The sequence below is a fragment of the Rhodamnia argentea genome, chromosome 8, assembly GCF_020921035.1.
Source record: "Rhodamnia argentea isolate NSW1041297 chromosome 8, ASM2092103v1, whole genome shotgun sequence".
In the NCBI taxonomy this organism is placed as follows: domain Eukaryota; kingdom Viridiplantae; phylum Streptophyta; class Magnoliopsida; order Myrtales; family Myrtaceae; genus Rhodamnia; species Rhodamnia argentea.
The window spans coordinates 22,473,114-22,530,591 of NC_063157.1; the positions used below are offsets into that span (position 1 = coordinate 22,473,114).

At 40.4% G+C, this 57,478-nt stretch overlaps 8 protein-coding genes across 16 annotated transcripts; 4 read left to right on the forward strand and 4 right to left on the reverse strand.

Annotated features, from left to right (window-relative positions):
• Window positions 1-860: 860 nt before the first annotated feature.
• LOC115755738 (protein SMAX1-LIKE 3-like) lies at window positions 861-4,817 on the forward strand. Of its 2 annotated transcripts, none has more exons than XM_048284548.1 (4): window positions 861-2,355; window positions 2,470-2,722; window positions 2,824-3,326; window positions 3,843-4,817. In XM_048284548.1, exons 1-4 carry the CDS (start codon window positions 1,076-1,078, stop codon window positions 4,516-4,518), a joined length of 2,712 nt encoding a protein of 903 aa, XP_048140505.1. In that variant the 5' UTR covers window positions 861-1,075; the 3' UTR covers window positions 4,519-4,817. The 2 variants fall into 2 exon arrangements, with proteins under 2 accessions (XP_048140505.1, XP_030551113.2); XM_030695253.2 differs by having other exon boundaries at window positions 2,827-3,326.
• Window positions 4,818-11,224: 6,407 nt separating this feature from the next.
• On the reverse strand, window positions 11,225-15,525 carry LOC115755715. The gene is made up of 7 exons (XM_030695226.2): window positions 15,368-15,525; window positions 15,110-15,224; window positions 14,435-14,518; window positions 13,941-13,980; window positions 12,426-12,494; window positions 12,231-12,340; window positions 11,225-11,750 (listed from the first exon to the last, which is right to left on the reverse strand). Exons 1-7 carry the CDS (start codon window positions 15,387-15,389, stop codon window positions 11,615-11,617), a joined length of 576 nt encoding a protein of 191 aa, XP_030551086.2. The 5' UTR covers window positions 15,390-15,525; the 3' UTR covers window positions 11,225-11,614.
• Window positions 15,526-16,404: 879 nt separating this feature from the next.
• Window positions 16,405-24,243, reverse strand: LOC115755713 (exocyst complex component EXO70A1-like). The gene is made up of 12 exons (XM_030695223.2): window positions 24,014-24,243; window positions 23,390-23,485; window positions 22,517-22,722; window positions 21,673-21,930; window positions 20,949-21,087; window positions 20,659-20,871; window positions 19,283-19,488; window positions 18,318-18,515; window positions 18,133-18,232; window positions 17,522-17,637; window positions 17,275-17,421; window positions 16,405-16,784 (listed from the first exon to the last, which is right to left on the reverse strand). The coding sequence occupies exons 1-12, from the start codon at window positions 24,179-24,181 to the stop codon at window positions 16,670-16,672; spliced, it is 1,962 nt and encodes a 653-aa protein (XP_030551083.1). The 5' UTR covers window positions 24,182-24,243; the 3' UTR covers window positions 16,405-16,669.
• A 1,103-nt stretch (window positions 24,244-25,346) lies between these two features.
• LOC115755714 (pentatricopeptide repeat-containing protein At1g61870, mitochondrial-like) lies at window positions 25,347-26,988 on the forward strand. The gene has a single exon (XM_030695224.2). It carries the CDS (start codon window positions 25,383-25,385, stop codon window positions 26,592-26,594), a length of 1,212 nt encoding a protein of 403 aa, XP_030551084.1. The 5' UTR covers window positions 25,347-25,382; the 3' UTR covers window positions 26,595-26,988.
• A 1,411-nt stretch (window positions 26,989-28,399) lies between these two features.
• LOC115755716 (nudix hydrolase 26, chloroplastic) lies at window positions 28,400-34,596 on the forward strand. Its single transcript, XM_030695227.2, has 6 exons — window positions 28,400-28,696; window positions 28,802-28,852; window positions 29,157-29,249; window positions 32,566-32,660; window positions 34,133-34,247; window positions 34,337-34,596. Exons 1-6 carry the CDS (start codon window positions 28,439-28,441, stop codon window positions 34,400-34,402), a joined length of 678 nt encoding a protein of 225 aa, XP_030551087.1. The 5' UTR covers window positions 28,400-28,438; the 3' UTR covers window positions 34,403-34,596.
• Window positions 34,597-34,819: 223 nt separating this feature from the next.
• Window positions 34,820-40,924, reverse strand: LOC115755704 (uricase-2 isozyme 2). The gene is made up of 8 exons (XM_030695208.2): window positions 40,598-40,924; window positions 40,055-40,147; window positions 38,713-38,788; window positions 37,700-37,809; window positions 36,572-36,663; window positions 36,231-36,404; window positions 36,003-36,096; window positions 34,820-35,189 (listed from the first exon to the last, which is right to left on the reverse strand). Exons 1-8 carry the CDS (start codon window positions 40,799-40,801, stop codon window positions 35,106-35,108), a joined length of 927 nt encoding a protein of 308 aa, XP_030551068.1. The 5' UTR covers window positions 40,802-40,924; the 3' UTR covers window positions 34,820-35,105.
• A 2,718-nt stretch (window positions 40,925-43,642) lies between these two features.
• LOC115755703 (ferroptosis suppressor protein 1-like) lies at window positions 43,643-46,257 on the forward strand. 4 transcript variants are annotated; one of them, XM_048283253.1, is made up of 5 exons: window positions 43,823-43,940; window positions 44,386-44,543; window positions 44,644-44,900; window positions 45,173-45,618; window positions 45,813-46,257. In XM_048283253.1, the coding sequence occupies exons 3-5, from the start codon at window positions 44,684-44,686 to the stop codon at window positions 46,068-46,070; spliced, it is 921 nt and encodes a 306-aa protein (XP_048139210.1). In that variant the 5' UTR covers window positions 43,823-43,940; window positions 44,386-44,543; window positions 44,644-44,683; the 3' UTR covers window positions 46,071-46,257. The 4 variants fall into 4 exon arrangements, with proteins under 4 accessions (XP_030551066.1, XP_048139212.1, XP_048139210.1 ...); XM_048283254.1 differs by having other exon boundaries at window positions 44,648-44,900; XM_030695206.2 differs by lacking the exon at window positions 44,386-44,543 and having other exon boundaries at window positions 43,643-43,940.
• Window positions 46,258-50,936: 4,679 nt separating this feature from the next.
• Window positions 50,937-56,691, reverse strand: LOC115755705 (basic leucine zipper 2). 5 transcript variants are annotated; one of them, XM_030695211.2, is made up of 5 exons: window positions 56,199-56,691; window positions 54,780-55,434; window positions 53,415-53,490; window positions 52,122-52,248; window positions 50,937-51,676 (listed from the first exon to the last, which is right to left on the reverse strand). In XM_030695211.2, exons 2-5 carry the CDS (start codon window positions 55,331-55,333, stop codon window positions 51,531-51,533), a joined length of 903 nt encoding a protein of 300 aa, XP_030551071.1. In that variant the 5' UTR covers window positions 55,334-55,434; window positions 56,199-56,691; the 3' UTR covers window positions 50,937-51,530. The 5 variants fall into 5 exon arrangements, with proteins under 5 accessions (XP_030551071.1, XP_030551073.1, XP_030551072.1 ...); XM_030695213.2 differs by having other exon boundaries at window positions 56,371-56,690; XM_030695212.2 differs by having other exon boundaries at window positions 56,352-56,690.
• Window positions 56,692-57,478: the final 787 nt, after the last annotated feature.

The following is a 57,478-nucleotide window of genomic DNA, read 5'->3' on the forward strand; positions in this document are numbered from 1 at the left end:
CCGCTCTTTAAAATCAATCGATAAAAAAAGTTCGGTTTACATGTCCGGAACCCGATTGAAAAAGCTAATTGATGGGCAACAACTTCTAAATCTCTACCCAACTGGAAATGAGTCACAATTACAGTCCAATTACACAAAGGACGCAAAGGAAGCCCTCAAAGCCAACTTTTTTTTGTGTGTGTGTGTGTGTGCATGGATTTCATGCGAGGAAATCTAATCAATCAAAGGGTATAGCTTGAGGACCATAAAAGAACACGATCAATCATCAAAGTGATTATTCCTCTTCGAGAACAGAGCAAAAGAGCCAAAAAAAAAAAAAAAAAGGGAGAGAGAGAGAGAAAGCAAGCAACAGTTCTGGATCAAACAGACAGACAGTCCTCATTCTCTTTTCTCTCCAGTCCTCGTAGTTTGAAGACCGCCCACTTTCTCTTTTCCCCTTTTCTCTCCCTCCCTTTCCTATCTCTCTAATTTTTGTATTTTTACTTGCCAAGGACAGCAAGAAAGAAGAATGAAGAAATCACCCAAAAAAAAAAAAAAAGAATAAAGCTCACCCAAAAGTGATGGTTCCACTTGTTATTTAGCCTTGCTTTTTTTTTTTGGGTAAGTATTTAGACTTGCTTTTTATTGCTTCCAAATATATTTTTCACATACCCATAAAGCTTTTGCAATATGTATTCAGCAAAAAGCCTTCATTTCATAGAGAGAGAGAGAAGAGAGAGAGGGGCAAAAGTTTCATCACATGCAATCCACTTTCACATAGACAAAAAAAAAAAAAAAAAAAAAAACACACACACACACACACACACACATACATTCTTACCTCACTAACAAGAAAAGAACAAACCCATTCTATTACCATAAAATCTCACTCCTACCTCTTCACTTCAGACATGCATGTCTGCCAGCAACCACTCTCTCCCTTTGTTTAGCTTACACACTTCCAAAACAAACCTTTGCATGTCTCTTCATCCCATGAAACTCACAAGCCCAAACCCACCTCACCAAATTTGAAGTCTCCTCAAGCCATCATCTTCCACACACATTCACTGTTGATTAGGGTGAAAGATATACAAGGATGAGAAATACGGTTTGCATCATACCACAATCCCTCACTCCAGAGGCAACAGCAGTGGTGAAGCAAGCAGTGAGCCTAGCAAGAAGAAGAGGCCATGCCCAGGTCACTCCTCTTCATGTTGCTAGTGCCATGCTAGCTTCCTCCACCGGCCTTCTCAGAAGGTCTTGCCTTCAGTCTCATTCCCACCCTCTCCAGTGCAAGGCCTTGGAGCTTTGCTTCAACGTCGCCCTCAACCGCCTCCCGGCTTCCACGTCCAGCCCCCTCCTCAGCCCGCACACGCCTCACCCTTCTCTTTCCAATGCCCTAGTCGCCGCCTTCAAGAGGGCGCAGGCTCACCAGCGCCGTGGCTCGGTCGAGAACCAGCAGCAGCCTATCTTGGCCCTCAAGATCGAGGTTGAGCAGCTGATAATCTCGATCCTGGACGACCCGAGTGTGAGCCGGGTCATGAGAGAGGCCGGCTTCTCGAGCACCCAGGTCAAGAATAGAGTGGAGCAAGCTGTCTCCGTGGAAGTCTGCTCACAAGCTCCAAAAGCACCAAGCAGTCACCCTAAAGATCAAAGTGTCAACACTTCCAACAATCCCAAACCCCTTGCTCTTGGGCCATCCAACGTGTCTCTATCCTTGCACTCGGGTCTTGCCGGGCCGCTAGCTCAGGGCAATAACAAGCCAGCCGAGCCAGCTCGCGCCAATGACGTTGCGAGCGTGATGGAAACGATGATGGGGAAGAGGAGGAACACCATTGTGGTAGGAGAGTGTGTGGCCAGTGCAGAGGCAGTGGTGAGAGGGGTCATGGAAAAGCTCGAGAGAGGACACGGTAACGGCTCGAGTGTCGAACTAACCATGAGGTCACCGCCGATCCAGATTTTGAACCTGCCGATCTTGTCCATGAGGAACTACTCTAGGGATGAGGTGGAGCAGAAACTTGTGGAGCTGAGAGGGGTTGTGAAGAGCTGTGTTGTTGGGAGGTCCTCAGGAGTGGTTCTCTATCTGGGGGATGTGCAAGGGGTGTGTGAGCTGTGGCTGCACTTTGTGGAGCACAGGAGGAGGATGATGATGAGCTACAGCTACTGTCCATTGGAGCACATAGTGATGGAGCTCAAGAAATGGGTGTGTGGTGGTGGGGCTGGGGAGGTTAGCAAGAGGGTGTGGCTCTTGGGTGTGGCCACTCTGAGGACATACATGAAGTGCAAAGCTGGCCATCCTTCCTTGGAGACTGTCTGGGAGCTTCACCCTCTCACTGTCCCTGCTGGGAGCCTCAGCTTGACTCTCAATTTTGACTGGTAAAATACTATTTTCTTTTCGTTTGAGGACATTATCAGTTTACTCTATCGTTATACCTTCTCTTTCCCTTTTGGGTAGAGTGCTTTACTATAGTGGGTTATTGAAAATTTCAGTGATTGGCAATCTGAGGTGAAATGCAAGGAAGCCAAAGAAGAGTCAAACTGGTCACTGTTTGAGAATTTTAATGGAGGACACAGTAATAATAACCAGCTCGCATGCTGCTCCGACTGCATGCTCAACTTCGACAAGGAAGTCCAAACTGTGAGGAACAAGTTAGACTCCATTAACACTTCAAGCAGCTCAAGCCTCCCTTCATGGCTCCAACAATACAAGGATGAGAAGACCAGAGATGTTGTCGATTTTCAGGTAGTTATATGCATATGTTTCGTGTAGTTTCATCTTTGGACATTAATATCTGCTAAATGATGACGATGAAGCTGAAACTGTTGTCATTCTCCTTGATTGAGCAGAACTGTGTCAGTGTCAAGAGTCTCTGCAAGAAGTGGAACACGTTCTGTAGTGCAGTTCACAAGCACCAACCACAATATCCCGAGAAAGTCCTCAAATTCTCTTCAACGCCTTCTTCCCCGAGATCACGGTCTTCTTCTCTGCACCATCATCATCACAGCCAATTCAGCTGGCCGACTCTGCTGGAATTCAAGCAGTCGTCGCCGAAGGAGCACCAGTTTTGGACTCCCGAGACGAGCTACGACGACAAGAACGACGAGAGCGACGTGAAGATATTCGTCCCAGCCGAGAGGAACAACCCAAAACCGGACCTACTGTCAAATCCTAACTCAAGTCCTAACTCGGCTTCATCCAGCGAAGTGATGGAGGACATGAACAATACAGATAGCTTCAAGGAGTACAGCGCCGAGAACCTGAAAGTCCTGTGCGATGCATTGGAGATGAAGGTTCCATGGCAAAAGGATATCGTTCCCGAGATTGCAAAAACTGTTCTCGAGTGCAGGTAACAATGCAAATAATGATTTTGTATAAGGTTTCAAATCGTAGATACAGAATTATCAATGTAACTAACAAACCAGATGAAAACTAGAAAATAAAGAAATTACTCTTATTTTGCTTATCAACGAGTTTATCAAAATAAGTGCAACTATGCAGACCTTCATAGTAAATAGAAGAAAATGATAAGTACGCTAGGAACTTTTACTATATAACTTGCTTAGTACATTATCATTATGTGATACATTGTCATTGAGTTTAATCAAATCTGCTTGCTGCGCATTGATATAATTTTTAAGTACCTATTCATGATCGATCACATCGCTTGATGAACCCATTTGGGATAGATTCTGAAGTTTTCCATGAGCCATTATCAAGAGATTTCCTAAAGTTAAGATGATGTATTTAACCGTGATGCAAAAGTTGTTCTCTATCACTTTGATCCTAAGTGATCCTATCCATTATTTACTTTCCAAGAAAATGTAGCATTATTTCTCTAAATTGGAATATTCTTTGTCCATAGATCTGGAAGGCGAAGTTACTACTCGAAAGACAGAAAGAAGAAAGAAGAGACATGGATGCTCTTCGTGGGAATTGACTCTCTTGCCAAAGAGAAGATTGCAAGAGAACTCGCAAAGACCATCTTTGGTTCTCAAACGAACTTCGTCTCAATTGGCCTGACCAGCTTCTCCTACTCAGCAGGAGGATCGGATTCGACCAAGCACTGCAGGAGCAAGAGACCAAGAACTGAGAGGGGTCGCGGGTATCTGCAAAGATTCGGCGAGGCGGTGAACGAGAATCCGCATAGGGTGTTTTTCTTGGAGGACTTGGACCAAGCTGATCACTTCTCTCAAATGGGTGTCAAGAAAGCAATTGAAGGCGGGAAAGTAACACTTGAAGATGATAATGATGATGATGATGAAGTTGCCGTGGATCTTCAGGATGCTATTGTGATCTTCAGCTGTGAAAGCTTTAGTGCTGTGTCGAGAGCTTGCTCTCCAACCACAAGGCAAAAGATGATTGAAGATCAAGAGGAGGAAGAGAAGGATGATCATCGAGTTGACGCGGCAAAACCAATCGGCGAGTCGCTAGATTTGAATGTGGCCATTGAAGAAGATGGTGATCAAATTTGTGGAGATGGGAATTGGATTATGGGTTTGGTTGATGAGAGGATCATCTTCAAAGTTCAAGAACTGTGAGTGTAGAGCAAGACCAAAATGATCTAACCCTTGGTCCTGTTTTTTTTTATTTTTTTCCTCTTTGTGCCTCTCTTTTTTTTTTCTAGCTTTTTTTGACAGAATTTTGGGAAGGGGAAAAGGAAGAATACACATCGAAAAAGAATTAAGAGAATTACATGAGTGTTTGCAAGGGGATTGGATTTGTTGGCTTTAGCAGTTGTATAGTATGAATACTTAGTAGATGGATGGATAGAATCTTAATTTCTATTCATGTCATGTAACATATGATTTCTTTAATTGGGGATTTTCTTTGGTCTTAGCATTCCATTCTCATATTCGATTACTAATGTAATTGAATGTACACTATGTTCCATCTAAGCCAGAAAGTCAAGGTCACGGCAGAATTCAAATCCGATGTTAATGTGCTTTGAGCAAAATGATTCGTTAAGGCGGTACTTCATCTATACATGATAAATCCTGAATAGCGTTAGGACGGCTAATATACCGGTGCCTCGACGAGTCGTCGTCTCGGCGGTTTCATGGTAAGTTTGAACTTGATTTTACCAATCATAACTAGTGCATTTTTTTTTTTAAACTGATGAAAGGGGGTTTGGAAGCCTAGCAAACTAAGAGGAAAAGCAAATAACAAATGATTCATTACTTATGAGCTATGCAAGAGGAAAAGCAAGAAAGCAACTTTAATAGAGGGGTGGGGGAAAAATATTGAAAAATTTCTCTTCCACAGAAATTTGGAAGAAAAGCACACAACTTTTGATTAAATCGATGGCGATCTTAACTTTAAGATTGCTTGATGATTTCAAAACCCTCGACACCCCCGACATTCTCATCTTTTAAAAGATATGGCGGGCGTGATCAGAAGCTCAAAAGAGAATGAAAGATCGACATTTGTGAAAAACAAGGAGAAGCATCCTGTCTTTAAGACCACAAAAGATGTTCCAACTTTGGAATCCCAAAAGCTTAAAGGGAGAAAAAAAGTGCCATTAGGAACACGTCAATTAAGGAATTTTCACACTTGGCCAGAAACAATATGCAAACTAAGTGAAAGTAATTGGGGATTCATGCTACATGTGGAAATGTAGGGAGGGACGGCAAGGTTCAAAGAGGTGGAGGATGAGAAAATTTTTAGATTAAAGAAAACGAGATAATAAAAATATTTATTGAATTTCAGCGTAGAGGGTCAATATCTAGTAACTTCATAAAATATGAAAATTGATAGGGAGAATTGTCCAAAAAAGTCTTAAATCTAATGCTCCTTTGCCGGCTTAGTTCTAAATCTTTTAATTTTATCAATTGAGTAGTAAACCTTTTCACATTTTGCCAGTTGAGTCCATCCGATCAATTTTGACAAGAACTCAATGATGTGAATGCCGGTTATCCTACATGGCATGTCTGGTGCTAACATGGACAGTTTTAATATATTTTAATATATTTTGAATTTTTTGTTATTTTTTGGATTTTTTCTTTTCATTTTTTTTCCTTTCTTCTTCCTTTTGTCGGTGGTCGCCCATCGTGCAAGTTGGCCTCAAGTGTGCGAGGGTCGTCATTGCTCGCCACGGGCGAGGTCGACCTACTTAGCCACGGTCAATGGCCGGCCATCGGCAAAAAGAAGAAATGAAAAAAAAAAAGGAAAGGAAAAAGGAAAAAAAAATCAGAAAATAATGAAAAATAGAAAAAAATATTAATGTATTATAAAAAATTGACCACGTAAGCAACGCCCGTGCTACATAGGATAGCCTATGTTCAAGTTAGCAATTTTTTGTCATAATTGAATGGATGGACTCAATTGACAAATGTGAAAAAGTTTAGGACTCAATCGGCATAATTAAAAAATTTAGAACTGAATTGATAAAAGTGCAATATGTTTAAGATTTTCTAGTGGCTACGGGTAGAGGTATCAATTGGTTAGGTTGGGTATCCATAACATTCGTCCTAGCCTGAAACGAACAATATCGACCACGACTCAACTCGAGACCCAAAGTTAATATGCCTCAAATCTTCGGGTCGAGCCGGTTTAAGTTACGGTTTGCGTTTCTTTTTTTAAAATCTCCCAATTTGAAAAGTACGAGCCCTAACCTAATCTCCGCGATCAACGCCCCAAGCTTTCCTCTTTGAACTAGGTTAAGTCGAACTCCACGATCTTCACCGATAACCAAACAAGTGGGTTGCTCGAAATGTCATCATTTTCATTATGGTCGCGCAACCAAACCAATACTCATCCTTGAAGTACAAACTAACCCCGTCATCGGTTTCCGACATCTCACATCAACATAGGGTTTCACCATGGCACTGGACTCTCCACTAATAACAACTCCACGGTTTCGAGTTTCAGTGGTTTTTTTTGTTTTGCCTTTGCATCCTCTGTCCTAGTAATCCATGATCTCCACCGATGACAGCGGTCGAGTTGGAGTTGTCGTGGAGTTCAACTTGACTTGGTTCAAAGAGGAGGGCTTGAGCCGTCGATCGCAGAAGTTAGGGTTAGTACAATTGCTTTCCAAATTGGAGAGAGAGGGGTGCGATCGGTGGAGGTTAGGGTTAGGGTTTGTACTTTTCAAATTGGATGATTTCAACACAAAAAAAGGTGCCGACCTGGCCTAGCTCGACTCAAATGGGTCAGAAAACCCTGCGCTTGACCCTTACCCGAAGAAGACCATGACCCGACCCTAAATACCGTAAATTTTAGGGTTGGGTCGGGCTTTTTTGACACCCCTAACTAGGGGTTTGACGACCCACAATGTTAATTAGCTTTACTGGTCATACTAAAATCGTTCTATCAAGACAGATGTGATCAATTACCTGAAATTAGTACATGCAAATTATATGAATTGACTTTGTTGGTTATTTATGAGAACATCATATAAAAAATTACCCAATCAGTCATAAGCTCATTGTACAAATATTAATTCAATTCTAAGCTTTTCAATTTAACCAATATAGTCCTACACCTTGAGTGAAATTTTAATGTAGTCATTCTGATCAATTTTTGGTGAAAATCGCTAATGTGGCGGTCGTCCAATCATCATCGGCCGTCCACATGAGTGATTTCCGTAAAAAATTAGCCAGAATAATTACAGTGGAATTTCTCGCAAAAGTTTGTGACGAAATTGGCAAAATTAAAAATTTCATGACTAACTTGACATACATACAATAAGTGTTTAGGATTGATTGGACAATTTCTCCAAACATCAGATGTAGACTCGCCTTCTCTTACGTTCCACAACCCTCATCATTGGTTATCCACTCGTCAACAGATCACATGGCTATTATCACATTTCTATATTGAAACTTTGCAAAGTCCAAGTCAGTGCTCAGATTCATACAAATCGATTCAACCAAACAAAATCCAAAAACCGGTCAAAACCAAATGCGCTTTTCCCAGCCAAAATGCTTTGACTGCTCCTTTTTTGAGCTTTCACAAGGATTTAGTGGGGCTTTTTATCACATGAAAGAAATATATGAATGTGTATGTATACATGGCCTCGAGCTCTGTTCCCATTGAGGGGAAAAGAAAAGGCCACTAAAGGCCTTACCATAGAAAGTGAAGTCGTTCAAATTTCACTTTGCCTTCTCTCTCTCCTTTCGGAAGCTGAGTGAGAGAAAGAGAGAGAGATTCCTTTCTTGCAAGTAGTACTTGCTTTTCATCACCTCGGTGACTGTTTTAATTTTTTGTATTTGCCCCTTTAATTTTTGGGGCTAACCCACTTTTAAAAGGCGAGGAGATTAGGTTATAATCTAGAGATTGATTTGATCATTATTGGGTTTTTAACTAAAGTAGCCGACATTAAGAACGGCATTGGGACTAAAGAATTCGGCTATTCAACGGTTCAGACATTGTGGGAAGCTAAGACCAAGTGACGCTTAGGTTCTCACCTCATCATCATATGTGAATTTGATGACAATGTTCATATTGTTGACAAGAATAACGTGGAAATAATTGTACTCAACGTACAAAAGTTCGGGAAAGTAGTTAATCATTAACTAAATTTGATCACTTAGTTTTCGAGAAAATTGTTCAAAAAGTACTAAATTTATTGTTCTTTTGTCAATTTAATCCTAAATTTTTTAATTTTACCAATTTAATCCTAAACATTTTCATGTTTTGTGAACGACCGGCGTCCATATTAGCATTTCTAGCCACAATTGAACGGATGGACTAATTAGCAAAACTTGAAAATGTTTATAATTGAATTGATAAAAATACAATAAGTTTAGGACTTTCGTACAATTTTCCCATTAGTTTCCTAGGCATTGATTGGCTCCAGCAATGAAAATTCAAGTCCTCTTGCATCATCAAGCTGACTTGTCACATCGGTTGGGTGTTCTCATGGCGCTTGGCGTCTCATAACTATAATTACAGGAGTTTGTGTTGTGTTGTTCGTGGGAGTGGAAATTACTGGCAGCCGTTTTGGAGAGATGAATGTTAGGGGTGTGAAATCTGAGGGGAAATAAATGATTAGATATGAAAAGTGAAGAGAGGGAAAAAAGTGGATTCAAAAAGAAGCATATGAATGCACTTCTTTCCATGGGAGGGGTGGCTCATTCGATCTCTAAAGCATTCAAAATCTTCCTGCTTTCCAAGGGCATTACCATCTTTTCCTTTATTTCTTTTTCCTCCTCCATTTTGGCAAAAACTTGAACATCATCTTACATCAGACAAGCTTCCAGGCCACAAAATCTAGAGAGAGAAAAGAAAGGGGGAGAGACCCCACTAGAAAGAGATGATGCCAACGATCAGGCTTAACATTAATTTTTTTTTTTTAAAAAGAGGAGGAAATGAAAGAAAAGGAAAAGATTAGGGGATGGAGACAAAGTTTCTAGTCCATCAACTTTGTGCAGTCTTTAGCAAAAGAAAGAAAGCAAGCAATGGCTGCTTCTTAAAGGTCACACCCCCCATCATCAGCCTATAAAAGAAAGGTCCTCTTTTCTGCTTAAATGCTGTTTTTGCATGAAAGTAAGGGATTTCTCTGATCCCTATGCCCCCAACCCAATTATCCATCCATTATTGCCCCCCCCTCTCTCTCTCTCTGAGCCTGGCACACCACCTGAAGAACAATGTTGTTGGATTCCCCAATCATTATTTTCATTATATAACATGATTCTCAGATACTATAATGGATGGATAATGTACATTGGTTCTCTAAAACATCCACAGAGAGAGAGAGAGAGAGAGAGAGAGAGAGAGAGAGAGAGAGAGAGAGAGAGAGATATTTGGTTCTAACGGATCAAAGATTGTCGACGACCAGTCAAAAAAGGACTGTCATGGAAGAGGAAAAACAAGAAGAACAGGGTGTAGTTGTGTTTCTGACCTTGTTCCAAAACCATTTGGTCATACATACTTCAGCAGCAGCTCACTTTTGACACACATACCCACTAACAAAGGTATAAGTACATCTCCAAGCTCCACTCTCTTCTCCTGCAACTTCACCATTCAACACAAAAAAATAAAAAAATTAAAAACCACTGAGAGAGAAGTAAACATGATAAGGAGCATAAAATGGTTAACAGACAAATCAGTGTTAGATTGCTTTCCTTTTTCTTAACATTGCATGGGGTGAGCAGGAGTAGTCACAAACAATGATTCCCATTATAGCGATAGCTTTATTTAACAAGAAAATCGCAGTTTCAAGCGGGATCATATCTTAAAAGGAAGCTAGGGTTAAGGTTTTGAAAATCCTCATTGGATCATAATTTCATGATACCGTATTAATTAAGCCACAGTCTGATCTGTCGTTAAACACACAACATTGCAGATATTGTACTAAGTGGCGTCGGCTACCCAACAACTCACAGAACTATGCCAGTGGCTATGAGTTATCCTTAACCTTCTCTTCTCATCTAGACTCTGAAGCATTAGTGGCTTATGTTGGGTAAGCAGAATAAGCTGACAAACTTAATATATCCCCGATATAATACAAGATGCCCAGTGCTTTCAACAAAGAGAAATACAGAGACAAGATAAAATAGTATATATAAATAAATTTGGTGATTCTTTCTTGGAACGCAAAACTGCAGACTCTTGAACCAGATGAGGCAATTATATCATGTTAGTCTCACTGGAAGAAGGTGACGTCTCGGGAAAAAGAAAAAGAGAAAGTCAATACCATTACCATTTGTCTCAGAATTGTCCGTAATCTGGATCAAGCATCATCTGATAAGAATACAAGTCTACTAAGTCACCATTCATTCCCGGCAACATCACTTGTTGCCACATCAACTGATTTCTACGTCTCGGAGATGGATGCCCCACAATAACCCAAAAAGGAACAAACGGGCGAAAAGGAAAGGAAGTATGATCCGTTAATGGCTTTAGACTTCGTCAGCACAGGCCAACTGGGGTGGAATTCAAACTACATGTCCCAACACCCCAATCCCATCGATCCCAGCCTAAAAAGTGCTAAAAAGCACACAGGCAGTGTAATTTCAAGGTCCCTGTCTAGCCACAATAAGATCATAACCTAACGTTCACACTGCATTGACTTCCTGGAAATCAAGTAGTCCAACTCCAGGAGCACCGTATAACCCAAAGTCAAAAAAAGTAATTCAACATGAGTAGCCACCACTCCATCTATGTTTGAGGAGTAACTTTAGACAAAATGCATATCATGCATATAATTAGCTCATATGTAACAAACAAACTGTGTGATAGAACTTCCTATCTTTATCATGCATATGGGGCATGACAGCTGTACCACCGCTAACAAAGAAACACCATGGAAATTCAGTTTTATTTAATAGAATAATTTGTTCATAGAGAAACTTATAGTGGGTAATCATATGAGCATCTACAGAAAGAAAAGCAGATCATAAAGTACCAGAATACATCTGCTTGTTGCTAATAGTTTTAAAATGTCACAAAAAATTTGCCAACAAATAGAATCTGAATCCTCTGAAAGCCAGAGGAGCGACTACCTAAACCTCAGAGTTGTCGCGTTGCAGTACAACACCTGGTTCTGATTGCTTGTTCACATTCTCAAGCAATAACCACCAACACCACACAGTTTGCTCGTATACTTTCTCTAGCTATAAAAATCACCACCAACTTGTCTGCACAAACCTTAACAGGTGTAAAGAAATTCTCTGTTCAGATTTAAGAGTTGATTTACATGGTAGGATCCTTCCCAAAACCCATCATAGCATGAGTTGCCATCATTGAGCCCCGGCGAAGCATTTCCAAAGTTATGCCAACCATGGGGATCTGGACAGTGTCTCTGCTCTTGAGAGGCTTCTTATCCCACCTGCAGCATGGAATGCAGAAAGTAACATTCTCGGTCTTAGTAGTTAAGATCAAGTGGCGTATCCACACACGTAGACATATACGCATTTTCACACATAAAAAAATGAAAAAGTACAGGGAAAACCATATAAAATTAAAAGAAAGAAAAAGAAATTGAAGTACTAACATCAGTAAGAGGCCAGCTAAACAATAGGTCACACTCCTTTTATAAGAAATAATATTGACCAGCATAACAAAAAATACAGAAAAAATATTACATCGTCTCTGCAAATGCCGAAGTTTACAGCTAGTCATTAAGCAAAACCTTCGGCAACCTCTTATTACTAGTCAAGCACAAAATTAGAGCATCAATTTTCTTTCTGGTGGACTGCTTTTGTTCTTTCATTTCTTTTTCTTTTTGGTTATTACCCTGGCCTGCCCCATAGGAGAAATAACCTATTGAGGTACAAGGCTATTATAGAGTGAAGAGTTTAGTGCATACCAGTCCTCATGACGAACAACTTTGTCATTCTCCACGTACAGCCTAATGAGAGAAATCATGTCTATGTGCCTCCCCAAAAACTTGTAGTATTGTTTATTGTCAATCAGTATCTGGATTGTCGAAGGATACAATACAACATTAAACATCAACAAAGACCAGGAAATAATTGTTTCATTTGCAATTGACATATCTCACCTCATATTTCCCTGGTGATATCAAATTCTCTTTGACAGTGTATTCAACAATTCTCGATTCACTGAACACCTGTTATTTAGAGAGAGTGAAATGAATTCAACGACCTTTCATCGAGACAGAATTGCATATCAGGGGAGAATGCCTCAAAACATATTTTTGTGTACTTGCAGATGAATATTTATGTACACATGCTTCTAACATAATAATGAGATGAGTCCCTACATAAAATGAAGAACAGCAGTTCTTTACCAAAATAAGCTTTTTGATGGAATAAATGGCTGCTCTTCGAGTAAATAAATCTCAATGTGACCAATTATATAGCCTTTTTTTGGCTGCGTCTTCAAGAACTAGAAACACAAAATTTCATAATATTAATTGCTTAAACGTATCCTTTGCCACATTTGTAAAGCCTTTGCTTGGTTCGCCCAAGTTATAGACCAGTTAATCATACTCAGAAAAAGTTAATTCTAAATGCTGATGGCCTGACAGTCTAGACGTTATTCATTTATTTTAAGAGTATCAAATTTTAGAAGATTTGTTAAGTTACCAAGGCACACAAAAAAATTAATTCCTCACTAAAAGGTCAAAACGAAATTGGTCCAGAGATTTGCTCCAAGATGCCCTAAAAGGGAAAACGGAACTTTATACTCGATAAGGTATGAGAGAAGATTACAGGGTGAACTCCTTTGCCTTTGAATAAAATACATCAAGCAACTCACTCTTCTTTCAGATTATCATCTGTACTAGAGGAAGTACAGAGACAGATACAGATCATACCACTGCTCAAATGCTTCTATTCCTTAAACTAAGAGGAAGTACTTTACTGGCTATGCAGTTTCATCCCCTGACTGAGAAGTTTCTTTCTTTTCCCCCTAAGATCAGAGGATGCACATACCTGCGCCCTGCTAAGATTTGATGATAGACTTACTGCTTAGCTATTAATGACTAAGAAACTACAAGAATACGTGCTCCATATATTTGCAAACATTACTTATTTTTTCTTTTCTTTTTTTTTTTTTGGGGGGGGGACAAGATTTGCGAACATTACTTAAGTAGCAACAATAATGAGTAATCAAGACAACTTTTTCACCACCGTGCAAAACAAAGGTTCTTACTTAAATAAATAAATTATGATATTGAGTGATTCCAATAAAAGGTAAAGGCTCACCACACAAGTACATATTACTGAACACCATCACAAGTGCCAAGTTTGAAAACTTATTCCAATTAAAAAGAAGTACCAATGAAATTGATGTGAGCAATTCATTCTTCAAAGCCATATGTGCATCAGAGAGGAAAGTACCCGAGCATCAACTCCTAGCCTACTCTAGGAAGATAAAAGAAAATCGACAATCCTTCAGTAAGAACTTCCAGTTCTCATACTAAACAGACAATTTTTTTTCCAAGAAAATGTTTCCCAGAATATTGCTTAGCATCGAGTGCCCGTCTTTATTAAAACAAGAAATGGTACTTGGTGATATGATAAGGTGGCAATCAAGAAAGAGCTAATAAAACCTTTGCCAGAGAGTAAAATGCTGACTTGATCTGCCTCAACCTGTGCAGTGGATAGTAAAATTTAGTAAGCTATAACATGCATCGATGCTAAGCTCTTCAATATGCCTTAAAAGATCCTTTTTCTTGGGAGATAGAAGAAACTGTTTTGATGATCAGTGTTACATCTATGCAGGTTCTATCAGGTGAATTCATCTTCCACGTACATCATTGACCATGACAAGTTCATACCAAATGCATGAAATTAATATAGAAGAATGGAAGGCAAAATTCACAACATTGTTCTGTCAAAAATCCTCAATTCCAAGGATAACACAAAACTTAAAAGTACAAGTTCGAATAAAATGAGAATACAGTACAGTGGAGACATGTTTGTTCTGTCCAAGTAACGTAATGGCTATTAGTTTGAGAAGAAGCAACTTACAAGACTTTGATCTCGACGAATGTGACAGTAAATCATTTGGAACCAGTATAAACTGGTACAAAAGAAAACATACCCATGAGCACACATGAGTGGGTCTTCAAAAGAAGCATCATCAGCATAGATCTCAAAGTCACGAGGAGTGGCATGAGAAGCATATCTAATTATCGCATAAAAGACAAACTTAGGATGGAACCGAGTAGAAAGCAATGAAAATGGTATTTCAGAACTAAATTCACACTGAATCCAAGTGATGATAAATGAAGTTCTAGGGATGAAAGATAGCTCAACAAACAGCAAAACACCAACCATCGATTTCCTGAAGATAGGAAAGAGACACATACTCCAACATCCACAATTTCCAGAAAGAATGAACTACATAATTTCTCTCTTCAAGTATCCACAGTTTAAGCTGGCAGCACACGGGCATAGGAAAGAGACAAATCGTCTTGCAGTGAGACCACAGAAAAAGACCTCCAAAATTAGGTCATATATGTCGAACTATCAAAGGAACTAAGTTGATAGATTTGTGTATCGGGATTCGCAATCAGCACAGGCCTCAAGGTCGGGCATGCAGCAATCACAGCGCCTCAGTTCGTGCTTCAGGATCAATCAACTAATCAAGTGCACCTCCCTCAACTTACTCAATGATAATAAGAAACAACGGCCAGGGATGAGCTCATTGTGCCATAACAACATTCCGAAAGAGAACAGAACAGGGAGACTGTCGTAGCTGAAGAAGAGAGCTCACAAGTTGAGAATATGAGGGAGGATGCGATCGGAGACATGCTCCGTCCGAGGACTGAACTCGCACGCTCCTTTACCGCGGCACTCCCTCATCGGGTCCATCTTGCTCTCCTTATCTCCTTCGCGATCCAAACAAAACCGAAAATAAAAAATAAGAAACAAAACCAGACCGGCGGCCCGGTCCAATCCGCGAAACGGGGAAGAGCAACGGGGAATCGCAAACGGAGAAGATCAGGAGCGCGAGAGGGGATGGGGAACGCACCGTGCGAAGGAGCGCCGTCCATGGGCGATTCTAAGGTTCGCCGCGCTCGGAGGAAGCAGGCGTCGATGCGATGCAGCGCAGCGATGTGCGAGTGGAGCGAGAGTGGAGCGAGAGCCAGAGCGGAGAGGGAGGAAGAAGATGAAGTAACGGCCTCGAGGAGTCCCATGGCCCCAAATGGCGCGCAAATGTGGCGAGCGTTTGTCCACAAAATGTCAATTTTTTTTTTCTATTTCTTTTTTCTTTTCATATTCGTAGGCCCGTTTTAGTCTTCAATTCAAGTCCCATTTGGAACTAACTGTTCCAACGGCTTCCTTACCGTGCAAGCAACTATCAGAATTGTAAGACTAGTCAATGGACTACCACTACCAATCATCTCGAGTCGTACCTTAAATCTCGCGTGATCGACGGTTCATATGAACTCTGTTGACATGATTTATACACCTACTTTTTATTTTTGACGAAGTCAACCAAGCTTCACCGATCATAAGATCGTGTTGGTATCAATTGAGTGTGAGATACTTTCGCTAACTGAATCCATCTATAAACCTAAATCCCCGTAACCTTCCTAACAAAAACGTCATGGCAACGTCCAAAGGTGACCTTTGGGTTCCTAAGTAAGGGGGCAAGGAGGGACGCATAGGAATGTTGCCTGCTACATAAGCCACTCGTTCCGTGAGCCCTGGAGCATCGTTAAGGATGAAAGGTGCGATTCTTCAAAAAGATGACCGCCCATGACATGAGACAATCATCGCATTGAAAAGTGGAAGCAAATTCTCGATTGATTTTACTTCACGAAAACTTTGCTATTATGAACTTTTTAAAAAGAGAAGTTCACGTAGGCGAGCAGCCAGCTTGGTCGGTTCCTATAAAGGAGAATCTTTCCCAAGCTCGTCCATGGGCGATTCGAGTCTCGTGAGTTCGAGCCACAAGGAATGTGATCATCCCTATCTCGGATCCATACGATAGGGGTCATAGCAACTCTCATCCTGAAGATACTAAAAATTGGAACAAAGAGATCTTGACAAACCAGTTACCCGGCTCAGTCCATCCTAATATTGACAATAGGTTATTCACAAAAATATACACAAAATTCCACGCCTCCAGTCAATCTTTATTTTACTTCCCTCAGCTCTTACGCTTTTTACAGCAATGAGGAAGTGCCGGCTATCGCCAGCCGTGAAACAATCAGCCAACACCTCGAATCATCTAAGCCACTCAGCAATCAGAACAGAAATTTTCGGAAGACAAATGACAAAAGTAGAATCATTCACGACAGTCCTGAGCAGAATCAGATCTCTGAATCTACCGCCTTGGCTCATTCGTCTTTCCCTCGAAAAACTCGCCCAACATACGTTCAAGATCCTCCGGTGAATATTTAATGTACTTCTGCGGCGCTTTGCCACTCTCCACAAGAGGTCTGCAAACACATAAGAACACTGAATTAGACGACATGAAAGAATTACACTGCAATGTAGCAAAGTATACATATCGGCCATCCTTGCAGCCATTTTATTCACCCCCAGGAGTGGTGCTAATTCACAAGAAGCGCGTATACATAAATTGTCAAAATGTTGTTTGAACTTGGCAGAAATCCTTGACTGGTGTTCAGACTCATGTACACATCTTAGATTTGGGAGAAATCTAGTCATTAGTTTCTGAACATGTGAAAGAGCAAGGAAATGTGGGAGTCTGCATGGTTTTCTAAACCATGCTGCCCATTTTCTTCTCAATTTCTCTATCATGCCTCTCTTACTTGAGTAGTCCTAAAATTGCCAACACCAAATAATATCCGTATCACCTTTAACAGGGACAAGGCATATTATTGGCCTTAACTTGTAGCCTACTACCCTCAATAGAAAGTCAGGGTAACAAAACACCCCACCAATCGTTACTTGTACTAAGCATACCCGTATCTTTTGACAAAAGATCTGTAGGCTGGCAGAAGGACTTCAGCTACCGCAAGCCTCAGAGACTCCCGCAACTCAGTATCAGGAACAGTCCATTGGGATTGTTTTTGATGAAGCTCCTCAAACTGCATATTGAAAGTTTTGAACCTGACAACAAATTGCATTTTCCATGTGAAATTTACGTACCCGCTACATATAGAGAAACAAAATTATTCTCAAGATAGAGGTTTTTCATAGAAAATAACACCTGTCTTTCACCAATGCCCTTGAAGCACCACTGCTATTTCCTGAATCACCACCTACACCAGCTGCACTACTACCGCCCGATGACGTAAGGCCTTGGATAGAAAGGCATTGCAAAATCTGCATAAAAGCTATAGTCATGAGCGGTTTGCCAGAACAAAGATATTTCAGGGCAAGCAGGTTTTCTATTACACACTATAATTTTTTTTTTCCAAATGAGCCAAATAGGGATTTTGATGGCTGATGCTCCTCCCTCCCTCGCGCTCTCTCCCTCTCCCTCTCCCTCTCCCCCTCTCTCTCTCTGTGGAACAATTATGCTATCATCTACCCCACGCATGAGAGGAAACAAATTTGAAAATATAAATTTGAATTTAGCAAGTATGTCATAAAAACAGAAGAAGCCAATCGAAGGGGGATATCCTTAACAAAAGAGGCATAAAGTGCCAAGAACTGTATATGCAATTTGTTGTTAGTTATCATTCCCTTTGTTAATTTTTCCTCTGTAATCTTCTCAAAATAACACCAATGAGAGAGGGCGATAGGTAACACAACCTGCATAAAACTAAGCAGTCAGCAGAGTACATATGACATGAATCAAGGATTATAGGTCCACACCTTTGCCCATGCATTCCTCTTGTATTGATTGGCATGCTGCTGCACGACTCTCCGATGCCGTTGCACCCAATCATCCCCCAACAAATCCTTGGCTTCTGACCTGAAATCGAACAAATGAGATTGCAGCTACACAAAACATAGCAGAAAGAGCCACATCTCAAAATCCAATGTTGTTGAAGGCAAACCTGCGCACGGATCTGACCATGTAATGTATGTTGTTCATAAGAAACAAGTGCGTCAAAGCAGCATCCTTATACTGCTTGGATTTTCCCTCTAAATTGGTTTGAAGAGCCTGCATTATCCGCATTGTCACAGAGGCCAATTGAGACGTGTCATCGCCATTTTCAAATTCTTGAAATAGTTGCTTCAGAGTTGATTGATAACTGCAACAATTCAATTAGTGATCATCAGGTGCCTAGCATATGTCCAGCTTAAATGCACTGGTCATAACGGAGCCAAAATTGTAAATAGGCTATTTAATGTTGTCTGTGGTTTGCTGCATCTTCGTGCTTTGCTTAATCCACATAAACATCTCTTATCTGGAGAGAATCAATTGCTTGATCCATGAAAAGCTTGGGAAAAAATAAAAATGAAGCCACTAAGCAACCACTTTGATAACAAATCCTAGAAAGTAATGGCGAACCGAGAAAATGAGCTTGCGCGCCGGGGGGGGCCGGGGAGGGGGGGGGTTGATTGGGGATGCTGGGCCCACCACTATCCTCCCCGGGTCCACCACTGATAAAAAGCAACAGTACTAAAACTTTTGAAAAGCTACTGATCTATATATTGCTGCTAATATCACAAGATACGCAAGAGAGGAGTAAAATTCAAAATATAAATAATTTAAATTAAAAAGAAAATGCATAAATTTGTTAAACTTGTAAAAGGCTTTCCAATAAAAAGAATTTGCCAAGTTGGGAAGTACTTAAAAAGATCAAATTTTCCGGAGAAGACAGCAAATATCCACCGATTATTGTGAAAAAACCCCTCATACGAAAAAGACTCTTACTACTAACTATCACCTCATCAAAATTCCAACTACAAATACAATTAAATCAATACCAGAAAGAAAATACCATAAAACGAGATTAAAATAATCCAGTTTGATTAAATAAATTCGACTCCACCAGTAAAGGGTTGCTGAGCATACTCAAATAAGAACTTCACGTAATTGATCACATAGCTCGTCAATGGATGTACTGTTCCATCTGAAACCGCCGTTTTTGTTGCATCTTTCTCCACCGCTTCTTCAAAATCCCCAAAAGTCTCTTGGGCCGTCAGAGCCAGTCGCTTTGTCAAACCCACAGCAGATTCCCTAATTTCACTGCAAGCTTTACCTTTGAAAAGAGCTTCAATCTGGCAAAACAGATAAATGATTGTTTAATGACTATTCCCCCACATGTTTCTATAGAGGGAAAAAAAAAAGGCGGTGATATCATTCAGAAGCTTTAAGCTAGCTCAGAGAAATTGACAGAAAATCTCTCATACACCAATCAACAGAATCAATTCTCCTATGGAATCAGGCCAGAGAACATAATCTCAGAGCTCATCCAACTACATTTTCCCAGATAGCATCAAGCTAACAGAAGCATAATTCCCAAATTTTGGGGTAACGAAATCACAATGTCTCATCAGTCTCTCCAGTCTCCATGAAATAGAATCACAAACATCCACTCATAAACTTCTCAAAGATGACGTAACTCCGTTCAGAAAACTTCACCAGCGAGAAAGGGAAAGGTTAAGATCAAAGCAACACAAACGGTTTGATAAATGTATGGTCACTTGAACAATGTAATTCACTTCCTTAGCTTTGGAAAAATGTTCTGGGTTAGAAACCTTTTCAAAATTGACTTTCAGTTTGACTGTCCAGCTGCATGCTGCAGAAACACATCTGATTCTGAAGCAACTTTCTGTAATTTTAGACTTTAAAGTTTCATGTTGACTAAATAGGCCAAGCCCTCAGCATATAAAGTCTCTCGGACTCATTGACTTCTCCACCCCAGCCACCCACCCTCAACAAGATAATAATAACCACCTAACACCTCTTATGAAATCTCCTTTGCTATCTCTACAGAAACTAGCAGTCCATTTTTTATCTGATTTTCTTTCCAGTTCAGAGCTGCTTTTAGCTCAATTTTTAGTTCCTGTTAATTGCCAATAGGAAATCTCAGCGTGACTAATGCACCTTCTAATTCCTCATATTAACCTTAAGCAAGGTAAAAGGAAGATTGGGCGAAAACTTCTGCAGCAGGACAAGAACGATATAGGTTAATCACAAGCCAAGGCAAAAGTCATCTGTCGTTATTCACTAACGTAACACAGGACCAAAAAAGAACACATATTGTGTGAGGAAGGGTTAGAACATTGGACAGAGGCCAATCTAAAAATTTTATCCACGCTTATCCTTAAACTTTTGGGGAAAGTAAGTAGTATATACCTTCAAGTGAAATTCAGGAATGAAGCATTTATGCTAATGGTGTGCAAACATAAACAGAAACGAGGGCAAATGTAAACATGACATCATACCTCTAAATGAAGTTCTCGCATTATCTCATACATGTCTAGAAGCACAAATAATTTCTCTGGTGACCTCTTGCTTCTAGCAATTGCCTCACCAAAACTAAGCAGCACAGATACACTGCTTGCAGTGACATCAGCAAAGGATTGATCCCCAAGAGAATCAAAGCCTTCGAATATTTGATCACATATTTTTCTTTCTCCAGCAAAGAGCAGCTTGACCTACTCATGGATAAGGGAAACATCAGGAAGGATAACAAAAACAGAACATGAAACTGCAAGATTAAATCAGTCCTCACAGCAATACGCATGAAATGAATCCAATTCCCAATCTTTGCCTCCAAAAGCTCCCATTGCATCCGCTGAACATCTTCTTTGCTAAGTTTCTCGACACCAAGTTTACGGAGGCTTTCCACCAAAACAGGTGAGCGAATGTCTCTGGTAAAGGGTTTAAAGAAATGAATAGTATTGAAGGACAATTCAGTTCCTTCTCAAGAAAGCAAGCAATTGGATTGAAGAAACTAGCAAGCAATGAAAGATACACCGAAGAAGCTAATTGATGATGTGAATCACACAGATCCATAATTAGGTCGACATGCACAACCAATGTTGATAATGGACACATCTACCTAGCAACATGGTTTACATACCACAATAAGAAAAAAGAAATCTACCTACTTGTATGTTGTAAATATAGAGACACAACAATAATAACTACATACACCATGCCCCATCGGATACTCTTGCAGAATAATTTTCTGCACTATGTTATACAGCTAACTCAGATATACCCAGTGTAGATAGGTATCTGATACACAAAGTTGTACAAGGAGTCAAAAAATTTCAAGAAACAATAATATAAAATTGATGAAAAAACTATACCACCACATCCAAGAGAATAGGCATATCATCCTACAGAATACAAGCATCACAACAAACCAAAGACAGTCAATCATCTAGACTAACTCGACAGCACCATTACAAGAAATTTTATCCAGCAAGGAAACAAGTAAGGCTTTTTACCCGTAATCCTTGAGTAGCTGTTGTTGATAACCCGCATGAACCATTTGCAGGGCTAAATCATGCAGCAGGGGCAATATCCTTGGGGGTATAAGTGCTGGAGGAGTATAGACTGCATTTTCCAAGTTACCATTATGATGATCACCGTGCATGTGTGAATGATTGTTACCACCAGAATCACCCTGGTGCCCGGGTGACCCAGTTGATGGTCGTAAAGAGCTAGGCAGACACTCGAATAGACGGTCAGGCTCCACAGGTTTGCTGTAATGTCATGAAGAACTTACATGAAGATGGTATATAGGAAGGGTCCATTCTTTACACAACACAAATCATAGCAAAAAACTTAAAAACTTCTAAGTGACAAGGTCAATTAATAATTCAACAAAGCTGATATTTCCACCCATCAGTGCAAGATCAAAATTTGTATACTGATCCCAAAAGCATAGATCAAGCAGAAGATGTCGAAGCAATAAACAGCAGCTCAGAAAGGAGTCAGAAACAAAACAAGAAAACCAGCTGCTCCTTTTGTAACAATTCGTATTTCAGGACCACCACATCGAATGAAAACAGCGAAAGACATTGTAAAGGAACGGGTGAAAATGATGTCAAAAGACCCATCAATGCTTCCTGGAGACAGTAGTATGACAATAACCCAGCAAATCGAGAGTTATTCATACAAACACAGTCGTTACATAGTTTAGACTGGGGAAAAGACAGTGCAAATATTTGAGTCAGATGAAGCTTCTTGAGAAAAGAGGAAACAAGTTTCACTGACAGAACTAGAGAACACATGAACACAAAGGATGTCTAAGCAACAAAGTAAGCATCAACAAAAATGCATACGGACCTGTAACTTGATAAGAGCTGATTAAACTCCTCTTCCAGCTTTGAGATAGCCTTCGCAAGCAGACTATTTGCATGATTGAGCACTGCATCAGTACTTTTAAAGCTTTTGTTACTGGAAAAAAATCGAAGGTTGTCTCTTAGTTGGTCAATTGCTGCCAGATAACTTTCAAGATCCTCATGTGGCCCTTTAAGAATTTTTGCCTCAGCCTGCCAGTACAATAATAGTAACACGAACGACAACAGATAAGACACAATCGAAAATCAACAAGAATAATATAATGGAAAACAAAGTACATCCACATAAGAATTATCAGGATTGGCAAACTAGAAAAAATTGGCAATTCTTGAGAAATCATCTGAATACATGCCAGACTCGACGTTGGTTTTAACCATTTCCTAACAAGAGAAGGTCCAAAAAGGAACATAGCTATAGATAGAAAAGGGGATATCATCACCAAGGGGCTATGATGAAGGACAACAAACCCCACAACAAAAAATAAATCATTCAATGTTTGTAAATATACGAGCAGGAAGAAGGACAACCTCTCATCGAGTTGAGCTTGCCAAACAAAATTGAGCTTCCAAATAACAAGATATGCAGCGTGAAAATAGCTAAACTGCATACAACGGCTATTTAAGGATCTAAATCTTACAAGTTGCAACATTAGATTTTGAGCCTATTTCACAAACAAAGATTTCCCTGAGACGCGCTAGAGCAGAAGGAAAGAATTTCAAGTAGCCTGAATAGAGTGGGCTCCATGAAAAAGACGTTTGTGATTTGTTGCTAAACCAAATGAACCGCTTCTCAACAACAGATTAACAGCAAAAGGGAATTTACAAGCAAATGAAGTCTTGCTTAGCTACCGATACAAACCTGGCGGAAAATATCAAATTGCGACAGAACCACCTCTGCAGCCTTTAAGGTCTTGTCAATATTACCATGAGCTTTCCTAATAGAATGTGTTCTGATCTGCAAAACCAGATAAAGTAAAAGATTGCAAAAAAAATCAGCACCACCTTTGGGCAACCCCATATTCATTTGAACGTCAAGGCAAAGCATCTTCAAGGAAAGAGTTGCTTTGCTTTTGAGAGAATGAACGAGAGAGTGAGAATTAAATCCTTCTATTATTCTGCAAGGTCAAAACTTGTTTATCTGTCTCAGCTAGCCAGTCAAAGAAATGTATGCTAGCAGTTCATCAAGCATCTTGAAGACCTCTCGTTTCCTCATGTTCCGAAAATTTCCTTGAACCAAGTCCGCCGCTAAGCTCAATTAACACAGGACAACCCGATCTCATCCTAGCTTTTCCTTAGATCATCAAGCAATTACTTCAGCCACCTAAATCACCCGTCCAAAGACAGCAATCAACTCGTCCGCAGATTACGGAGAGCTCACTTTCCACTGCTCACGGCAAAACCTCTCCGAAATTAAAGTGTAAAAGAAGAGAGCTAGACTCGATCTGAAACCCAACAGAAGCAAAACGAAATCGGGAAAAGCAACCTGAGTAGGCCTCATGGCGGTCTCGAGAGCCGAGAGCCGGTGATCGAAGGACCCGAGGATCGAGACCATGTTGTCGGTAATCGTCTGGCTCTTCTGCAGCGATTCCCGCATGAGCGCCGCCCTCTCGGTCAGCGGATCGCCGCCCGCTCCCGCCACCGCGGCCACCATCCTCGGAGGCTTTGTGCTCGGGCTCTCCCGGAGTCGCAGAGAGATAAAGAAGGCAGAGAGATAAAGAAGACAGAGAGCTGGGTCCTCGGATTGCTTAGGAAAATGGTTTGGTAGAGGAGATGGGCCAGAGACAGTTCGACAGGATCATGCGAGCAGCTAGCTGTTTCCTGAGTCTTTTGAATATTCCGTCGACGAAAATTCTGAGAAAAAGGAAAAAAAAAAAAAATCCACGAAGAGAAAACACCCCCGAGTTTTGTATGCGGGCGGGGCAACACAGTGCAGCTGGATGTGGACGCCGGTCCTCGTCAGCTGACTATACATTTTGATTCTTTTTTGTAGTACTACCATAAAAAACTTTGAATTAATATATTTATGATAAATTTATCCTAAATTATTTTTTTTTCACGAAAAATTTTAAACTGATACGGTTGCTACAATTTTTCCCCAAACTATTTTTTTTACCACAAAAAATTCTAAACTCGATATGCATATGGCAAATTTACCCTACGATAAATTAGGTTAATACCATAGAGAATTCCAAACCGATATGCATATGGCAAACGGAGGGTAAAAATCCAAACCGGTACACTCATCAATTGTCACGTGTCATAAAACTGTTAGATTTAACGAAAACTAACGGATGATAAATTTGTCATAGATGTACCATTTGAGGTAAAATTGTCATAAGTGTATCAGTTTGATATTTTTTTTGTTAGAAAAATAGTATAGGGTAAATTTATCATAAGTATAACAGTTTGGGATTTTTTGTGGTATTAACCTTTTTTTTTTTTTGGGTCAAAACTATACATTTGATGAATAACTACTACTAAATTCATCAGTTATATTTCAAAAAAAAAATCACGAATCATACTTCATTATTAAATTAATCAAAAAAGAAAAAAAAACATGGGCTGTTACTTTATCTCAATTGTGATTACATGATTTTCCATGATTAAGGTCGACACGTACGACGCCACCAGCAATGACCGTGATTTGCGTTGACTCAAGCCCACATAAAGCCCGATAATGGGCCGGCAAGTTGGTCTGGGCCACATGCCAGATCGTCACGCGATAATAGATGGGCCGGGCCGAATTGACCCGTTATCCTGAGGGGCCGTGCCAGGAACGACCAATCATCATCATCATCACCACTCGCAGGTTAAAACCCTACACTCCACGTAGCTCGGTCTCTCAATCAGCAATGGCGTCCCTTCGCAAGCACCCAGGACTCCGCATTCCGAAATCACTCTTCTCCACCTCCACTCAACCACCTCCGCCACCGCCGCCGCCATTCCCTTCCTTCCGCGCCGCGAAGTCCGCCATACTCGCCGAGTCGAACCCCGACAGGCTCGCCCAGCTGTTCGAACAGTCCTCTCACTTCCCGACCTTCCGTCGCCACCGGCCTCTCTACCACGTCTCCTTCCAAAAGCTCGCCAAGGCGCGCCGGTTCGACCTAGTCGACCGCCTCCTCCTCAACCAGATCAGCCAGAGCGGCGATTCTCAGAGCTCGCTCAAGTCCGAGGGCTTCTGGATTCGCCTCATGATGATCTACTCGAACGCTGGGATGGTCGACGAAGCGATGCGGACCTTCGACCGCGCGTGCGAAGCGAAGTGCTGCGACATCACGGAGAAATCTCTCTGCGCTGTTCTCAGCGTCCATTTGAACAACGGACTGATCGAGAAAGTCCACGGCTTGTTCGAGAAGCTGCCGCGCGAGCTCAAAGTGACGCCGACCGCTGTCGCGCACAATCTGGTCTTGAAGGCGTTTGCCAAGGACGACAACACGGAAGCGGCTCGCGCTTGGATGGCAGAAATGGAGGGAAAGTATCAGGTGATTCCGAACATCGATTCTTATAACATCTTGCTTGGGGCTTATTTGAAAAATGGGGACTTGAATGCATTCGACGGGGTAGTTAAGGAGATTCTAGGGAAGGGCTTGGATTGCAATGTGGCTGCTTACAATCTTAGGATTGCGAAGCTGTGTAAGAACAAGGAATGCGCCAGAGCGAATAAGCTATTGGCCGAGATGATTGCCAATGGCCTGAAGCCGAACTCAGCTAGTTACAATGCGGTCATCGACGGGTTCGCCAGGCTCGGGGATTTCGAATCTGCCAAGAAGGTCTTGGATGGCATGGTCAAGGACAGGCACGTCGCCCCCTGTTCGTTCACGTATTACACGCTGCTTCGGAGCATGGTGAGGGAGGGCGAGTTCGATTCCGGACTTGAGATGTGTAGGGAGATCATCAAGAGAAGGTGGGTTCCTCCGTTCGAGGCGGTGCGGGGCCTTGTTGATGGGTTGCTGAAGATGTCGAAAGGCGAGGAAGCCAAAGATGTTGTGGAGAAGATGAAGGGGAGGCTTAAAGGGAACTCATTGGAGTCCTGGGGAAAGGTTGAAGCTGTTCTTCCTCTGTGAATTGCAAGGATTCCTCAATGCTCAGGCATCTTTATCAGCAGCTGCAATTTTTCAGGCTTCACCATCAGTTTGCAATCTTTTTGAGTGCCGAAGCAATAAAAGATAAATTCAAGCACTGTTAGTTGAATTCTCAAGCGAAATCCGACTGTATAAAAGCTTTAGAGAATCCATGGCCATTGGGTGTTTCCATGATTTTGGTATTGGGATGATCTATATATGCAGCTTTGAAGCTGCTTGAACTTTGAAGCGCCGTTGTGTCTGATGAGTTGCTGAATGTAAGCGCCCTTTCGAGATTTGACCATTCCACAAGGTGAGGTGAGGACTCGTGCTGTTGTTGCTTAGTTGAACTGGTGCGGAATGATGACTTCCAATTGAACAATGCTAATGTTGTTTATGTATTATCTACTTAATACTCATTCCCCAACCCGAAGGGCAAATTCCGGCCCGCTAAGCGAAACCGGTTGGGTGATCATAACCAGCTAACGTTATTATAGTTGAGCGCTCGCACAGGATAAAACCTCCTCGGCAAATGTAAGGTTTTCAATATTAGATGTCTTTGACTCACTTTTTAACCCATTTTTATTCATTTGGATCAAATATGGATTCAATAAATTTTAAAAATAGGTCAAATATGAATTTAGGTCTATAAAGCTTATTCAAATATGAGCTTTAACTTAATTCATTTTCGACCCGTGATCTATAACTTCACAAGATCACTTTTTTTTCATACTTCAATCGCATATTCTGATGGACGATATTATCTTATACGTGACATGCTCTGTCTAGGTCAAGACCGTGATCGCCGGCTTTGCGAAGCTAACCCGAGAGGAGATAGTGGCGGCAATGATAGGAGTGACAAGAAGGCTCGACGTCGAGTTGCTTGTTAACAACGTGGGGATGGCTTATCCGTACCCGAGGTACTTCCATGAGGTGGATCGAGAGTTGATGGAGAGGATGTTGAGAATGAACTTAAATGTAGCGGCATGGGTCGCGAGTGCAGTGATCGGTGGAATGTCGAAGAAGAAGAGAGGAGCGATCCAAAGTGATTTGATTATAATTCAATTCGTGACAATCATAAGTAGAAAGTTCATATTCTTCATGTTATTTACTTTGTCATGGAATACTATTTTTCCCTCCCGCGACCGGCGAGCGGGCGGGCGGGTCACGGTGATTGAGACTGCGGTGGGCGGCGGTGGTCGACGAGACAGTTTTTATATTTTTTAAATTTTACGAAACAAGTATTCATGATTTGGTTAAATATAAGTATTTAAATAATACGGGTTGGTTGGATATGAGTTATAAAATTTATATTTTATGAAAATAGATCAAAACGGATTAAATGGATCAATATGAGTCCGAACATATTCGATCCAAACCAAACCTAATTCTACTCATTCGTTTGACACCTCTAATTTTCATTAGCATCATCTTGAGTGGTCGTTCAAGCACGAGTACCTCCATTCGAGTCAATGTTTTAATTTCGAATTCGGACTCTTCCATCGCAAAAGAAATAAGTATTTCGAATTCGGACTCTTCCATCGCAAAAGAAATAAGTATACTCTAAACGTAAGGATTTCGATGAATCTTCATCTCTATTTATTTCGAGGAAAATAAATAATTTAAAAAATATTTTTTTGAATACAGTTGCTGGAAAAAGTATTTTAACCGTCTATAAAAAATTTAAATATAAATTATTGTCAATAATGATTATGTATTTTATCGACTAAATATTTTGAAATATTATATTCAAAGCGCTGATGATAATGAGTTAACCAGCGAACCATTGTCACCTCGGCTCCGCAGCCGCTATAAAAGGGCGTCGACACCGCGACAGAAATTCGTGTATGGCATCACTGTGTCGATGCTCGCTTCTCCTGAATCGCCCGATCCTCCATTATCGTCCCTCCAAATCTCGCGGACTCTCCCCCGCCTCAGTCTCGCTCCACCTTCTTCACAAGCCCTGTGATCTCGGCACGCGGATTCGCTGCCGCGATTCCGGTTCGCCGCCTTCCTCCGCGTTATCGTCGTCGTCGTCCATGGAAACTCCTCCCGAAGATTACAGGCGGAACGTCGGCATCTGCCTTGTCAATTCCTCCAAGAAGGTTCAATCTCTCTCTCCCTCGCTCTCTCTCTTTCCATAGAGTCGGATGAGATTTCGTTCGGTGTCGATGTTGTCTCTGATGTTCTGTTTGGGAGGGGTTTTGCAGATTTTCGCTGCTTCGAGGCTTGACGTCCGTGACGCCTGGCAAATGCCGCAGGTAAATTGGTGACCGCGTGTATGAGCATTACGCTACTTAGTTAGCAATTGATGGCATCGTTAGTGATCACCTGAACTTGTATAAAGGTCCGCCTTTTAGACTGTCCCGGTTTGGTTGTAGCTTGTGGCAAGTGTATCTGTGATTGGAATGTGGATTCTTCCTGATTGGCTTATATAAACATTTCCTGACCAGATCTGAAGCTTTTGGATCTGGGCTGTGTTCTTTACATTCAGAGACATTTACCTTAGCCTCTTGTCAACATGAAATACAATATGGATGCTCATTTTTTTTCTTTTATAACTAGGGTGGAATTGATGATGGTGAAGATCCGAAACATGCTGTCACGAGGGAACTAAAAGAAGAAACAGGAGTCTCATCGGCTGAAGTTCTGGCGGAGGTTAGAAATTGTGTTTTATCTCCTTCAATTCCTTGATTCATTGGAAATAAGATCGTATACTGTTGAGGGAAAAAACTGAATTGAATGCTTGATTAGGTCAATGTGACCCCAAACTATCTATTTATAATAAAGCCGAAAGAAGGCCAAGAATTACAATGTTGCCCTTATTGCTGTTATTCATAAAATAATAAGGAAAATAGACAAATATGCCCCCATTTGCCAAATGTTCTCAACACTCCCCCTCAAGTTGGAGCATAAATATCACACATGCCCAACTTGACTAAAACAGGATGAAACGATTTACTCCCTAGTCCTTTAGTGAAAACATCAGCAAGTTGATCACCGGACTAAACAAAGGGCATGCAAATTAATCCACTCTCCAACTTCTCCTTGATAAAGTGTCTGTCAATCTCCACATGTTTGGTACGATCATGCTAGATAGAATTGTGAGCAATACTAATGACGGCTTTATTATCACAATATAGCATCATAGGAAGATGAATGGATACACCAAGATCTTCAAATAATCCTTTAAGCCATAACGACTCACAAACTTCCTGTGCCATCGCACGAAACTTTGCTTCAGCACTAGATCGAGAAACCACATTCTACTTTTTATTGCTCCAAGTCACAAGATTCCCTCCTAAGAAAGTACAATACCCGGAAATAGACTTCCGATCTAGAGATCCAGCCCAATCAGCATCTGTATAAGTTTCAATCTTCAAGCCATCATGAGGGGATAAAAGAATCCCTTTCCCGGGAGCAGATTTCAAATACCGAAGGATCTGAAAAACAGCATTCATATGAGTAGAGTATGGATCATGCACAAATTGACTTACAAGGCTCACAGCAAAAGCATTATCGGGTCGGGTGTGAGACAAATAAATCAACTTGCCTACTACTCATTGATAATGACCCTTATCCACGGGATCACCATCTTTTTCTCGAAGACGAGTATTTGCCTCAATAGTTGTATTAGAGGGATGACATCCCAATAAACCAACTTCTATCAAAAAATTAAGGACATACTTTCTTTGAGATAGAAAGATACCCTTTGAAGATCGGGCAACTTCAATCCCAAGAAAGTACCGAAACTTTCCAAGATCTTTTATCTCGAATTCTTGTTCGAGAAACTTCTTCAACCGGCTGATTTCATCACTATCATTTCTCGCGACAACAATGTCATCTACATAGACAATGAGAATAGTGATTTTAGCACATGATTTCTTCGCATACAAAGTGTAATCAGCATTGCTTTGTTTATACCCAATAGAGACCATAGCTCTCTAAAACCTACCAAACCAGGCTTGAGGTGATTGCTTTAAACCACAAAGTGCACGTTTCAGCTTTCACACTTTACCTTGAGTTTTGTCACAAGAAAAACCTGGAGGAATCTCCATATACACCTCCTCTTCTAACTCTCCATGAAGAAAGACATTTTTCACATCTAATCGCTAAAGATCCCATTCCCGGTTAACAGCACATGAAAGTAGCACTCGCACAGTATTCAACTTGGCAACGGGAGCAAAGGTTTCTTGATAGTCTATCCCAAAAGTCTGAGTAAATCCCTTTGCCACTAACCGTGCTTTATATCCGTCCACGGTACCATCAATCTTTTGTTTGACTACAAACACCCACTTACATCCTACCGATTGTTTTCTAGGAGGAAGAACAACAAGATCCCACGTGTTATTTTTCTTCAAAGCATACATCTCTTCCACCATTGCTACCTTCCACTTCTCATCCGCAAAAGCTTCTCGCTAATTTTGTGGAATGGAAACAGAAGATAGAGAAGACGCAAAAGTACGATATAGACAAAGAGTCATATGAGACCCACTTTTCCCGAGTCATACCCGATGTGGTTGGCCTCACAGAAGTGCCGTTGATATGTCCCGTAAGCTCCCGGCCTACGATGGTCAAGAACGCCGATCGAGACCATATCAAATAATTTGTACCGTCAAGCTTCACGGGGATTGCAGCAAAATTAATATAATCTATACGGCCATCTCCCGGAGATCCAGAGCTCACGGTTGAATCCTCGGACATTGTGTCTCGTAAATCGACTCGAAAAGTGTAAACAGAGCAATCGAACCACCAAAGATTGCCCAAAAAAAGGCCAAAAATTGGATAGAAATCCTCTAGTAGCGGGCTGAAAGTTGTCGTCCAAAAAACAGCCAAATTAGATCAAGAGAAGGCAAAAATCGATTTTTTCTAGGGTTTTGAAAATCTGAAAAAAAAATCGATAATTCTGATTTTTCCCAAAGAATCTGAAAAAATAATTATGGTGATCCACGAATTGCAGTACTTTGGTCTTCACACATGAGTGGATTGTGGGCCGGCGGCAAGGCAAAAACAATCTCAAACAAGAAGATCCAAAAAATCACAAGATGGATTGAACCGCCTATCGCAAACCGCAAAGAAGCTTTAATTTATGTCATAGAGCTGAGGTTTAGGCGAGACACTAGATTCAAAGAACCACCTCATTTGTGCTGCCCTACTTTGTGAAAGAGAGCAAAGAAGAAGGTGAGAAGGAACTGCAGTGAGACGAGAAGAGAGAGAGAGAGAGAGAGAGAGAGAGAAGAACGATTGCACGTAGAAGAGATTAGGGTTTCAGTTCAGCCCCGGCTCTGATACCATTTTGAGAGAAAAAACTGAACTGAATGCTTGGTTAGGTCAATGTGATCCCAAGCTATCTATTTATAATAAAGCCAAAAAAAGCCAAGAATTACAATATTGCCCTTATTGCTGCTATTCATAAAATAATAAAGAAAATAGACAAATATGCCCCCATTGGCCAAATACTCTCAACATATACTTTAGTGAAATATTAAGGTTCTGAATTAGCCATTCAGAGTTATCAGTCTATAACGTCACCATGTTTGAGCAAAGGGGGTGCTTTACTTGTCATCTTAGAGTTCTGGGCACGCATGCTTGATCTTTTTCTTTCTCATATGCAGGTGGTAATAGCTGTGACTTTTCTTTTTGTTTTTTGCAAGAATTTAATTTGTTGGAGCCCTATCCTTAGACGATTAAGAAATAACAAGCCTAATTTGCATTAACACTGACTTAAATGAGGAAACCCTGATCTCTCTCTATCTCCCACCAACCCCACCCCGAGGGGCCGCCACTGGAGAGCTTGTCTGTTTTCTAATTTACCTCACTGTTTTGAGAATGGCATATATCTGATCTAATCCTTTGTGCATTACTAAACACATAGGTTTGTATATGTAATTTCTGTCCGAGTCTTCTTCCATAGTTAACTTTACTCTATTGCCTGGACAAATTTCTTGGTTCTCATTTCAGGAATCCTTTGCAGGTTCCTTACTGGTTGACGTATGACTTTCCTCCAGATGTTAGGGAAAAGCTCAAAATTCAGTGGGGATCAGACTGGAAAGGCCAAGCACAGAAGTGGTTAGTGCACCAATCTCATTCCCCCACCCCTCCCCCTTCTCTTCTTTTTTCCTCAGAAGACGCATAAAGATGCTTGCACAATAAATGAAGGGTGTAGAGGACTCTAGAAATTGAGTTGGGGCTTTATTATTCAGTTCATTCAAAAGTTGTTTCTTCTGGAATTAAGACAGATTGTATTTATACTAGGGGTAAGCAAAATGAACTGACCAGACCGGACCGGACAGGACCGGCTGGTTCTAGGCCGTTCCTAGGGGCGCTGGTCCGGTTTCCAATTCCATAAAATTGGAACTGGTGACGGATGGTCCAGTTTCCGGTTCTAGGGTGGGAACTGGACCGCCCGGACTAAAGGACTTTGTTCACTTGGCAAGCCCGTTTGCAGATAGGGCAGCTCCGCTTCCTCGTGCTCGGACAGTACTCAAACCACTGTTGCAAGCTACAGATTCGACATTGGAAAGAGAGAGGCAAGTCAGATCAGTTTAGCGACTCTGGCAATTTGCTCCACAGCGATTGTGAAGTGGAGAGAGAGAGAGAGAGAGAGAGAGAGGAAATGGACCAGAGCTCGTGGAAGACATGGCCACATATGGCGATGGCTTGGAGGTCTTCTATGATAGGCTTCAGATCTTCTAAGCAGATTGAGCATATCTTCTGCCCTTCCCGTTGCCAGCCATCCCCGCCTCTGCCATCCCTCTGCTTTCACATTTCATCTGTGTTTCTTTTCGATTATGGCTTGGGGATGACGTTGGTCCGGTCCGGTTCCCGGTTCCTGGGTGGGACCGGACCGGACTAGGATCCGATCACCCCTAATCTATACTTCATCAGATAAGAGGTTAAAAATAATATGCTTAATGCTGAGCTAGGAAGAATTTTAGGTCAATGATGTGAAGCTTAGTTAGGCCTGTAAAAGAGGATGGAGAACATGACTTTCCCAATTATATTGTGGATCTAAGGTCTAAATTGATCATTTGTGATATCTTTGAAGTTTAGCAGTCTTACGTTAAACCGAGTAATAAATGCCATATAGCCCTCTTTCAGTCGAATTGTTTTCTTTCACTAAACTTTTTGTCATGGTTATATAAAGAGGTTCTCTCGTGGAATTGCAATGTAGCCAAAGTCTCAAAGTCAACCAATGGATCCATGTCATTCAGAGTCCCATTTCACCTTCCCTTAAAGCAGCATTGCGACACTTTAGGTCCAACTCCAAGGATACACCATATTTTGTATCAGTTGAGTTTCTTGCTGTTGCATCTTGGAAGAATTAACGCAGAATTCCTTTTCCCAAAACGATTGCATCTAGATTAGCTTTTAGTCGTCTTAGTATTACCGAATGGCCCCGACATGTTGTGGGGAAGGATTGTGTTGCATCGGTTTTGAATTTCAGCATAAGACTTAATGCTGGTTTTCTGTCTCTCCTGTTTCACTCTGCCATATCATTCTGATTAAAAATTTATCAAGCTGGATACTTTGGGTTGCAGGTTTCTTATGAAATTTACGGGGAAAGATGAAGAAATCAATCTCTTGGGGGACGGCACCGAGAAACCCGAGTTTGGCGAGTGGTCTTGGATGTCACCTGACCAAATAATTGAACTTGTGGGTTGACCTGACTCTTACGCTATTCTATTTGTTTTCGGACCTCAGTCTCCCTTAGCATTGTTTATATGATTCCATCTCTCGTGCAGGCAGTGGATTTCAAGAAACCTGTCTACAAGGAAGTTTTGAGTGTATTCGCACCGCATCTTCAATGATGTGCCGCGATGAGTATTTACGTATTTACATCCTAGTCACGAAAGAGAAATTGGACAATAACCACTTGCGTTTGGATGAATACACGATACTCTCCCACCAATGAGTATTTACGTATTTACATACCAGCTTTATTTTACACTGTTGTACGTATCGAACACCTTTACGGAAATCCCACCAATGAGTATTTACGTATTTACCTACCAGCTTCATTTGTCCTACTCATGTTGTAACTTTGCTATAGTTTGTTCAAGTGCAAGTAGGACTGCTCTCGTATCATAACTACCTTAGATAGAGCCACCGAAGCTCCATTTTTCTCTTTTTGGCCGAAACAGAAGCTCCATTGACTGATGTGGTATTTGACAAATCTATTAAATTCGTCGAAACAATTACGGCTCGTTTACAATACATAATATATATAACCATTAAAAGTACCACGATGAGATTGAACCATGTGAATTGGATCCATCATATTGTTGAGATGAGATGATGCATCTGCCCATGCAACACCATGTACTGTATTCTCATTGCCAGAGTAGATGGTGATGCACATCAGCTATTATTTTTACAAAAGAGATTCAACTGTCAACGAAATTAAGGAAATTGGAGGTCCTGCAATTTTATTTGAAAATGTACAAGCAGACAAGATACAAAGCTGATTGGACTGGGACCTCGAATCAGATTACCGATGGTGAAGAGTTATCTCTACATTCTTGACCAGAATCTGCTCAAGCTTGCTTGAATTGATCCATGTGGCTCATCAGTTGGTAAATATACATCGTCATTGAACTGCAAAATTCAGTACATTTCGTGAATATCAGCACGACAGCATTTGAGCGCGTTAATGCTTATCAAAGTGCGTCAAACATCAACTAACTTTCCCGTCCAAAATATTCCAGGATAAGCTGCCTAAAATCTAAACTCAGATTCCTTTACATGTCATTGTCCTCAAGCATAAAAGTCTTAGAACCTGTGAACTGTTTACTTTCTCCTTTTACGATTTACATGAACTAACGCAGCACAAATTCTGAACCATACAATTGCTTCTAATGTTGTCATAGCATATTTACTTTCAAAAACTTGCAGATCTTGCAGCCTTAAGGATATTTTGTTATTGGACTAATAAATTGCCAACATCTTTATAGCTCATGTGGTGATAAAAAAGTTTGCACTCCCAACTTATCCCCTTTATCTTCTCTTTAACCTGTTGTCAACTGGTTAGGGCCCTTTTGTGAAACATGATCAACTTAAGGCGTGAAAAGTTGAGTTAATTTACTCCTCACAACTTGAGAGGATCCATATCCTGTGATTGCGAACAAATCATTGTTTCACTAACTTCTCTCACGAGTACCTTACTATCTATTTCTCATGGCTCAACCCTGAAGACCTACAAAGTTAGGATTAAAAGAAGAAGCTCATAGTTGCCTAGTATCAACCATTTTCAGTAGGCTAAGCATCCGAGATGGCCATATCTAACCTTCTTCTTGCGGCTGCTAAATATTAGATTCGTTCCCCAAGCTAGTCTAACATTCGTAGAACCACTTGGACATTCTAATTATCCTTTTCACAAAGAGTGTTTCTTGCAGCAGCATAATTTCGTACCTTCACCATTGATGGATTATCCTTGGTTGATATGTTAACTGGTAAGAAATGGAGATTTGGCATGTTTAATTGCACTGCTGATATGTCAGGAAATCTGAAGAAAAAAATCAGCTTATTTTTTAGATCTTCATCATGTACCTAATAATAAATAAGGAAAGCAGAACAACACAGAATCAAGCGGAGAATTTCTTGGGTGTAAGAGAGAGAGAGAGAGAGAGAGAGAGAGACCCGGCGAGAACTGCCCTTGCCATTTGATAGAGAGTGCTTTGCACAGATGCACTGTAAACTCCCTCTTTTGGTGGGCCAAAGAAAGTATTCATCAAAACCTTTTTCACATCCTTATATCTCTCTTGAAAATAAAGAAGATCACAGGGGATGCTGGAGAGAGTATCATAAGAGTACCTGCCATCCACACTCATAGTTGTGACTTAGCTTATGACAAAAAAATAACCCTAACTCTTCCAAATCTCAAAATTGAAGGCCGCGGGAAAGGGATGCAGTGAAATTCATATATTATTCAACTCTGCCTCTTAACATTCTTTCACATTACTAGTAATGAAAAATCATACCCCCAAGATGCAGTCACTTCAGTGGCAAGCATTCTTTCTTGAGTTTCAGGAAGAGCTGTGTACTTATCCCTGAAGAAACCTTCAAAACCTGACTGTTCACACGGAAGATAAAAATGAAGACAGAGCAGCCATATCAGACTCATCCTATCAATGGAGACAACACTAGGCACTCCCTGCCTTAGATAATGGGGTCCCTCATGGGGCCATAAAATCCAAGAACTGAGGAAGAATTGGATGCACTCCATGCTCTGCACCTAAAAACATGTCCTATCAATGATGCATCTGCAGATTGCTGATGCCAACTGAGGGGAAATTCTTGCCTGGACCAGAGCCTACTAGACTGGGTTCATCACAACCATTGATTTTGGGAGAGCCACAAGATCAAAGGCTGTGATGGTTACCATCCAGTGGACACAGGTTCCTGGAAGAAATTCCCAACTAAGGTTTCAAAAGTTGACTTTGCTTCCCGATGCATGCCAGATACTTTGAAAGTTCCCGAAACATCCGAATAGTTTCATTAGAAATAGAACTTGATGCACTATGTGCTAACAATAACCAAATATTTCAAGAATGATGCAAGATATGGACAAAACGTCCTATTCTCAAGTAGTGGCAAGTACTGTTACACGTACAATATAACGAACCTACACTGAACATACATCAAAATTGAATAATACTACGAAGCCTATGTCAAAAGCAAAGGTGATTAAGCAAAAAATATCAATGTGCAATCTATCTTTTTCACACGTTTCAAAGAGACAAGCTTTCAGATATGCTTTTGCCATCAGTAGCTCATAGGTGACCGAATTCTAGACTTACAACAAAAAATTGACATAATTCTAGGCGTGGTAGGAGAATTTGTACTCAGTCCAATAAAAGTACAAGTACTAGCAGGTTATGAAAGTACAAAAAGACGACCAAGATTTCTGAAATGTACCTAGAATGCAGTTAGAATAGCAGCAAGATAAATTTCAAAGAATTGAATTTGAACATTACTGCAATTCACATGGCATGCAAATGTTTGTTTTGAGAAGAAAAAATGCCAACTTCCTAAGTGATCCTACCATCTCTGAAGCCAAATCAGGCAAAAGAATTTATGAAAGCTAGCTAGAGCGTACACTAGCTTACCATGGTTGTTTTCAGGACTGACAATCCTGCTACCCCCGAAGTCAGTTTTAGAGCACCAGACTTTTTCACAGTTACTTCTGTTGTATGCTTCTCTGATCCAAGTTTAAATCCTTCAGTAAAGTTGAGTGAAAAAACATAAGTCCATGTGCTGAGTGAAAAAAAATAAGTCCATGTGATGCTGACTTTTTATGTAATGATCTCTTAATGATCATGGGAACAGCCTTAATGCTATTTAATATGACTTCACAGAAGGATAAATTTAAAACTACAAGTCAGAAACTTGTGACAATCACACAGCGACAGTGTAGACTAAAGAGCAAAACACAGCGCAAAACATCGTCTTTTAGTTGCCCCATTTTTTCCTTAATGAGGCATCCTTTCGAATGATAGTTTTTAGACATCTGAAAAATAATAAAAACATGAACCCATATCAGCCCATGATTGGTGATGCATCTGGTGCTATTGCCACAACAATAAATTACGACCCTCCACTCAGCATCTAAACCTATTGGTCTTTAGATTATGATAGTAAGCCCTTATGTCCTAGTTTTTCTTTAGTAATCAATTGCCGCCATCTATCAAGAAGACATATCTCCACACACTCTGAAACCATCAATTGCTCCTTCTGATACAGGGATGTCTCAAAATTGATCTCGCATCACTCAAAGTCAAGCCATTGAACCTCTAAACTCTATTAAAGATATTTAAAGGTCAATATCCTGAAAGGTTATTCCCTCAAAAAGGGGATTCTGAAACACGGGCAGATAAAGAGGTTCTTTTGAGAGCATTTCTCCAGAATTATTTAGAATGATATTGTCCTAAATTCAGAAAATAATTCAAGTGAATGTATGACAAGTCAGGAAACTCTATCAGCCCATTTCTGTACAGACAGAACAACAGTACAGGAAACCAAAAATAGAAGAACGGTCATTACTAAGCCTTTTATATAGGCAATAACATTATTGAAATGAACACTAATCAACACTTTCAATTGCCAAAGATGAAAAGCCAACCATGTTCATGAGGTTGTCCATCCACATATAGTCGTTCCCAAGGCTTCTCCACAATTTTGACTACAGCAGCTGTTACCTAGAGTCAGAGAAAAACTTAAAAACATGAGTGCTACTAATAGAGCATCTAACACCGAGTGCTATGAGCTTAATCTGGTTGTTTGTGTAGACCACCTGTAACAAGTAGAACCACAAACAGTCCCATGAAGCACGGTCAGTTACACAAGAATTGTTCAAGCATCTGATAATTGCTTCTCTCAGTCATTCGCAGTGTAGTGATCCTAGTTAGATCAAGATAATGTGTCAAAACTTTAGGTGCCACCATGGCCCCCCAATTTTGCCATTAGAAGCCACATAAACCCACCTATCGTTGGCATGCTTATAATACACCTCAGAGAAAACACATGCTAAAACCTAACAGCATAAAAAAGGCACCTCCCAAGAATACTTGGAGAGGATCAGTTAAAGATAATTGTACAGATAATTGTACAGACTATAAACCTAACAAGCTCGCTCGCTCTCGACACCCACACGCAGGATCTTCTGAAATCACAAACTACTCTCTCTCTCTCTCTCTCTCTCTCTCTCTCTATTGTACAGACTATAAACCTAACAAGCTCGCTCGCTCTCGACACCCACACGCAGGATCTTCTGAAATCACAAACTACTCTCTCTCTCTCTCTCTCTCTCTCTCTCTATTGTACAGACTATAAACCTAACAAGCTCGCTCGCTCTCGACACCCACACGCAGGATCTTCTGAAATCACAAACTACTCTCTCTCTCTCTCTCTCTCTCGCGAGCGACAACCACATGCAGCAACTTCTGAAATCACAAACTACCATGCCATCGCATCAGATGAGACAGAATCCCAAGTTCTAGACAGGCTGACATGCATCCACTTCCAAACACAGTTGTGATATATCCCTTTCCCATTTTGATGCCTTGTTTGATAGCATGCAATTGCAGACATATGATCCACAGGCTAACCAACAATATAGTTGTCTTCATGACCATGCAAACTTTGGATTTCCTATCACCAGATTATGTAATATTTCATCTCAAGCAATGCATCTGAGCTAATAATAACCACTTCCTGATTTTCTTTATTACTTTTTTGGCCATTGTGAGTCATAAGCTTGTGTCACGGCACCCATCCATAACAAAATCTCCGTATACATACGATTCTGAATGGTGAAACACAAGGACTCCAAATTATATTCCTGAATCTTTAGCTGTAACAATGGCAAGACACAGTAACCTATTTCTGGCTACAAAGTAAAATCCACTACGGAGACAACTAAATTGTCTTCTGATATTCTCTCCCAGAATAAGGCAAGTGCTGACCTGTTTATAGAACGACGTGAAATGCTTGGCAAGCAAAATTGCAAAATGCTCCGCCGAGAGTTGCTCCGAACATTCCTTTGCTTTCACGTACACCTAAATAAAGGCTCCAACCACGTCAGACCAGATTAAAACGATGCTATCACTACAAACAAGTTACATTATGCTACTCACCATAATTTACTAGTGCCGTGTGATTTTATGGGAGCACTGCGAAATGTTCTAAACTTAAGCTATTAGATGAAAATGATGACCTGATTTAATATTTAATTAGTCCAACTCCCTGGAGCTCCTGATCTGATACTAGTAAGATTTTGTGGACCATTGCCAACTGTTCTGCTCTTAAACGAAGGCTTGATTTACTCTAACAGTGCCAGCCCGCCGGAGTAAATAGCAAGCTACACGACCCGTAATACTAAGACCACAGGATAATCGAACGAACACACCCGTCGACGTCACCGTCCGGACAAGAGCAGAGAGACGATTCTCATCAACCACCGTGGCCAGCTCAAAAACAGGCGAAAAGCGGGGGAAGAAATTAGGTACCGTGTTCTTCATGGTATCGGTGGCGACGATGCTGGAGTTGTCGTCGCGGGCGTACGCGTCGATGCAATCGGAGAAGAGACTGATGCTGACGTTCCACTCGACCATGAAATTGCGGCCGTCGCTGGTCCTCCAGACCCTGGCCACCCGCACCCTGTCTTTGCCGTGCCTCTGCTCGAAGTTGAAGCCTTCCAAGTCGCCAGCCATCGTCGATCCGCCGGAAGCTCGCGGTTCACTGCGAGGGCTTGAATTGGAGAATATCGGCGGTGCGAAGTGCTCCGAGTGAGACGATTCGGGAGGGATTTCAGGATTTATATAGAGATTGCTGAGGAGTGGGATTTACTGAGCTGGAGGAGGAGGATGATCCATTCCTACTCAAAACGCTCTTTTTTATTTTTTTCCGTGCCTGAACAGAGTTCCTAATTCCACGCTCTCCGGAGGCGCGTGCGTTGAGTAGCTCTCGAAACACTCAAGCATTTACTGTCTTAAAAAAATAAAAATAAAAAAATAGATGTGGTAATTAGACAAAGCCAAATGAAATAATTTTTCCCGAGCAGAAAAAGAAAATGAAATTAGTTTGGATTTATCGCTCAAGAATGCCCATTACCTTAGTAAAACAGACATTAATTTCTGAATGGATTTGGCCAAATCCATCTAGATTACCTTTCGGTTCGGACGAAATCGATAAGCTTGGAAGGGTATGAAAATAGTATAATCATGCCATTATTTGTGAAATGACCCGATACACTTAATTTATTATTCATGCATATAATTAAAAAAAATCATTTTGAACAAGAACAAATTAATGGAGAAGCTTTGACTAACAATATCATCTGACATGTAAGCTTATAAGTTTATTTATAAGCAAAAATGTAGAGTCCATAGATATTTTTTTCACGAGAATTTTTGTTAAAACTTAGAAGTCATTTAGATGCAAATATGTGCGTGTCCAAAACAAGCTATTTGTTTCCAGATAGATTTAGGACATGGAGGGAAAAGAAGAAGGAAACAGGAATTTTAACAAAAATATGGAAAATTGTGAAATCGATTCGGATGGTTACTGCTCTAATTGCCTTTTCTTTCATTGGTTCGCGGACGAAATGAGTGGCCCGTGGTTTACACGCGCTCAAGCAGAGCGGTGGTCAGGTCGTCGGTTCGAATGAGAATTTTAAACGCATTGACCCGGGTTAATAGTGGTATAATCGGCCGCCCACGGACATAACATCCGGGTCGGGCCAAACCGGTCCTCCAATACTGTGTGCCGCGAGTCCGCGACTGTGAGAAGACATTTTCTCTGGTGGAGTTGTTACCATCTAGTCAACGGCCCGGTGGCACTCGGGGCACCGGGCAGGCCCATGGACCGATGCATTCGCGGGCCGTGAAAGCCCGTCTCGGTAACATATCGGGCCATGCCACGGTCATGTCAACCCGCGGGTGTCGGCTTAAGTATTAGGGTTAATACCATGAAAAACCCTAAACCGGTAACTTTGTGACAAATTTACCCTAAATTTTTTTTTTGACCACGAAAAACCCCAAATTGGTACACCCGTGACAAATTTACCCCAAACTATTTTTTTGACCACCAAAAATCCTAAACTGGTATTTCTGTGACAAATTTACCATAAACTAATTCTTTTGACCACGAAATACCCTAAACCGGTACATCTGTAACAAATTTACCCCGATTAAATTGATTTAATATCACGAAAAATCTTAAATTGATAAATGCGTGACAAGCAGATGGTCAAAACTCCATACTGGTATACCTGTCAACTGTCACGTGTCACCAAATCAACGGTTTGATGATTAAATTTAACGAAAATTAACGGAGAGTAAATTTGTCACATGTGTACCAGTTTAGGGTAAATTTGTCACAGGTATACCGGTTTGGAGTTTTATGTGGTCAAAAAAATAATTTGGGGTAAATTTGTCACAAGTGTACCGATTTGGGGTTTTCCGTGGCATTAACCCTAAGTATTAACATGCCGTCTAGTGTCGCGTGCTGTCGTGCATGTGTTTTGGAAAAAATAAACGGCCAAGTTAAATAATTCATCAAAGATAAAAGGCCAAATCAAATAATTCATCAATCTAGTTTTTTTCATTTAAAAGGAAGGATTCTTGCGCCGATGATTTTTTATTGCATTAAGATGATCATGATACGTATATCAATGCAACATAAACATCACCACACATATCATGTACATCTACACCTCTCACGTGATATAATTTTTCACAACAAAAGACTCAAATTCAAGCTTAAAACCATACTTTATTTGTGGTAGATTTAATCTCTAAACTAACGTATCGTCGTGGTTTTAAGACGGATTTTCATATTTTTCATCACGCAAGCAACAAATTGTAACTGTGAGGTAGAGATCAACATTTGGCGCCAAATATGGGTTACATTGATGAAATTACCAAATAAAACAATCTTTACATGACATGTTTTTATTGCATGAAGAATAATTTGCATCAAATTAGATAAGCAGCATAAGTTAAAGGAATAAAATGTACATAATCATTTCCGAATTAACTTATTAGAGAAACAACCAGGGACTTTATCACTGAATCAATCTAATTTAAGTTTGCTCATCACGAAGGAGCAGTCATCTTAGGTTTTTGCATATATTTGATGCTACATCAAAAGGACATATAATCACCCAAATTTATTGACAACAAATTTTTAAGTGATGGGTACATATGAAATTACATTATTGTTGGAAAACTATAAACATCTAAAACCTTAGAAAAAAAATTGAAGTGGGGTCATCAACTTTTGATTTTTAGGCTCAATTTGTTTCGTTAAAAATTGACTGGTTTATAAAGTATTTTTCAAAAATAATCAGTTGTATTGTTTAGATTAATTAACTAATTATTTATATTTATATTATTGATAACAATCCACCTTTAAGACTCCATTTGTTTCGTTAAAATTTAATGATTTAAAAAATATTTTTTTAAAATGTAATACATAAATTATTGTCGATAATTGTTCATCGACTAAATATTTAAATCGACACCGGCGATCATTTTTTTTTTTAAAATCGGTGCTTTGATTCTACGCTCATTCTTGCCGTTTCGAAGTTATGCGCTTCCCTTGATTCCTTCCCTGTGTCCTTGATTTGCCAGTTGCCACGCGCCCAGGCACAAGCACAACCATCATCGAGTCGAGTCGTCTTGGTTTTCACGGGCAACAGCTCGTGCAGCAAACTGCAATGGCGAGCTCAGCCTCAGGAGAATCACCAAGAAGACACGAGAAGAGGGTGGTGGTGATCGGCGGCGGCGTCGCGGGTTCCCTCGTCGCCAAATCCCTCCAATCCTTCGCCGACGTCGTTCTTATCGACCCGTAAGCCTCATTTCTCTTAAGAAAAGACTCAATTTTTATCATCTAGCGGAGCTCAATTTGTGCAAATGGATCCAATTCCTTTGTATCTTCACTCGGGTCTCTTTCGTTTTATGCTTTTATTGGCTTAATTCCAAAAGAGTCTCGTTTCTGTGGACGAAGATGCAATCTTTTTACGAGTCCGGCTGGATAGGGCATTCGCTTCGCATCTCTCAAGTGATGACATTGGTTGAGTTATTGGTGACCCAGAGATGTAAAAGTTCACCATAACTTGGAGCGCAAGCTAATGTGGGGGAAAAGCTGAGTCTGAGTCTCCATGCTTTTGTTTGTCTGGTAGATGACGTTGTGTTTGCATGGTGCCATGTCCTCCTTTTGAAACTAATTTGTTTGTTGGGTAATCCTTTTCAGCTATATTGTTGTAGAATTTGTCATTGCCATTCTCCATTAGATGCGTTTGCAGATAGATGGTTATACAGAAATTAGATAACAGAATGCTGTAATATACTTTACGCTGACGTTGTCTGTTCTGGAATTGTCGCCTTTTTGAAAACCGCACAGTGCACAACAAGTTCAGAGACACAGATTGCGTCTAAACCAGTGGGTTAGGTCATCTGTTTTGGTTTTAGATACTTGGAACCCTGAGTCTTCCTTCTCCTTTCACATTTTGCAAATTGTATCTGACAGTATGTTACTCAATTGCGGCTAGGAAGGAGTATTTTGAGATCCCGTGGGCAAGCTTGAGGGCGATGGTTGAGCCATCTGTTGCCGAAAGATCAGTTGTTGACCATGGTGAATACTTCGCGAGTGGCCAGATTGTCTGCTCTGCTGCTGCGGACATTAGAGATGGCGAAGTGTCGACTGCTGATGGCTCCAGGCTCCCATTTGACTATCTTGTCATCGCCACGGGGCACAAAGATTTAGTTCCCAAATCTAGAAGCGAACGGCTTATCCAATACAAAGCAGGTGAGCAATAAAAAGTCTGAAAGTTGATATGACCACCAAAGAGAGAGAATATTCAAATTCTGGTCATATTAGACAATCCCCACTGTGCACATTATCTGAATGTTATAGTTGATTACATTGATAAATGTAAGAAACATAGCTGGTGTCTGTCTCAAACTGTTGGCAGCGGTTGAATTTTGGTCGTCGTTCTACTCAATAAAACATTTGGGAAGCTTTTGATTTCTTATCCAAGTCATTTGCTCAAGTGACTTATCTTTTCTCTCACATTACAGAGTATGATAAGATAAAATCTTCTAATTCCATCTTGATCGTCGGAGGTGGCCCTACTGGCGTGGAACTTGCCGGTGAAATCAGTGTTGACTTTCCAGATAAGAAGGTGATGTTGGTGCATCGAGGGTCTAGGTTGCTTGAATTTATTGGTCCTAAGGCCTCCCAAAAGACGCTCGACTGGTTGACATCGAGGAGGGTTGAAGTGATCCTGGAACAATCTGTTGATTTGACTAGCGTATCAGATGGCACCTATCAAACATCTGCAGGAGAAACCCTCAAAGCCGATTGCCATTTTTTGTGCACAGGGAAGCCAATTGGTTCATCATGGCTTAGGGAGACTATACTTAAGGATAGCTTGGATACTCGTGGAAGATTGATGGTTGATGAGCAATTAAGGGTTAAAGGTCACAAAAATGTCTTTGCCATAGGAGATATCACAGACATTCCGGTAAGATTGGCCAACTTTACCATGGTCTAGTTTGTTCTACTTAGTTCTTCTTTGTCCCTGTTGTTTGATCTACTGCAGCATTCACGTGTCTCCTAATGCCAGCTATGAAGGGCAATGCTTATATATTTAAATGGATACTTACAACATGCAGAATTAGCATGAATTACCCTTTGATAGTTTTGTTTTAACTTCAGGAAATAAAGCAAGGTTATTTGGCTCAACAACATGCAGAAGTTACCGTCAAGAACTTGAAACTATTAATGACTGGAGGGAGAGAGAGCAAGATGGCTACTTACAGGCCTGGTTCAGCAATCGCTCTTGTTTCGCTCGGCAGGAAAGAGGCTGTGGCGCAGTTTCCCCTGATAACAGTGATCGGATGCCTCCCTGGCATGATCAAATCGGGGGATCTGTTCGTGGGGAAGACGAGGAAACAACTCGGGTTGAACCCATAGTCCTTTCCATGGAGTCGGAAACTAAGATTATGTTGATGTTCGAAGTTGATGCTGTTTTGTTGATCCGGATGTGTGATGTAAAGTCTCCTGATAAGCTTAGGGTGCAGTGTCGAATCTAAGCGTACACATTGAATTATCAATTATTTCAAGAAACTGGTTAACTGACATTGGTTACTGAAATATTCTAGATTGTGTCCTACTCAGTCCGTAGTCTTCTCGGTTTTTTGTTTAACTTTTTTTTTTTTTGGGTGAGATTTTACGTTGTTACGCGATCTTGGTCCTGCCTCCCTTCCGATGATAAAAAGTGACCAACTTTACAATTGAATGGGCTTGCATGAATAAGCCAAAGTTTGGGGAAAGCTTTTGAAAAAAATGCAAAAATCTTTAGGTAAAAGGGTTTTTCCAAACATGCAAATAGTATTTGATAAAGTATAATCTAAAGGTACATTGAGAAGTAACTTTGATCTAAATACCATTTGGTTCTAGGAAAAAAAAAAAAAAAACTGCACGTTGCAAAGGACTTTTGCTACTTTTTTTTTTTTTAAATCTCAATTATGTACCGGTGGAACTCAGGCCACTGGCCAGTGGCCCTAGGAAGCGGTCGCTTGGGGTTGGGCAAGCCGCCGGTGGCTGAGTCCTTCGGCAACATTGACACATTTGTAATTACGAAAGTTTAACCGAGGTAAGGTTGAAAAAGCATGTATGTTTTAGCATTTCGAAAATGTTCAATGCATTTGGGAGGCCTTTGAAAATCAACTGCATCTCCCCAAGACTCTGGCATTACTCATCCTCTGTTGTGCGATCCATGTCGTACCCATCTGTTCATTCGCTGCGATTTTCTGTGGATCAATGCTAAATTATTTGTGTCTTTGCTCAGATTACTAAAAGAAGCTAGATGCTGAACTTAGCTGATGTAAAGGGACAAATAAGAAAGACTCGGCCTGGTCCTGCTCAAGAAGCTGTGAAAGCTCGAGCAATGCGGGATTCTCAAGCAAAAGAGAATGCAAGTCATTTAACGGATTTATTACTTTATCTCACTCAAAGAAAATTTGCTCAATCGAAAAAAAAAACAAGGGTTACTATCATGAAAGCTCCGAATTGGTATATTCGTGATAAATTTATCTTAAATTATTTTTTTATTACAAAAAATTCCAAACTGATATACCTACGATAAATTTACCCCGAATTATTTTTTTGATCACAAAAAGTCCAAAACTAGTGCATCTATCATAAATTTACCCCGAACTAATATTTTGACCACAAAAAATCTCAAACCGATAAACTTGAGACAAATTTACCCTCAATTAGTTTTCGTTTAAGGCTCCGTTTGTTTCGCAAAAAACAACTTCCCAGAACACGTTTTTTTTTGGATTTTCTGATGTTTGGTTCGCGAAAAACAAGCTCGTTTAGAAAAATATTCTCCATCCATGAAAAAAAATCACTTTAAAAGTGAGGAAAATGTTTCTCTCTTTTTTGGAAGAGGAAAACATTTTCCTCATCTTTTCTTCCTCTTCTCTTTTACACTTTTTTTTTTATAATTATTTATTAATTCCTTTTTATTTTAAAAAATCAGAAAAAATTATTTTTTCTTTTTTCAATCTTTCTTTTTCCTTTTCTCCTTCTTTCTGCTTCCTCCGCCCACCGCTCCTTCCTCCGTCAATGGCCGACCGCCCGGTGATCAGCCATGACGTAAGCCAGCGCAATCAAGGCCTTTGACCTAGACAACATAGTCTAAATAAACTACGTTATGCCTTAAGGTTCTAGGTGGGCAAATACAATCAGAAAACACACGAGAGAAACACGACTGAGAAGGGAGAGTCATGGCCGAGACCCTCTCTCGGCTGCCTCCAGTCGCAACCGTCGCCGAGCAGCCACCTGCGAGCCTCCCCTCGCTGCCGTCCCCCTGAACCGCTACGAAGCCGAAGTCCAAAGACGGAGAAGGTCCACCCTCGCCGACCGTCACCGACCCCCTCTGCAGCCGCATCTCACGATCACTCGCGGACTGGCACAAGTTCACTTTTCTCGTGGGGTGTTCTGCATCCAGGTTTCCTTGAAGAACCATGAAGGTAATGCCTTGGGTGGAATAAATCCACCATCTGGAGATCAGCCCTGCCTTGGGCGAGCTCGGTCGGGGATCACCGGCCTAGGGCGAGCTCGAGATTGCCGGACCGGCTGAAACCAGAAGAAAAAGAAAAATAATAAGAAAAGATAAAAAAAGATAAAAGATAAAGATAAATAATTAAAAATTTCGAATTTAAAAAAAAATTAAAAATATAAAAATAAAATATTATTAAAATGAGTCAATGGAGGAAAATCAAATTTAATTTTCCATACCAAATGACGAAATTTTTTCTTTCTGAAAAATGACTTTTCGCAAAACATTTTCTGAAAATCTTGTATTTTTTGCGAAACAAACAAAAATTATAGATTGCTTTGTTCAGTTTTGTCTAGCTATGGGTGCTTCTGTCAATTTCCAATTAACCTGATATTCCTAAGCTATTGATTATGGGGTTTATTTACTGGTCTAACATATCCGTTTGATTTATCTAATTCGAGATGTCATCATGCAACATAGGCTTTTGACAGAAGCAACTTTTCAAAGCTAGTTTAGCATGGGGAGTGAGTGAGAAAATCTTGGTGAAGTTAGACCCATGTAAGAATTAAGTGCTCATTCCCAGAGTTGCTCTGTCCACTGTACCTGCTAGATTCATGTACGTGACTCTTCATTCGATTTTGTTTTCCAGTAGAAAAGAGGCATCAAAATGGATTGCATGGACCCAGATGAGTAGTGTTGTCCGGGTGCATCCGTTCTGCTGTCTAAATAACAAATTACGACGAGATAAATAGATGATCTTAGTTCGGCATGCCGGCGTCGTGCTTGCCGGTTTCGCAATGCAGAGCTTGACGCCTTGGAAGCAGACATGGGAATGGAGTCAGAAGCTGGAGTTCCTTCTTATCTGCAACCTGAATGAGGAATCTGATCTAGAAGAGCTCAACTTGCCTCCAGCACCAACAGGACATGCAGCACCAATGCCCAGGTAAAATTTCACATTAGCTTGTTTTGAATATTCATTGCCAACGGTCCATTCATTAACTGTCCTACATCTGCAGTAAAATGTACATGTGCTCATACTAAATGCCCAGAAAATTAGGGCGTGCAAGAGAACCAGAATTAGTTTTCAGAATTAGAGAACCAATTCTGTTCTCTAAAACAAAAAACAAAAAACATGAGAACCCTATTTGGTAACATAAATGATTTTGGTTCTGATTCTGTTCTCAAAATCAGTTTTAGAAAATCAAAATTAGTTTTAGAGCAAAATCCAGAACAAAAAAAAAAGCTGGTTCTGAAAAAAAGAATCACTTCACAAAACAAAATGAAGTCTTACATCTCTCACTTTTCCCTTTTAGTTCTCTCCTCACTTTTCCCTTAACCTAATAAAAATAAAATTACAAAAAATTTAGAAAATTCCTAAAAATAGAAGAAGATTAGATTAGGCTAATTTGACCTCATTTTCATAAATTTGGGCCTAAATTTTCAAGATTTCATAGATTTCTCTTTTTTGCAAAAAATGTCGCAGAAGATGAGGACATCCAATATGCGGATGATAACATATATATTCGTAACCGTGCGTCACAAAATGCGACCATCCGCACGTGAAGTTGGAGCCAAACATCCACTCTGATTTAGGACAGAAGCTACAAAGTGATAGTGAAGGACTTGCACTTCGTATCAATAAGGATAATTTGATTTGTTTTTTGTCGGTGAATAATTTCATTATTCGGTTGTTATGTTTGTATGTATTTTGGACAATGCAACATTTAAAGAAAAAAATGAATTCTTAATATGGGAACTGTCCCATGCTTCAATCGAACTTCAAACGTCATGTATTAAAATTTGTGTTTCATTTATGACATGCTAAAAAAATATATTTTTTAAATTATTTTAGCGTGCATTAAAAATTAATCTTTAATTTAGGATGAAATTTTACAAAGTAACTACATAGTTATTTGACTTAAATGAAAAAAATTAGGAAGAGAATCAGTTTTTCAAAACAAAAATTTTGTGCAGCTATCAAATATGTTTTTATTCCAGGAACAGAAATTTTGGACGGTTATTAAACACGTTTTGATTCTCTAAAATTCATCCAAGAACAAAATAAAAAAAATTATTTTAATCAGAATCAGTTTTTTGAAATAGAATAATTACCATGTGCAACCTTAGTATTTCCCATCTCATCTTCTTACTACTTTCCTTCGAATTTTATGCTGAACAGGCCGACGACAAACTGGGCTCGCCTGCCATTCCTCGTGCATCTATACCTAGTTAAAGATTCGGCATGCTTGTATGTGCAAGATTGCTGTACGGACACACCCTCTTTGTAACATGTTGTGCAGTTCGTTATTTCAATCATTTCTCCCAGGTAAACAGTTTGCCTTGGATAGGGACACCAGCATCCATGGCGTTCTGCAAGAAGGGGTGGTCAAGATGGCGGTGGGATCTGATGGTTAGAACGCGGACATGGAAGGGCAAAAGTGCTAGCTGATGATTTCTTTCTGTTCTTTCTGCGTATGCAATTGATCTGTTTCAGCGTAATATCTGCTGCAACTTTCGCGTAAACCGGCAAATACGCAACCCCGGCTCTCTTGTAGTAAACCTGAACTCGCTTCGCTGACAAGACTTCAATTTCGACATCTTCTCAAAGTGCACCATGCTCTTAGATGAATATCTATACTTAAAATATTTTACTTTCATCTACCAAAACATTTAACTTTATTCAGAGGAGAAAAGCTCCGCTCACAGAAGTTAGATTCATTAAACGAGCTAAAGTCTCTCTTACTACTGCTTAGGAAACTTTTAAATTTGAATTTTGGAAAGAAAGGCTCCTCATTAAAATAAACGCATTAAAATTTCCAGAAGGCCATTTTAGTATGAACAACAGATTGGATGTCGTCCAGGAGCGTAGTAGCAAAATGAACATTAGCAATTTAGCAGGCCTCCTCCGCTTATTTGGACCACTTGCACACCAGAAAAGCAATATCAAGAACAATTTCCTCCAAAGTGACAAACTTCAAACTGCCCTCTTCTTTTGCAGCGGGCAAAATGTGCTCAATGAAGCTTCCTGAACATATCTCACCCGCAAGGAACAACAAAAATATGTCGGAGAAAGTAGTAACTTTCCGACAGCAAGCCCATAGTTGCACCGTGTTTACCACAACTCAAGGTGTCAACCCAATTTGTCTCTCAAAATTGAGGTCTTTCGCCTGATTTACTAGAGATACCGAGCCAAGAGACACCTACAGATCTGACATTCTCTTTTTGTCCTGTTTATGCACTATCAGGAGAACACCACACCAGTGCAACAAAAGACCCAATACCGAGTGCAAATTGCACATTAACGCCAACCTTTTGACGATTCTCCGAACATCAGAAGTTCAGTTAAGATTGAGTTTTTCCATACCTCACAACTGCCTAGAAGATTCTGGAATAGCAGCACCAGCACCAGCACCAGCACTCGCCTCATAATAATTCCTGAAATTGCTGTTTGGTGAACTTGCCAGACCTAATTTCAGTTGCCCAAGTTCTTTCTTCATAGATTGATATTGCCCTGTTAAAAGGAAATCCACCCTATTAAAAGGCACAGACCGATAAAGGATCAACAGTGTCAGTCAGCAACTGTACAGGACCATCGTGATACCTTCAATGCAATCTCAGTTCACAGAGATGACATAACGGTTACCCTTATGGTGGTGCTGCTTTTAGGACGGAATGAATGCCAAATTGCTGAGAAGGTCTAATCTCAAGAATATATATCAGCCACAATTTCTCAACATGACACGTGACAAGCTGACAAGCAACCCAAAGAATTTCACATGGTAATCCCCGAAGTAAAGTTATACCCTCTAGTGGACATAGCTAATCCCCTTCTAATCACATGGAAAGAGGAAAAGAAACTCAAGAATAATGCAGGATAATTATATGGGAGCATCTTTTTTAAATCTAAACAGGATACATGAGAAAAAATCATTATCAGAACTTAAGGGGAGACTCACCCTCCAAGAGTAACTTTTCCTGCCGCAGTCCGGCAATCTTTTGCTTCAAGCTGGCATTCTCCATTGTCAAAGCAGAACGGTGCTGAAGCAGAGAAGCAACTCTGACTGCTAACTCTGATTCAAAAGCCTGTATATTGAAATCAACCTCATGCTTTTTCATCTACGTTTTGGATACAATCTTTGCTTTTGTGTAGATATCTTTAATCAAGAAATAATATGGAAACAATAAATGATGTAGACCTCAGAATGGGTGAATATATATTGCCGCAGGGGCATGCAGCAAATGAAAAATACAATTCAGAATGAACTATTGGCTCTGGATAGAGATGTAAGTTTTAGATCCTAGATCTTCCTCACAGAAACCTCCATGGAAATTTGGACAGCATTTACTTCATAAATAGCAGGTTGAGCGCCACATTTTCTATAAAGCTTGAGCAGTTGAATGGTGGACTATCAAAGTGCTCCCCACCAGGGATAGCTTTTTAGCAGCAGTGTGGGAGAAGCATTAATGATGCTATTCTAGATGAAATACACATTTGATGACATGGGTAGACCCATGCATATGCCACGGGGTACGTTAGCAAATTCAAATGCATAAGTACCAAAAAGCATCTCTGTAATATATAGATATTTTTTGGTCAATACTGTAGTCTTTGAATTTTCAATTACAAGAAGAGGATATGTCATCACTAGTTGCAAGCAGGCAACAATGTTAAAGGGCTATACAGCAAATTAGATCACAGCATAAGACAAGGAAAAGGACGTGAAGACTTCTCTCTCTTTTTTTTTTTGGGGGGGGGACAACAACTGAACTGAATGGAACTATTCACTAAGAAGAAGCAACAAAATGACAAACTTTTATGGGAATTAATCTGTCCACACTGAAGATCGTATGTAATTTCCAGCTTCAAAAAGATGAATTGCCTTTTCTTCTTCAATTAATTACAAAATAGTTCTTGTAGTTCGCAGTTTGTGAGTCCAAAAGTGCTGAAGCTTCTTCTATAACTTTTCAAGACAACCACCTGCTTTGGAGTCAAGAAGTCAATAAGTCTTGTCCAAGAGGTTTCATCTTTCCTACCATAATCCATGCAAATGGTTTGTTCTACATGAAAGATGCATGGTCCGTGCCGGGCATTTGCTTCCTAAGAACTATTGCACTTGTGTCATCAAATGGGAAAAGCTAAATGTGATTGGGGGCACGTCTCTACATGGATTGCTTATTTTTATGTGTCCATTATTGACCAGAAAATATGACTATGTTGCCACATAATCAAGAAGCTCTAAGCCACTAACCTGGAAAACATTTACTGTTTTCTCCAGTTCAGCAATATACTGAAGCCTACGGACCCTAGAACGCTGTCCTGAATGCCTGCAAAAAGGCCAAAAATAAGTCATTCTATACCTTCCGCCATGTGAACTACAAAGGAAGACAAAGCGACCAGTTTGTAGTACTCATATTCACTCATGGCTTTGCACCAAAACATGGGAGAAGCATTTACATTGTGACAGAGGCTACTTCAGCAACGAGCAATCATCTTCTCTGGATATAACTATTCCCAAAATGAGAGTAGGGTTGAAATAACAGGAAATTGGTGCTCGTATGAATCAATCTATAGCACATGAAAAAAAAAATACAAACTTTACAAGAACTGGAATTTGGTATAACTATACTTTTTATAATTTCACGGTTAGTTATGATGAAGTGCAAAAGCTTTTAAATAATATGTAAACGAATAAAACAACGTGGTGGACACAAGGTATTTGTCCAGCCATGCTGTATACGAAAGGTTGTATCTCAACATACACATGAAAGATGATGCCCTCGAAAAGTCACTTGAGAAGCACATAACTGTTTGCCCAAGAAAATTTTAGATCAGCCACGATTTTCTGCAGGTCTACGCGCACCTTAGGGAAAGGCAGTGTTGCAACCCTGCTGCTAGGATATGGTTAATAGGTCTGGTACAATACAAGCATAGGACATCATAGAGTATCTTATCATAGTCAACAAAAGAGGTTGTTATGTATTTAATAAACTTTGAGTACTCTTAGCATAACACGGTCAAAGAAGCTCCAAGATTCGAAAGTATGCTCAACTTGCTGTCACAAACAATGAGCATGCAAGCTCGTCACATTCGCATTCCATTATTGATAATAATAACCGCAGAAGTAACTAGAAATGGAGACGATTGTTTTCCTAACTAGATCAGCTTTCATTTCCCACACATTTAACGATATCCTAGAAAAATCAGATGCACTTGAAAGTATGCAAGAGCATCCTTAAATCAATTTATGACTCCCCATTTATGTACCTTGATATACTTTATTAATATACTCTCTTGGAAGAAATTGATGTATTTTAGCTCAAGAAAGCGATTGTCCAAAGAATAAAAATGCACATGCTAAACCCATGACCATATGGCTGGCGAACTGAAAGAATTTTAGCCGAGCGTTTCCATTGACTACATGTGCAAACATAACGGATATATAAATTTGCAGATCCAGCTTAAAAAAGTGAGGAATCCGGAATTCTACAGCATGAAAGAATGTAGAAAAGATTACAGATTTATCAATCACCAAGGGTGTTTTGAAGCTAATATGTCACAGAGTAATTAGAAATAGCTAACATTGCTACCTGAATATATAAGCACATTGCCTTACCGTTTCATTGTCTTTGTCTCATCATCACCATTCGAAACACAGATATCACCCTTCATATCTGAGTTGACCATTCCAGAAATGCATAGGCTGCCATCTAGGAACTGCAGGGAAGTCTGTGAAATATATTCCGACAATGCTGAAACTATGCCACTGTCCGGTAATGCTGGGTTGGCTTTTTGACGCGGAGAATTGGGACCATAAATGCAATCCAAGTCCAACCTGCCTGAAGATTCCTTTTCATCTCTGGTCTGCTTCACACAATGGGGATTGATTGCTGGTAATGAGTCCGATAGGCCATCTAAAAGAGTAATCGAATCACTGGCGGATCTCCGATGCATGACTCCCTTGTAACTCGAGTCTGGATCGTCCAGCAAATCCTCAAGCCAAGCCGGCTGCTCCTCCAAAATGGCACTCTGAGAGGGAGATTTTTTATGCCGTGGAAAGACATTACTGTGGTTTGTGTTTGCAGGTGGAGAGATGGGGTCGTGAATTGGCCGAGAAACGGGCTTCCTATGAAATGGGCAGCGAGGTGGAAGATGAGCTTGCCTCGACATGATGACTTGAATCAAAGGGAATCCAGAAGCTCTTCATACAAGTCCATCCTTAATTATGCTCTCTTTTATGAAAGCGAAAGAGCCCCACCTGCGCCAGCATCCTACAAAGATAAGTTTTGAATTCAGAGAACTAACTTTGAGGGAGAAAGAGGACACCTGCAAGTTGCTAGTAGAGAAATACTTGAACTTCCCACGCAAACACAAGATTAAACTTCTCTCTTTACATCTCACACCGATAGAGACCTTCTAGCTTCTGTATAAATCTGTGAGTTTACACAGAAACTGTGAAATGAGACAGCTCGTTGAATTTGGCAAACTTCTCTAGGAATAGAATCCTCATTTGTAATTCTTCCCTCCCACTTATACAGAGGCTAGAAGGTGAAATGAAACGGCTCGTTGAATTTGGCAAAACTTCTCTAGCAATAGAATCCTCATTTGTAATTCTTCCCTCCCATTGGCCCCAACCCAAAAAAGAAAAGAAATAGAGAGAGCTTGAACACTGTCAATTGGGATGAAGCACCATCTTAAACATGAATTCTCTCTTCACTCCTCCTTGCAGTCAAACAACTACTAATATATGTTCACAGGGGAAGATAAAGATCGCAGCTTCATAGAAGGCAAACACAAAGAGCAACCTCTTAATAGTTTGTACCTTACAAATTGGAAAACAATGTGCATGCGACGCTCAACCAAACCAAACTGCGTAACAAATAGAATTACTGGAAAGAAAAAAGAAGAAGAAGAAACAATGCAACAGTGACACCACTGAGCGTTCGAATACGTTCCACGCAAAAACCATTAAGCAGAGAGAAATCTTCAGGGGGCAACGACAGAGAAAAGAAAGGAGGATTAAAGACACGCTCACATCGTTCGATTGGAGGAGAACAGAAGTAACTCATTTGGAGAGAAGAAACCACCTCAATCATCGTCTCTCCAGAACACGAAAACGAAAACCCAACAACAAGATTGAATCTTTCTCCAAAGAAAACCGAAACCCATCCAGGAGCTTTAGCTGTACCGGGAAAGTTCTTGCTCACCTACTGTTTTCTCAGAACATATCGCCTCCCCACAGAAGAACACAGTGACGGGTGGGTGAAGAATGGTTAATACGCCCCTCTCATTCTTGAAACTTAAAGGCAACAAAAGGAAAACAAGAAAAGGAAAGAAAACCAGCCCCGAGCAGTTTCTAGCGAGTCATTCATTCCGATTGTGCAGGGAGAGAGAGAGAGAGTTGCTGGAAGACAGCAGGGAAGGGAGTGTGTACGACATAGTGGGTCCGAGAGAGAGAAGATGGGGTCAGGTCAGCCATCACTTTTCGGCTTTCTTGCAGCTTCAGGCCTAAAAGACTCCTTTTGTATATCAATCGTAAATCTCCATTTCTTGCTCTATATTTATTTTTTTTACTGCCTCCCCCTCTGTTTTTCCGACTCCCTACGAACTCACTGTCAGCTTCATCCTAACCAAGACAAGTGATTAATGACAATAAGGATTTGAAAATTTGAGCCACAAGGATGCGTTCCATCCAAATATCAATGCAAGTATCGAATTTTTCAGTGGCTAAATGTAAGAAATAATCTCAGTACCTCAATATTCAAGGCCAAGCATGTGATCCAAAACTCGCTTTTGATTTTAACCCTTTTTTTTTTTTTTTCGAGAGTTCAAGTTTGATTTCTTACTCTACAACTAAGCACTTTAAAGTTTTTAAAGTTGCGTGACCTTTAAAGTTATTCAAAATCAAGTTAAATTATCGTGACCTTTAAAGTTATTCGAAGTAAAGTGTACTTATACGTGCTTTTGATTAAGAAGGAAAAGCAGCTCGAAATGCAGCTTCCGTTCAAAGATACAGAGCAACCCACAATCTTTAATCAACTTTTCCTCATCATGCCCACAATTTTTAATCAGACTTTTGATCTAAGCTAAACAGTGGCCCTTCCTGTTGCTTTGAAAGCTGAGTCCACATAAGAACGATGGGAACCCAAAAAGAAAATATTTCCCTAAAGTAAGAAAGGAAAGGAAAGATTAAAAAATCCTATTGGGCTAATCAAAAAGATATTCCACTGGATGGCCAAAAAGAAGATAAAACAAAATAAAATAAATGAGAGATAGATATTCCACTTTAGGCATAAAGATATTAACGTAGTGGGG

Excerpts from the sequence above, each read along its gene's own strand:
- LOC115755738 (XM_048284548.1), top strand. The coding sequence starts at position 1,076 with ATGAGAAATACGGTTTGCATCATACCACAATCCCTCACTCCAGAGGCA. Across the intron at positions 2,723-2,823 it reads GAGATGTTGTCGATTTTCAG|CAGAACTGTGTCAGTGTCAA; the intron begins GTAGTTATATGC and ends TCCTTGATTGAG. Across the intron at positions 3,327-3,842 it reads AAAACTGTTCTCGAGTGCAG|ATCTGGAAGGCGAAGTTACT; the intron begins GTAACAATGCAA and ends CTTTGTCCATAG.
- LOC115755715 (XM_030695226.2), bottom strand. The coding sequence starts at position 15,389 with ATGGACGGCGCTCCTTCGCACG. Across the intron at positions 13,981-14,434 it reads CCACTCATGTGTGCTCATGG|GTTGAGGCAGATCAAGTCAG; the intron begins GTATGTTTTCTT and ends TCCACTGCACAG. Across the intron at positions 12,495-13,940 it reads CATTTTACTCTCTGGCAAAG|GTGTTCAGTGAATCGAGAAT; the intron begins GTTTTATTAGCT and ends TCTAAATAACAG.
- LOC115755713 (XM_030695223.2), bottom strand. The coding sequence starts at position 24,181 with ATGGTGGCCGCGGTGGCGGGAGCGGGCGGCGATCCGCTGACCGAGAGG. Across the intron at positions 21,931-22,516 it reads CAGCTCTTATCAAGTTACAG|CAAACCTGTGGAGCCTGACC; the intron begins GTCCGTATGCAT and ends ATGACATTACAG. Across the intron at positions 17,638-18,132 it reads AGAGGAATGCATGGGCAAAG|ATTTTGCAATGCCTTTCTAT; the intron begins GTGTGGACCTAT and ends GCTTTTATGCAG.
- LOC115755714 (XM_030695224.2), top strand. The coding sequence starts at position 25,383 with ATGGCGTCCCTTCGCAAGCACCCAGGACTCCGCATTCCGAAATCACTC.
- LOC115755716 (XM_030695227.2), top strand. The coding sequence starts at position 28,439 with ATGGCATCACTGTGTCGATGCTCGCTTCTCCTGAATCGCCCGATCCTC. Across the intron at positions 28,697-28,801 it reads TTGTCAATTCCTCCAAGAAG|ATTTTCGCTGCTTCGAGGCT; the intron begins GTTCAATCTCTC and ends GGGGTTTTGCAG. Across the intron at positions 28,853-29,156 it reads ACGCCTGGCAAATGCCGCAG|GGTGGAATTGATGATGGTGA; the intron begins GTAAATTGGTGA and ends TTTTATAACTAG.
- LOC115755704 (XM_030695208.2), bottom strand. The coding sequence starts at position 40,801 with ATGGCTGGCGACTTGGAAGGCTTCAACTTCGAGCAGAGGCACGGCAAA. Across the intron at positions 37,810-38,712 it reads TGGACAACCTCATGAACATG|GATTTAAACTTGGATCAGAG; the intron begins GTTGGCTTTTCA and ends ACTTTACTGAAG. Across the intron at positions 36,664-37,699 it reads CAGTCCTGAAAACAACCATG|TCAGGTTTTGAAGGTTTCTT; the intron begins GTAAGCTAGTGT and ends CCGTGTGAACAG.
- LOC115755703 (XM_030695206.2), top strand. The coding sequence starts at position 43,810 with ATGGCGAGCTCAGCCTCAGGAGAATCACCAAGAAGACACGAGAAGAGG. Across the intron at positions 43,941-44,643 it reads GACGTCGTTCTTATCGACCC|GAAGGAGTATTTTGAGATCC; the intron begins GTAAGCCTCATT and ends AATTGCGGCTAG. Across the intron at positions 44,901-45,172 it reads GCTTATCCAATACAAAGCAG|AGTATGATAAGATAAAATCT; the intron begins GTGAGCAATAAA and ends CTCACATTACAG.
- LOC115755705 (XM_030695211.2), bottom strand. The coding sequence starts at position 55,333 with ATGTCGAGGCAAGCTCATCTTCCACCTCGCTGCCCATTTCATAGGAAG. Across the intron at positions 53,491-54,779 it reads GAGACAAAGACAATGAAACG|GCATTCAGGACAGCGTTCTA; the intron begins GTAAGGCAATGT and ends GCCTTTTTGCAG. Across the intron at positions 51,677-52,121 it reads GGAAAAGTTACTCTTGGAGG|GGCAATATCAATCTATGAAG; the intron begins GTGAGTCTCCCC and ends TCCTTTTAACAG.